We start from the raw sequence: 72,089 nt of genomic DNA, 5'->3' as shown, positions 1-72,089 counted from the left end.
AAGATCTTTTCTGTACAGTTCTTCTGTGTATTCTTGCCACCTCTTCTTAATATCTCCTGCTTCTGTTAGGTCCATACCATTCCTGTCCTTTATCGAGCCCATCTTTGCATGAAATGTTCCCTTGGTATGTCTAATTTTCTTGAAGAGATCTCTAGTCTTTCACAATCTGTGGTTTTCCTCTATTTATTTGCATTGATAACTGAAGAAGGCTTTCTTATCTCTTCTTGCTATTCTTTAGAACTCTGCATTTAGATGCCTATATCTTTCCTTTTCTCCTTTGCTTTTCACCTTCCTTCTCCTCACAGCTATTTGTAAGGCCTTCTCAGACATCCATTTTGCTTTTTTGCATTTTTTTCCCCTGGGGATGGTATTGATCCCTGTCTCCTGCACAATGTCACGAACTTCATTCCATAGTTCATCAGGCACTCTATCTATCAGATCTAGGCCCTTAAATCTATTTTTCACTTCCACTGTATAATCATAAGGGATTTGATTTAGGTCATACCTGAATGGTCTAGCGGTTTTCCCTACTTTCTTCAATTTGAGTCTGAATTTGGTAATAAGGGGTTCATGATCTGAGCCACAGTCACCTCCTGGTCTTGTTTTTGTTGACTGTATAGAGCTTCTCCATCTTTGGCTGCAGAGAATATAATCTATCTGATTTCGGTGTTGACCATCTGGTGATGTCCATGTGTAGTCTTCTCTTGTGTTTTCGGAAGAGGGTGTTTGCTATGACCAGTGCATTTTCTTGGGAAAACTCTATTAGTCTTTGCCCTGCTTCATTCCGCATTCCAAAGCCAAGTTTGCCTGTTACTTCAGGTGTTTCTTGACTTCCTACTTTTGCATTCCAGTCCCCTATAATGAAAGGACATCTTTTTTGGGTGTTAGTTCTAAAAAGATCTTGTAGGTCTTCATAAAACCATTCAACTTCAGCTTCTTCAGCATTACTGGTTGGGGCATAGACTTGGCTAACTGTGATATTGAATGGTTTGCCTTGGAGACAGACAGAGATCATTCTGTCATTTTTGAGATTGCATCCAAGTACTGCATTTTGTACTCTTTTGTTGACCATGATGGCTACTCCATTTTTTTCTGAGGGATTCCTGCCCACAGTAGTAGATATAATGGTCATCTGAGTTAAATTCACCTATTCCAGTCCATTTTAGTTTGCTGATTCCTAGACTGTCGACATTCACCCTTGCCATCTCTTGTTTGACCACTTCCATTTTGCCTTGATTCATGGACATGACATTCCAGGTTCCTATGCAATATTGCTCTTTACAGCATCGGATCTTTCTTCTATCACCAGTCACATCCACAGCTGAGTATTGTTTTTGCTTTGGCTCCATCCCTTCGTTTTTTCTGTAGTTATTTCTCCTCTGATCTCCAGTAGCATATTGGGCACCTAATGACCTGGGGAATTCCTCTTTTGGTATCCTTTCATATTGCCTTTTCATACTGTTCATGGGGTTCTCAAGGCAAGAATACTGAAGTGGCTTGCCATTCCCTTCTCCAGCGGATTAGTTTGATAAATGTTGCACTTTGAGGTTCTGGCAAATACTCTAACTAATATGTAGCCGGCACCTGGGTGAATGAGGATAAAACTTAGTGAATGATTTTTCTCTGGAGAGAAACAGTTCACAAATTTCTGTATAGTCTAGGCATGAGATAGCTACCACAGTAGTGTTCTAAAGATGAAAAGAAAAACATTTTTACATGAGAAGATAACTGGAAGAATATTTATATTAATGGGTCCATCAGGGAAAGAGGAGCTATTAAAATAAACTAATTAAGGGAAGCGGAGAGAAAGTGGCTTGTTTGAACCCTAAGGTGTATAGATTCTATAAAGGAAGGATTGGTGTAACAGGAAGACATTTTTAGTATGCATAGTAAGAGCTATGTGGATTCAGCAAAGGAGGTTCTTGATGATAAGATGAATCTGGTTTTAAAATTCTGGAAATTGAAGAGTTTATGCTGCACTGACAGATTACATATTCAGTTGTTACTCAGTCTTTCAACAAAGCAACTTACTCTCTTCCATTTCCAGAATTATAATGAAACCACATTCATCTTATCAAGAACCTCCTTTGCTGAATCCACATAGTTCTTACAATGCATGTTACTAAGAAATGAATCAAGTGAATGTGAGATTCACAGGCGGAGCAGTGGTAAAGAATCTGCCTGCTGATGCAGGAGATGCAAGAGTCATGGGATTGATCCCTGTGTCGGGAAGATCCCCTGAAAAAGGAAATGACAACCCACTCCTGTATTCCTGCTAGAAAATCACAAGGACAGAAGGTCCTGGTGGGCTATGGTCCATGGGTGGCAAACCTGATGGAGTACACACATACATGCTATGCCGGTACACTTGTGACTTAAAAATCTGCTAATTGGAAGTAAAGATGACACAAGGACCAAATGAAGAGTTGGTCAATGATTGATGTTTTCTTTTCCTTAAAACATTGTGAGTCAAGTATTTTAAAATGTTAACAGGAAAGAAGGAAAAGAGAGAGTGATAAAAAGGAAGAAGGTGGGAATCAAGACCAGAAGGTGGTTGTTGCTGACCAGTGCTGCCTCTGAGGACAGAGGAAAAGTCACTTAAGAAGTGGCTTGTAGAGCAGCAGACAGGGGGGAGTTAGTCTGTACTCATGCACACAAGGTTCTGGTTTGCATGCAGTCTGTGGACCTGAAAATAAATATTTCAGAAAGGTCTTATCTAATTCTGTGAATTAATGTTTGCTATTATTTCCTAGTAGAAAGAGTCAATCTGTAGATATAATATCTGAGGATGAAAGTGAAACCTGCTCAGTCATGTCTGACTTTTTGCAACCCTGTAGACTGTAGAGTCCATGGAATTATTCAGGCCAGAATTCTGGAGTAGGTAGCCTTTCCCTTCTCCAGGGATTCTTCCCAAAACAGGGATCAAATCTGTTTGATCTGCCAGATCTCCCACATTGCAGGTAGATTCTTTACCAGCCGAGCCATCAAGAGAAGCCCAAGAATCCTGGAGTGAGTAGCTTATCCCTTTTCCAACGGGTTTTCCTGACTTAGAAATTGAACTGGGTCTCCTGCATTGCAGGCAGATTCTTTAGCAGATGAGCTACTAGGGAAAACCTGAGATAGACTCAATAGATTTAGTCATTAGAGTACTCTGTAAGTTATAGAACATGATTTAGTTGTTCAGTCACTCAGTGAAGTCCGACTCTCTGTAACCCCATGGACTGCAACACACTAGGCTTCCCTATCCTTCACCATCTCCCCTGGCTTGCTCAAACTCATGTCCATTGAATCGGTGATGCCATCCAACCATCTCATCCTTTGTCATCCCCTTCTCCTCTTGCCTTCAATCTTTCCCAGCATCAGGATCATTTCTAATGAGTCAGCTATTCCCTTCAGGTGGCCAAAGTATTGGAGCTTCAGCTTCAGCATCAATCTTTCCAGTGATTATCCAGGGCTGATTTCCTTTAGGATGGACTGGTTGGATCTCCTTGCAGTCCAAGGGCCTCTCAATAGCCTTCTCCAACACCACAGTTCAAAACATCAATTCTTTGGTGCTCAGCTTTCTTTATGGTCTAACTCTCATATCCATATATGACTACTGGAAAAATCATTGCTTTGACTATGTGGACCTTTGTTGGCAAAATAATGTCTCTGTTTTTTATATGCTGTCTAGGTTTTTATAGCTTTTCTTCCAAGGAGCAAACATTTTTTAATGTCACCATCTGCAATGATTTTGGGGTGCAAAAAGTAAAGTCTGTCACTGTTTCCATTGTTCCCCCATCTATTTCCCATGAAGTGATGGGCCCAGATGCCATAATCTTAGTTGTTGTTGTTTTTTTAATTTTTTTTTTCATTTTTTACTTTATTTTGCTTTACAATACTGTTTTGGTTTTGCCATACATTGACATAAATCAGCCACGGGTGTACATGAGTTCCCAATCCTGAACCCCTCTCCCACCTCCCACACCATATCATCTCTCTGGATCATCCCTGTGCACCAGCCCCAAGCATCCTGTACCCTGTATCGAACATAGACTGGTGATTCCTTTCTTACCTGATAGTATACATGTTTCAGTGCCATTCTCCCAAATCATCCCACCCTCTCCATCTCCCTCAGAGTCTAAAAGTCCGTTCTATACATCTGTGTCTCTTTTGCTGTCTCTCATAGAGGGTTATCATTACCATCTTTCTAAATTCCATATATATGTGTTAGTATACTGTATTGGTGTTTTTCTTTCTGACTTACTTCACTCTGTGTAATAGGCTCCAGTTTCAACCACCTAATTAGAACTGATTCAAATGGATTCTTATTAATGGCTGAGTAATATTCCATTGTGTATATGTACCACAGCTTTCTTATCCATTCATCTGCTGATGGATATCTAGTTTGTTTCCATGTCCTGGCTATTATAAACATTGCTGCAATGAACATTGGGGTACACGTGTCTCTTTCAATTCTGGTTTCCTCAGTGTGTATGCCCAGTAGTGGGATTGCTGGGTCATAAGGCAGTTTTATTTGCAGTTTTTTAAGGAATCTCCACACTGTTCTCCATAGTGGCTGTACGAATTTGCATTCCCATCAACAGTGGAAGAGGGTTCCCTTTTCTCCACACCCTCTCCAGCATTTATTGTTTGTAGACTTTTGGATCGCTGCCATTCTGACTGGTATGAAATGGTACCTCATTGTGGTTTTGATTTGCATTTCTCTGATAATGAGTGATGTTGAGCATCTTTTCACGTGTTTGTTAGCCATCCATATGTCTTCTTTGGAGAAATGTCTATTTAGTTCTTTGGCCCGTTTTTTGATTGGGTCGTTTATTTTTCTGGAATTGAGCTGCAAGTGTTGCTTGTATATTTTTGAGATTAGTTGTTTGTCAGTTGCTTCATTTGCTATTATTTTCTCCCATTCAGAAGGCTGTCTTTTCACCTTGCTTACAGTTTCCTTTGTTGTGCAGAAGCTTTTAATTTTAATTAGATCCCATTTGTTTTTGCTTTTATTTCCAGAATTCTGGGAGGTGGATCATAGAGGATCCTGCTGTGATTTATGTCGGAGAGTGTTCTGCCTATGTTCTCCTCTAGCAGTTTTATAGTTTCTGGTCTTACGTTTAGATCTTTACTCCATTTTGAGTTTATTTTTGTATGTGCTGTTAGAAAGTGATCTAGTTTCATTCTTTTACAAGTGGTTGACCAGTTTTCCCAGCACCACTTGTTAAAGAGATTGTCTTTACTCCATTGTATATTCTTGCCTCCTTTGTCAAAGATAAGGTGTCCATAGCTGTGTGGATTTATCTCTTGGCTTTCTATTTTGTTCCATTGATCTATATTTCTGTCTTTGTGCCAGTACCATACTGTCTTCATGACTGTGGCTTTGTAGTAGAGCCTGAAGTCAGGCAGGTTGATTCCTCCAGTTCCATTCTTCTTTCTCAAGATTGCTTTGGCTATTCGAGGTTTTTTGTATTTCCATACAAATTGTGAAATTATTTGTTCTAGCTCTGTGAAAAATGTGGCTGGTAGCTTGATAGGGATTGCATTGAATCTGTAGATTGTTTTGGGTAGTATACTCATGTTCACTATATTGATTCTTCTGATCCATGAGCATGGTACATTTCTCTATCTATTAGTGTCCTCTTTGATTTCTTTCATCAGTGTTTTATAATTTTCTATATATATGTCTTTAGTATCTTTAGGTAGGTGTATTCCTAAGCATTTTATTCTTTTCATTGCAATGGTGAATGGGATTGTTTCCTTAATTTCTTTTTCTACTTTCTCATTATTAGTGTATGGGAATGCAAGGGATTTCTGTGTGTTGATTTTAGATCCTACAACATTACTATATTCATTGATTAGCTCTAGTAATTTTCTGGTGGAGTCCTTAGGGTTTTCTATGTAGAGGATCATGTCATCTGCAAACAGTGAGAGTTTTACTTCTTCTTTTCCAATTTCAATTCCTTTCATTTCTTTCTCTGCTCTGATTGCTGTGGCCAAAACTTCCAGAACTATTTTGAATAGTAGTGGTGAAAGTGGGCACCCTTGTGTTGTTCCTGACTTTAGGGGAAATGCTTTCAATTTTTTACCATTGAGGATAATGTTTGCTATGTGGTTGTCATATATAGCTTTTATTATGTTGAGGTATGTTCCTTCTATTCTTGGTTTCTGGAGAGTTTTTTTTTTTTTTTTTAATCACAAATGGATGTTGAATTTTGTCAAAGGCCTTCTCTGCATCTATTGAGATAATCATACAGCTTTTATTTTCCAATTTGTTAGTGTGGTGAATTACATTGATTGATCTGAAGATACTGAAGAATCCTTGCATCCCTGAGATAAAGCCCACTTGGTCATGGTGTATGATCTTGTCAATGTGTTGTTGGATTCTGATTGCTAGAATTTTGTTAAGGATTTTTACATCTATGTTCATCAGTGATATTGGCCTGTAGTTTACTTTTCTCTTTCTTTCTTTTTCTTTTTCTTTTTTTTTTTTTTTTGTGGCATCTCTGTCAGGTTTTGGTATTAGGGTGATGGTGGCCTCATAGAATGAGTTTGGAAGTTTCCCTTCCTCTGCAATTTTCTGAAAGAGTTTGAGTAGGATAGGTGTTAGCTCTTCTCTAAATTTTTGGTAGAATTCAGCTGTGGAGCCGTCTGGACCTGGGCTTTTGTTTGCTGGAAGATTTCTGATTACAGTTTCAATTTCCTTGCTTGTAATGGGTCTGTTAAGATTTTCTATTTCTTCCTGGTTCAGTTTTGGTAAGTTGTACTTTTCTAAGAACTTGTCCTTGTCTTCCATGTTGTCCACTTTATTGGCATATAATTGCTGATAGTAGTCTTTTATGATCCTTTGTATTTCTGTGTTGTCTGTTGTGATCTCTCCATTTTCATTTCTAATTGTATTGATTTGATTTTTCTCCCTTTGTTTCTTGATGAGTCTGGCTAATGGTTTGTCAATTTTATTTATCCTTTCAAAGAACCAGCTTTTGGCTTTGTTTATTTTTGCTGTGGTCTCTTTTGTTTCTTTTGCATTTATTTCTGCCCTAATTTTTAAGATTTGTTTCCTTCTACTAACTCTGGGGATCTCCATTTCTTCCTGTCTAGTTGTTTTAGGTGTAGAGTTAGGTTATTTATTTGACTTTTTTCTTGCGTCTTGAGGTATGCCTGTATTGCTATGAACTTTCCTCTTAGCAGTGCTTTTATAGTGTCCCAGAGGTTTGGGGTTGTTGTGTTTTCACTTTCATTCATTTCTGTGCATATTTTGATTTCTTTTTTGATTTCTTCTGTGATTTGTTGGTTATTCAGAAGCGTGTTGTTCAGCCTCCATATGCTGGGATTTTTAATAGTTTTTCTCCTGTAATTGAGATCTTATCTTAATGCATTATGGTCAGAAAAGATGCTTGGAATGATTTCAATATTTTTTAATTTATCAAGGTTAGATTTATGGCCCAGGATGTGATCTATTCTGGAGAAGGTTCCATGAGCACTTGAGAAAAAGGTGAAATTCATTGTTTTGGGGTGAAATGTCCTATAGATATCAATTAGGTCTAACTGGTCTATTGTATCATTTAAAGTTTACATTTCTTTGTTAATTTTCTGTTTAGTTGATCTGTCCATAGATGTGAGTGGGGTATTAAAGTTTCCCACTATTATTGTGTTATTGTTAATTTCCCCTTTCATACTTGTTAGCATTTTTTCTTGCATATTGTGGTGCTCCTATGTTGGGTGCATATATATTTATAATTGTTATATCTTCTTCTTGGGTTGATCCTTTGATCATTATGTAGTGACCTTCTTTGTCTCTTTTCCCAGCGTTTGTTTTAAAGTCTATTTTATCAGATATGAGTATTGCTACTCCTGTTTTCTTTTGCTCTCTATTTGCATGCAATATCATTTTCCAGCCCTTCACTTTCAGTCTGTATGTGTCCCTTGTTTTGAGGTGGATCTATTGTAGGCAGCATATATAGGGGTCTTGTTTTTGTATCCATTCAGCCAGGCTTTGTCTTTTGGTTGGGGCATTCAACCCATGTACGTTTAAGGTAATTTTTGATAAGTATGATCCCATTGCCATTTACTTTCTTCTTTCGGGTTTGGGTTTATACGTCCTTTTTGTGTTTCCTGTCTAGAGAATATACTTTAGCATTTGTTGGAGAGCTGTTTTGGTGGTGCTGAATTCTCTCAGCTTTTGTTTGTCTGTAAAGCTTTGATTTCTCCTTCATATTTGAATGAGATCCTTGCTGGGTACAGTAATCTGGGCTGTAGGTTATTTTCTTCCATCATTTTTAGTATGTCTTGCCATTCCCTCCTGGTCTGAAGCGTTTCTGTTGAAAGATCAGCTGTTATCCTTATGGGAATCCCCTTGTGTGTTATTTGTTGTTTTTACCTTGCTGCTTTTAATATTTGTTCTTTGTGTTTGATCTTTGTTAATTTGATTAATATGTGTCTTGGGGTGTTTCACTTTGGGTTTATCCTGTTTGGAACTCTCTGGGTTTCTTGAACTTGGATGATTATTTCCTTCCCCATTTTAGGGAAGTTTTCAACTATTATCTCCTCAAGTATTTTCTTATGGTCTTTCTTTTTTCTTCTTCTTCGAGGACTCCTATAACTCGAATGTTGGAGTGTTTCATATTGTCCTGGAGGTCTCTGAGATTGTCCTTATTTCTTTTAATTCGTTTTTATTTTTTCCTCTCTGATTCATTTATTTCTAGCATTCTATCTTCTATTTCACTCATCCTATCTTCTGCCTCTGATATTATACTATTTGTTGCCTCCAGAGTGTTTCTGATCTCATTTATTGCATTATTCATTATATATTGACTCTTTTTTATTTCTTCTAGGTCCTTGTTAAACCTTTCTTGCATCTTATCAATCCTTGTCTCCAGGCTATTTATCTGTGATTCCATTTTGATTTCAAGATTTTGGGTCATTTTCACTATCATTATTTGGAATTCTTTCTCAGGTAGATTCCCTATCTCTTCCTCTTTGGTTTGGTTTGGTGGGCGTTTCTCCTGTTCCTTTATCTGCTGGGTATTCCTCTGTCTCTTCATCTTGGTTATATTGCTGCATTTGGGGTGGCCTTTCTGTATTCTGGCAGTTTGTGGAATTCTCTTTATTGTGGAGTTTCCTCACTGTGGGTGGGGTTGTATCAGTGGCTTGTCAAGGTATCTTGGTTAGGGAAGCTTGTGTTGGAGTTCTGGTGGGTGGAGCTGGATTTCTTCTCTCTGGAGTGCAATAGTGTCCAGTAATGAGTTCTGAGACTTCTGTGGTTTTGGAATAACTTGAGCTGCCTGTATATTAAAGCTCAGGGGAGTGTTCCTGTGTTGCTGGAGAATTTGCATGGTATGTCTTGCTCTGGAACTTGTTGGCCCTTGGGTGGTGCTTGGTTTCAGTGTAGGTATGGAGGCATTTGATGAGCTTCTATCAATTAATGTTCCCTGGATTCAGGAGTTCTTGATGTTCTCAGGATTCAGACTTAAGCCTCCTGCTTCTGGTTTTCAGTTTTATTTTTACAGTAGCCTCTAGACTTCTCCATCTATACAGCACTGATAATAAAACATCTAGGTTAAAGATGAAAAGTTTCTCCACATTGAGGGACACCCATAGAGGTTCACTGAGTTACATGGAGAAGAGAAGAGGGAGGGGGTAGTTAGAGGTGACTGGAATGAGAAGAGTAGGGATCAAAAGAGGAGAAAGCAAGCTAGCCAGTAATCACTTCCTTATATGCACTCCTCAGTCTGGACTGCTTAGAGATGTTCACGGATTTATAGAGGGAAGAGGAGAGAGAGGAAGTAGACTGAGGTGGCCAGGAGGATAAAAGAGGGAAATGAAAAGGAGAGAGACAGACTCAGCCAGTAATCATTTCCTTAAGTGTTCTCCATCATCTGGAACACACAGAGATTCACAGAGTTGGGTAGAGAAGAGAAAGGGGAGGGAGGAGACAGAGACAACCTGGTGGAGAAAAAGAAGATTCCAAAGGAGGAGAGAGTGTTCAAGCCAGTAATCTCGCTCTCAGGTAAAACTGGGTACCGAAGATTGGGTTTTTAAATGTACAAAATTGACAACAAATACCAAAAAGCAAAGATTAAAAATCTAGAGTAGAGGTTGGATTTTCAAAAATACAATATTAAAGAAAAGAAGAACAAGAAGAAAAAAAAAAAAAAACGTCATGAGAATTATTAAAAAAACAACAACCACACACACAAAAAAATACATACGGCGTTTGTTTTAAAAATAGGGTCTTTTCTTTTTTTGAAAAGTGATAGTAGATTATAAAAATTAAAATTAAAGGAGAAATAGAGGACTTAAACTTTTAAAAAAGTTAAAAAAAAGGAGACGAAAAGAAAAGAAGAAAAAACAATCAAACAATATCAACAACAACAACAAAAGAAAGAGAATGGTTGTAAAAATTGTAAAGATATTTCTGGGACTCTCTGGTGTTGTGGGCAGTGTGGGGTCACTTCCAAGGCGGTCCCCTATGTTTAGCTTCTTCTGTTTGCTGGTCTCTTCAGTATCTGATTTCCGCCCTGACACAATGGGGGCGGTGGTGGACACTTTTTTTTTTTTTTTAGGCTCATTTTTCAGTCACGCTGTGGGGAGGGAAGGATGCTGCAAATAAATAACACTGGCATGTGCTCCCAGTGTCTCAGCCATGCTGGGCATGCCCCTGCACACGGCGCACACCACTCAGGCTCTACGTTGTTCCGCCGGGAACCATCTGAGGACGGCCCTAGGCTGCATGCACCTCCCCAGTCTAAGCCGCTCAGGCTCGGCTCTCAGTTAGCCCTCAGAGGCGCAAATTCAATTGGGCCTGCGTTTTGTGCCCTTCCCAGGTTCGAGTAGCTCAGGTGTTTGGCGAGTGCGGTTGCTGCAACTTATCGCCTTTCCCTGCTGCTCAGTTTTCTGAGTGTACTGCTGGAGCCCCTTGTCAGGCAGATGGTGACTGTCCAGAACCCCAAGAAGTCTTAATTAGCGAAGAAGCCTGCTTGCAGTTCAGTAGGTAAAGTCTCTCCGGGGCTGCAATTGCCCCCTTCCAGCTTTTACGGCTCTGGCTGCCTGTCACCGGCAGGGGACGGTCTGCAGCTGGCTATTTCTCTTCCGTCCTTTGTTCTGTGCATGGTCCTGGTGGTGTCTTATGTTAGGGCTTTCGCATGGTAGTTATCCCACAGTCTACTATGCTAGCCCAAGTTAGTTCGCTCTGGTTACATTCGGGGCATTCCAGCCCAATTCTTAAAAAGCACTGCAGCCCGCGCCTCCCTGCCCAGCCCCCACTTGCTAGTGGCGGATGCAGGCATCTGCACTGCTTCTCCACTGGGGGAGTTACCGTTGTCATAATCTGTTGGTTTTAATTAATTATTTATTTTTCTTCCCTGTTATGTTGCCCTCTGTGCTTCCAAGGCTCACCACAGACTCGCAGTGAGAATGTTTCCTGGTGTTTGGAAACCTCTCTCTTTTTAAGACTCCGGAGCTCCCTCCCTACCTCCTTTGTCTCTTTTTCCATCTTTTATATTTTTTCTACCTGCTTTTGAAGACAATGATCTGCTTTTCTGGATGCCTGATGTCCTCTGCCAGCATTTAGAAGTTGTTTTGTAGAATTTACTCAGCGTTGAAATGTTCTTTTGATGAATTTGTGAAGGAGAAAGTGGTCTCCCCATCCTATTCCTCTGCTATCTTAGCAATCTTAGTTTTTTGGATGTTGGGTTTGAAGCCAGCTTTTTTACTCTCCTCTTTCAACTTCATCAAGAGGTTTCTAGTTCCTCCTTGTTTTCTTCCATAAGAGTGATGTCATCTGGATATCTGAGGTTAATGATATTTCTCCCTGCAATCTTGATTCCAGTTTGTGCTTCATCCAGCTTGGCATTTAGCATGATGTACTCTGCATACAAGTTAAAAGAGCAGGGTGATAGTATACAGCCTTGATGCACTCCTTCCCCAATTTGGAAACAGTCCGTTGTTCCATGTCCAGTTCTGTTGCTTCTTGACCTGCATATAGGTTTCTCAGGAGGCAGGTAAAGTGGTCTTATATTCCCATCTCTTTAAGAATGTTCCACAGTTTGATGTGATCCCCACAGTCAAAGGCTTTAGCATAGTCAATGAAGCAAAAGAAGATAATAGAATTTTCTTGCTTTTTCTATGATCCAATGGATGTTGACAATTTGATCTCTGATTCCTCTGCCTTTTCTAAATCCAGTTTGAATACCTGAATGTTCTCAGTTCACATACTTTTGAAGCCTAACTTTCAGAGTTTCGAGCATTACTTTGCTAGCATGTGAGATGAGTGCTTTTGTGTGGTAATTTGAACATTCTCTGGCATTGCCTTTCTTTGGGATTAGAATGAAAACTGACCTTTTCCAGTCCTGTGGCCACTGCTGAGTTTTCCAAATTTGCTGGTATAATTATTAATTGCAACACATTATAAACTTATTATTAAATCACAGTACCTGTTTTTAAGAAGTGGCTCTTTGAGGCAGTGTTCAGAGTCAAAACATTGACTTAAGTTTCAGTGAAATAAAAAGCACTGAGTACTACAACACAAAAGTGTTCTGAATTTTTTGGTTTAATGAATGTACCAAATTTATAAATGTGGAAGAAAAAAGTATATAACAGTTATGGATGAAATCAGTAAGAATATGAGACCTGATTAATTCATTGTCACTCTAGAGTTATGTGACCATGTGGAAGAAGATGAACCAAACTCAGTATTGGGAGGTGTTTCGCTTAGTCTACTATGGAGAGAAACACCATTTAGACAAAATAGAAGAGGAAAGCAAGGAGATTTTTCAACAACTCAAAGAAAGTCAATAAAATATGGACCTAAAGCAGAAACTTTTAAGGCAGATATATGAGGAGCTCAAGGAATTGTGCCGTAAGCCAGACATGGAGCTAATCCAGGCAAGGACCGAGGCCTGGAGAGTCATGGTGTTCCCTGGATAATACCCACCTCTCCTTTGTCTTTCATCGTGTGTTTGAAATCATGCTTTCTATTGCTATGATCAAAGTTTTATCTGTCCAGGAAATGCTAATGACCAAGGATCATTCTTGCCATACACAAGAATTGCAAAGCTTCATGGAAAAGTAGGTAAAAGAAATCCTAGAGAATCCATCTTAAATCCTTCTTAAATAGACCTAATATTCAATTACTGGAAAACTTCCACAGAGAAGGATGCTTGAAGATGTACCAGTTGGCATGTGGACGTGGCAATAATGAGAAATTTGGGAATCCCTACAACTCATTTCCCTTTCTGTTTCTGTGTGCGTGATACTATGCTGAAATGTGGATTCACTCACCCTTGGAAACAAGAAACTATGTCTCTGCTCTGAAATACACTAAGACTTTTTTTTCTGTTTCTATCTTTACAGCATTATTAAAACATGTGGAAAAGGTAAGCTTGCCCACGTTTTCAAGTTTTGATAATTGTAACTGTGATTAGTCATTTGGCACTGAAATAGGAGCATGCGTTATCAGGACACTATAACCTCTTTCACGATGTATTTCAATTTCTCTTTCTCCAAAGATAGAGGTGGAGCTGGGAAAGGGAATTACTTGCAGGATTTTTTGCAAAAATCACATAAGGACAACTACCATTGCTGATTTTAAGTTTTAGAAAAAGAAAAAAACAGAGGGAATGTACCCAAAGTCATGACAGGATTATGTGCAGGAAATAAGGGTTGATAGAAACCTAACATGGAATCAGGGAGAGAATAAGCCGACAGAGGATCATCCAGGCGCAGGGTTTCCATGTGCAGCACATGGGGAGGTGAAAAAGAAAGACTCTATCATGCCCTCAGGAAAACTGGGTCCCAGGAATTGGGATTGCTACCCAAGATAAGCTCCTCAACTGCTAGCTGTGGTTGTACAGACACTGAGCATTTCTGTGGAGACTCGAGTGGATTAAAAGTCAGAGTGCTCCTCTTGAATGCCCTTCATTTCAAGTCATTTTCCATAGCCCTGAGATTGGCTGCAGGAAACCAGATACTGTCATGACTGATTTGAACTTGATGCTATGATTGCAGTGTTAGCCCTGGGATAGATGAGATAGAATATTATTTGATTTTGATAACATAAATCCTCTAGTTTGGGTGATTACTTCCATGGGACCTGAACCTAAATTTGAGGATTGAAGTGAAGCCTCTTCAGAGTCTTGCAGCCATAACTACTATGGTGAAAATTTGAGCTCCAGAAAAGTAATGAAGTGTCCTTTCTTACAGGGGGTGAGTCAGTGCAGCTGCACCTGCCCCAGCTTGCAGTCCCACAGCTCAGTGGGTGACCCATCCTTGGACTCATAGACTGGCTCAACCAATTCCAAGGTAACAGACAGCCCTCTGGTTAGGGTTGGATACATTGACCTCTGTTACTTTCCTATGGGTTACTTTTCCCCACTGTCCAGTCTGTGGACTATGCTGGAAATTTTAATATCCACACTTACCCTTATAGGAGAATAATGTATGGAGTAAAACTAAATGGTATCTGGGGGAAAAAAAAAAGACATTTATAATGAGTAAGCTATCTAGAGAGTAAACAATAGGAAAACATAGTGGATGGTCTGTAGCAGGCTGAGGTATATTATTGACTGTTTAAAGGTAACTTGTAGTTTTGCATGTACATTCAGTACATACCAGGTTTCACGGAATGAATGTTATCATTGGTTTTGAGATGCTTAGATAATTTTAACTTGGTTTAGAAAATACTTTGTAATAAATAAAAAATATAAATCCTCTTTATGGTCAAATTTATCACAAACCTAAAAGGAAATTTTATACACAGTTTATACAAAACATTGGCAAAGTAAGCTGAGAACTTCTTTCATTAGATTTATCCTTTTTCACTTCAAAGTATGCTGGCAGAAACTTCTCACAAAGGAACTACTTCAAAAAATAAGACATTTTGCTTTCATTTCAACTTTGCATGCTTTAGTAAAAAATCTTTTCAGGAAAAGTGAAAACAGTTTGGGAGTTATTATTATTATTGGCATTACAGTTCATTTTCTGAGAAGGGCAAGCTATATTGGTTTCTGATAGTGAAGTTTTTAATTAATTGACAATTTCAAATGTAGAAAATTATAGAAGTGATGGCCAAGAGGTAGCAGTAGGTCTCATAGATACAAATTTATCCCATTTGGTCTGGCTCAAATCTTATGGAGACAGACCTGTAGATCTTCGACTGGAAAAGATTTCTCAAGCTAGCCTTGCTGTCCTGATTCCAATTCTAGCCACAAATTAGGAAACCTAGACACTCTACAAAACCAATGTCCATCAAGAGTTTATAACACTAGCTGCTAATATAATATTTTTCCTTCTTCCTGCAGTGTACATTGCATTGGATAATGAAAGCGTCACTCATTGTGTCCCTGTGTTTGAAGATCTGAGATGTCTGCTGGCTGTTCCTGATGGTTCTGTCAACAACACTTCACCAAGATCTAAATATTTTCTTGCCTGGGGAGCTGAGTCATTCACTTCTGGTCAATGCTGCTGGGAGGTGGATGTAGCGGGCTGTTGCAACTGGGCTGTTGGATTTTGTAATGATTCTTGGACAAGAGACAGTGACATGGTCCTTGATTCAGAGAGAGTTTTCCACTTCTTTGTATCAGAGAGAACAATCAGTGCAGTTTCTTTACCTCCTCTCCATTGTCACCTCAATATGTCAAAAGGCCTCTGGGCCCAGTGGGGTATTCCTGGATTATGACGGTAGTGTCCTGAGCTTTGTGAATGTGGCCAATAGTTCTCTCATGTGCAGTTTCCTCTCCTGCTCCTTTTCCTCTCCTCTCAAACCTTTTCTGTGCTCTGGACACTCTTGATCAAGGACAATGTAGAAATCTGAAAACAGGTATCAGAAATGTAAACAATTGACATCACTAATTTAATGTCTGCTTGATTTTCTATAACTTTACCTTCCTTTATGAAGCATATTGATTGATTTGTTTAAGGGTTGACATGTTAAATGCATGGGCTTCCTGGATGGCTCAGCTGTAAAGAATCCTCTTGCCAAGCAGCAGATTTGGGTTTACTCCCTGGTTGGGAAAATCCCCTGGAGTAGGAGATGGCAACTCACTCCAGTATTCTTGCCTGGAAAAAAATCCCATGAACAGAGGAGTCTGACAGCTACAGCCCATGGGGTCACAAAGAGTTGGACATGACTGAATGACTAAGCACATGTCAACTGTATAAAGTGGTATAAAATGTTAAATAAAACTATCTCTGAATACTGTACAATTTTTATTCTATGTCTTGTCTGTTAATTTCTAAGGTAGTTGGATGTGGAAGAACTCCTGGCTCTGTTCACCCAGTTAGTGGGTTAAGGCAAGGTTTAGAATTCCCTTATCTCTTCTGTGCATATACCTCACCAAGTCTCAGTTTAGACCTCTTTTCTCATGATGTAATTTGTAAAGCTATCAGACTAGATAAGGACATCCTCTTTGGTAGACTCAGCATATCTTGTACTTTTTTTTTTTTCTGTAAAACTAACTACCTAATATTGGCTGACCCATCTAGCTTAGGAGGTTTATGTCTGCCATATGTACAGATAAATCCCAAGTAACAAAAACCATCCTGCTTGAAATATAACTGTTTCAATAAATAGCTATACAAAGTCATAACTAAAAATATGCTCCATCACTGTTAAAAAGCTTATAATGTATAACCAACATCAGAAGGAAAAACAATAATATTATTTAACAAAAATGTTGAATGGGCTACATATAAAATTCACAAGCTCAAGAAATTCTCTATCACAAACACAGTAAATATAAATGTATATATATCTTAACAGAATGACATAGAGAAAATAAGAAATTTAAATTGAGGAGAAAACTCAAATCACAGAAACACTGAAATTTCATTTACCAGAATTAACAGCAAAACTTTTTGGTGAGTGTAATAAAGAATACTTCAGTTCAATTCAGTCCCTCAGCTGTGTCCAAGTCTCTGCAACCCCATGAACAGCAGCATGCAAGTCCTCCCTGTCCATAACCAACTCCTGGTTTCCACCCAAACCCATGTCCATAGAGTCAATGAGGCCATCCAACCATCTAATCCTTGGTCGTCCCCTTCTCCTCCTGCCCCCAATCCCTCCCAGCATCAGGGTCTTTTCCAGTGAGTCAGCTCTTCCCATCAGGTGGCCAAAGTATTGGAGTTTCAGCCTCAACATCAGTCCTTCCAGTGAACACCCAGGACTGATCTCCATTAGGATGGACTGGTCGGATTTCCCTGCAGTCTAAGGGACTCTCAAGAGTCTTCTCCAACACCACAGTTCAAAAGCATCAGTTCTTTGATGCTCAGCTTTCTTTATAGTCCAACTCTCACATCCATACATAACCACTGGAAAAAACATAGCCTTGTCTAGGTGGATCTTTGTTGGCAAAGTAATGTCTCTGCTTTTGAATAAGCTATCTAGGTTGGTCATAACTTTCCTCCCAAGGAGTAAGTGTCGTTTAATTTCGTGGCTGCAATCGCCATCTGCTGTGATTTTGGAGCCCAGAAAAATAAAGGTAACAACTGTTTCCACTGTTTCTCCAACTATTTTCCATGAAGTGATGGACCAGATAACACGATCTTAGTTTTCTGAATGTTGAGCTTTAAGCCAACAAGAAAATGAAAATTGTACTTAAAATGTTTTTAGTTAATCCAATCTTCAGTTTCAAAATAATAATACATTACTACCATGTGATCTAATAAGAGTCATAAATAAATCAGGGTTGCCCATGTCTGCAACAAGAGAAGCCACACCAATGAGAAGCCCGCACACTGCAAGGAAGAGGAGCCCCACTTCCTCAGCTAGAGAAAGCCCATGGTCAGCAATGAAGACCTAGTGCAAAAAGTAAAAAAAAATTATATATATAAATAATCATAGAAATATTGTGATAGTTTCAGGTGAGCAGCAAAGGGACTCAGCCCTGCAGATATGTGTGTCCATTCTCCTCAAACCTCATTTCCATCCATGCGACCACATGACACTGGGCAGAGTCCCATGTGCTGTACAGTAGGTTCCCTGCCTGTACATTTATAAAGAATAAAATATTTCCCTAAGACATCAAGGAGTAAGATGAACTCTCAAAACTCATCCCCTTTCATATATAGAACACAACTATTCAGTGCATTAGAGCCAAAAATGAATATTTTTCATTTTCAGCCAAGAATACTTAGAAAAGTACAATGAGATGATGGCTTACACTCATTTTTAAATATATAAATAAAGAAAAATATTAAAAGTAATGTCACTCTAATACATAAAAATTCCCAAACAGTTTAGTAACCTATGGACTAAAATGCTTATACCAAACACCTGTTTAATACAATCACAAAACATAATGCAAAAAAACCAAGTCTATGGCAAAAACATGATTCCTGATAATCTTCATCATGAGGAATGGGTTGGGGCAGAAATCAGAAGAAATTTAGATGTGTCCTGGAAGATTAGTGCCATTGAGTCAAAGGGTGCTGGTTTTAAGGAAAAGCTAACTCAAATGGAGCAGTATTAAATTTTAATTTCTAATTTTTGAAATCAGTAAGAAAAATCTCACTAATAGCTCAAAGGATAAATATATAGAGAGAAATGCTGCTGCCCAAATGCCCATCCTGGCTTCCAAGATAAGGAAGGGCCAGCTCCTCACTTCAGAGAGAAGGAACAGAGACAATTTTCTTAAAGGCAAGTCTCCTACTTCCAGTCAATCAGATCTTCCCTCCCCAGCTCAGTCCCTGAGTCCTGAGGGACAAAGTCACAGAAAAAAAGGGGGGTCATAGACCCCTGGAGCCCCTCACATGTCTGGAAGGCAGAGGGTGAGGAGAGCAAGCCTTTCCAGTTCAGGGAGCTCAGTCTAGTCCAGGGTGTCCCGCAGCCCAGTCAGCTCAGGGTGTATTCCACGAGGCATCATTGGATTGAGTTTCTCTCAAGGTGAACATTGGGTAGATGGAGAGGCCAGAAATTACAGCACAAGATGCCTTCTTTCCAAGAGGTCCCGCTTTGTATGAAGAGGGAAGGAAAGAAGGAAGGAAATGAAGAGGCAATAGAGAGAAGAGTCCATTGACGTTTGCTGGAAAGCTATCTGTCTCTTCGGGTTGTGAACTAAACTCAGTTGGAATCCGAGTCAGAGGAGTCCCCTGAGGACGATGAGATGGAGCCATGGTCCTCTGGCTCAGAATCTCCATCTTCGTCCTCAGTCCTGGGGGCTGAGGAGCCTTCCTCCTCTTCCTCATTTTCTTCTGATCTCCCTGAGGCAGGAGAATGTTCTCCAATCATGTCTGATGATCCTGACTTTGAAGCCTGAAGCCCCGGGTTCTCTCTAAGCTTTCCTTGCAGATTCCTTGATGATGGGGACTGCAGGCTCATCTTTCTAATCTTGGGGTTCGGGCCCCCTGTCACCTTCATGTTCTTACACTTAGCACAGGTCACCTCTCTGTAAGCAGCATATTCTTCAGGAGACAGAGTCCTGAGCCAGAGATCAAGGTCCACCTTGTACTGTGTCTGCAGTTCCTCTGCCTGCTTCTTATAAAGCTCCTTCTGGTCCTGGGGGACCCGCTGCCAGCGTCTACTGATCTCCACCATGCGCTCCCTCGGGGGCACCACTTTCAGCTCCCTGCTCAACCAGAGATCCTGGTGGAACTTGTGATAGCCATTCATCGGAGGCTTCTTGGGCTCTCCGTGGAATTTCCACTTCATGGCTAGATTGTTTTCTGGGGGAGGTTTCACTCTTTGCACATTTTCCTGAAACTTCTTTGGCACTTTGCTTTGACTTCCTTTGGGGACATCAGGTTTCTTGGAGTTCTGGACTAGTTCAGGGTGCTGTGTTCTGAACAGAGCCATTTTCTCCTGAAACTCCTGTTTCTCTTTCTGGAAATCTTGACTGTATTTCAGCTTGAGCTGTTCAGGCAGCTTCCTGTATTCCTCGGAGAGAACCTTGGTCAGCTCCTGGTTGCTCATCTTGGGGTATTTTTGGAGGTACTGAGGTCTCATCTCTTTAAAAAAGCGAAAGTAAGCTGTCAGGGGCTTCTTGGGTAAATCAGGATGTTTCTTGTGGTTTCTACTTTTGGAAGGATTGTTAATACTTTCCTTAGCTTCCAGGATTAATTCTTTCAAAGTGCGAAACTTTCTCAAGTTATAAGAAATCTCTAACCATTTGAGTTTGCATTTTTCCCCAGAAAAATCTTTAAAAGCTACTTTTTCCCAGTCCATCACTGACTGGGTCATTTTGAATGTGTGCCTGTCATTGGATGGAATGCTTTTCTCCATATATTCCAGTAACTGCACAATGTCTTCTTTGGACCAGTCATCTTGACTTTTAGGCATCACCATTTCTAGGTCTTTGGGACAATTACATGGTCCTAAAGGTTCAGCCATCTCAGCAGAATCTCCAGCATCTGCACTCTCAAGATTCAGCAGGTGAGGGTGATGATTCTGTGAGGAAAGAGAAAGAAAGTTACTCTCCTATGTGACACATGAGAGAAGCACATACCACTTGAGATATGTCTCTTCTATCATTTTATTTACCCTTAAGAATGCAAATGAAAACTGGCCTAGTCTGAATCAATATTCATGTTGAACATTATGAAGCTTCATTTGCAGAGTTAAGTATCTTCAGACCCCATTCACTCTGCCTCCCAAACAATTTCACCAGAGAGTGTGTTACATATAAATGAGGAAACTAAAAGACTGGCTATTCACTCAAGGGACAAAGAATAAGAGAAAATGAAGGGAGTTAATAAAAGTAAGTGCCTGAAAAGTTAAGGACTTTAAAACAGCAATGGCAAACCACAGCACATGGATAAGAATGGTCAAAATCCCAAAGATGGCCATCACCACATACTGAGAGGATGGGGAGAATCAGGATTCATCATCAATTGATTCACTGATGATGGGATTTCAAAACAGTACAGGCCTTCAGAAAGACAGGGCGAGGGAATGGCAACCCACTCCAATATTCTTGCCTGGAGAATTTCATGGACAGAGGAGCCTGGTGAGTTACTGTCCATGGGGTCACAAAGGGTTAGACATGATTGAATGACTAACACTTTCTGAAAGACAACATGGTGGTTTGTTACAAAACTAAATATCCTCCTACCATGAAATTTCATAATCATGTTCTTCTACATTTGCCAAAATCAGGTGAATCCATTTATAAAAAACTGCAGATGGATACATCTAGCAGCTTTGCTCATAACTACAAAACTTGAAAGCAACCAAGATGTCTTTAGGTAGATGAATGGACAAAGAAACTCTGGTACATCCAGTTCATGGAATAGTATTCACTGCTAAAAAGAAATGAGTGAGAAAGCTAGCAAGAGACATGGAGTATAGTTGAATGCATATCACTAAGAGAAAGAAGTTAATCTGAAAAGGATACATACTTCATGAGTCCATCTATAAGACCTTCCAGAAAAAGGAAAATATAGAGTGAAATAATCCTTGGTTTCCAGCAGTTACAGTTGGAGGACTGATGAACATGCAATCACAAAAGATTTTTAGGGCATATAACACTTTGGTGCATTATACCGGGGGGTGCCTGTCACTATACATCAGTGTAAAACTAGTAGAATAAACACCAAGAATGAACACTAATGTAAAATCAGGAACTTTGGGTGACAATGAAGAATCAGTGTAGGTTCCTCAGTTGTAATAAATACACCACTCTGATACATTATGTGATAATGGGGAACCTGTAGGTGTGCCTTTGTTTTGAGGAGGTGGGATATATATGGGAACTCTCTGTACTCTGCTCAGATTCAATGTGAATATAATCTCTTAATTAGTAGCACTCCATTGGATTCCAGGGAATAGCTACCTTTTTCCTTTTTATTAATTTATTTTTAATTGGAGGATGATTGCATTAGAGACTGTATTGGTTTCTGCAGTACAACAATGTGAGTCAGCTGTAAGCATAGAAAGAAGCATCCAGGTGGCCATGGACTGAATGGGCCACCGAGATAATAATTGATATGATTCATCGCACAATAGAAGCACCATCGAAGATGAAGACAAGTGTAAACGTGTTTATGCAAGATTCAAAGAGTTGAAGGGTTAAATATTTCTTTTCAGATAACATCAATGGACATTGTATTAAGGCCTATTAAATACAATTTGGGGCTTCCCTGGTGGCTCAGATGGTATTCTTGGGCTCCAAAATCACTGTGGTTGGCAGCAGTAGCCACAAATTTAAAAGAAGCTTGCTCCTCAGAAGAAAAGCTATGACAAATCTAGACAGCATACTAAAAAAGCAGAGACATCATTTTGCTGATAAAACTCCATATAGTTTTCCAGTGGTCATATATGGATGTGAGAGTTGGACCCTAAAGAAGGCTGAGTGTTGAAAAATTGATGCTTTCAAACTGTGGTGCTGGAGAAGACTTTTGAGAGTCCTTTGGACTGCAAGGAGATACAACCAGTCAATCCTAAAGGAAATCAGTCCTGAATATTCATTGGAAGGACTGATACTGAAGCTGAAACTCGAATACTTTGACTACCTGATCTGAATAACTGACTCATTGGAAAAGACCTTGATGCTGGGAAAGATTGAGGGTGGAAGGAGAAGTTGTCGATGGAGGATGAGACGGTTGGATGGCATCACTGATGCAAAGAACAGGAATTTGAGTAGATTCCAGGAGTTGGCGATTCTCAGGGAAGCCTGGTGTGTTGCAGTCCATGAGGTCACAGAGAGTCAGACGTGACTGAGCAACTCAACTGAACTGATACTCCTAAAGATTTTTCACATTTGGAAATATGTAAATTCCAAGTTAAAATGCAAAAGTGCTGGCCCTTCCCTGTTGGTCCAGTGGCTAAGACTCCATGCTCCCAGGTGCAGGGGCATCAGGGTTCAATCCCCCTCAGGGAACTAGATCCCACAGGCCACAGCAAAGTGCTCACATGCCAGGACTAGTAGTTCATGGATGATGACTAAGTGTTTGCATGCCTCAGCTAAGTTTCCCACATATCTCCAACTAAGAAGCAGAACATACAAATAAATAAATGAAATTTTAATTAAATACTTAAAAATAATAGTGCTATCTAATATAGTGGGAATAAAAATAAAGGACTGAAATTAATCAAGATTTCCATTTCTATATCAGACTGAGTGAAGAATTTTCTCTGCTTTTTTGTATTCGGTGTCACTGATGTTATGTTTTGAGAGTCATCACCAGTATCTAGGTTATCATTGGCTATTTCAAAGAACAGGCCCCACCATTTCCTGAAGAAATATTACTCTTCACATTCTACGACAGTTTCTCAATCAAGTTTTAGGCATCATGCCAAATGTAAAAACTATCTGTATAGGATTCCCCATCCCCAAATTCACAATTTAGTTTTACACCATGGAAACCATAAGTTAGCAGAATCATTCATCTTCATCTACAAATTTTAAACATTGGAAGGTATTATAATTGTCTAGCTCCAAGAGTGAACTGAAAGCAATTACAAATATTTTATTAGCTGGGAGTACTTCATTTGCTTCAGAAATTCTGAAGTCTGCTGAGTGTTAAAATGAATATATATATATAGAAGAAATCCACTACTCAGAACTCTTTACTCACCATAAAATTGCAGAATTGGTCTCATCAATTCCAGCAGGAGAATCCACCCAATCAGGTCAGGAGTTCTATGCTCTCTGGCTGGGTCAGCACCTGTAACTTTCAGAGTTTCCCAGGGTCAGACAACTTAAAACATCTCTGAACAGGAAAAAAGGGAAACAGAAACATTGATTTTGAGATGCTTGACTATCAGGATCCTTGAAGTCCCTCCTTTGATTAGGTTACTACAGTTCTCTGGGATAAACCCAATCAACACTGATTAGATTCATGCCCTTTCTCTTCTCCATTAACATCCACTACCAAAGTCCTCCAGGGCTGGTTTATTCTCGCCATTGATTTTTATAATAAATATCCATTCTGTTCTCATATTGAGGGTCTCACATTCTATTTCAATTCCCTCCATATTTTATTATACTTTAGTAAAGTAATTGAATATGCATCTTTCCATGTTGTGATAGTTTCTGACCTTTTTTTCACATGATCTAACAGGTTAGGAAGCAACAATTAGAACTAGACATGGAACAACAGACTGGTTCCAAATAGGAAAAGGAGTACATCAAGGCTGTATATTGTCACTGTGCTTATTTAACTTATATGCAGAGTACATCATGAGAAATGTTGGGCTGGAAGAAGCACAAGTTGGAATCAAGATTGCTGGGAGATATATCAATAACCTCAGATATGCAGATGACACCACCCTTATGGCAGAAAGTGAAGAGGAACTAAAGAGCCTCTTGATGAAAGTGAAAGAGGAGAGTGAAAAAGTTGGCTTAAAGCTCAACTTTCAGAAAACTAAGATCATGGCATCTGGTCCCATCACTTCATGGGAAGTAGGTGGGGAAACAGTGGAAATAGTGTCAGGCTTTATTTTTCTGGGCTCCAAAATCACTGCAGATGGTGATTGCAGCCATGAAATTAAAAGACGCTTACTCCTTGGAAGGAAAGTTATGACCAACCTAGATAGCATATTAAAAAGCAGAGACATTACTGTGCCAACAAAGGTCTGTCTAGTCAAGGCTATGGTTTTTCCAGTAGTCATGTATGGATGTGAGAGTTGAACTGTGAAGAAGGCTGAGCGCCGAAGAATTGATGCTGTTAAACTGTGGTGTTGGAGAAGACTCTCGAGAGTCCCTTGGACTTCAAGGAGGTCCAACCAGTCCATTCTAAAGGAGATCAGCCCTGGGTGTTCATTAGAAGGACTGATGCTAAAGCTGAAACTCCAATACTTTGGTCACCTGGTGCAAAAAGTTGACTCATTGGAAAAGACCCTGATGCTGGGAGGGATTGAGGGCAAGAGGAGAAGGGGACGACAGAGGATGAGATGGCTGCATGGCATCACCAACTCAATGGACGTGAGTTTGAGTGAATTCCGGGAGTTGGTGATGGACAAGGAGGCTTGGTGTGCTGCAATTCATGGGGTTTCAAAGAGTCGGACACGACTGAGCAACTGAACTGAACTGAGCTGAGGATCTACTAACAGGTCATGTTTAGAATGGACTTTTTAATCCCTTCAGTTCTAATCAGTTTCTATCACAGTATAGCATACATGAAAATATGAATAATTATTGAGGATAATTTTGGAACTAAAGAAACAGAGACTCCAAATTCTGTCATCCTTGGCTAATTTAATTCTGATTATATGATTATTAAATATGAGCAATTCATTTTTAAACATCCATGGGCATTGTTGAAATCGATTGGATTAAACCTGAGGTGGTCTAAAGTATGTCTAGAATGATATGATTACTTATTAGAACAAAGAATGCTTGACAATATCAGACTTCATGATTTTTTGAAACTGGCTTCATCTATTTTCAAATTTAATTATAAATGTATTTTCCATCTAGTGGTTAAGTGACAAACAATAGAAAATGATTGAAAAATGAAATAAATGAAATATTTACTTTAAAAAAACAGTGAAAAGATATGGCTCAGTTTTCTATATATATTTTTACTTATTGATGTACACAGCCAAAACTGAAATCATGTACAGAAATATATGTGGGAAGTGTTAAAATTCTCAGAAATGTTCATGGCAGTAAACTTCTTTGCTTTTTAAAAAAAGTTTGATCTCTCTAAATATATTTTATAATATTTTGATAATAAGAATGAACTGCTCCTGAAAACACTATTTTTATTAGAATAACCCATCACATTCATAACTTTCATATAAATATTGTTCAGAGGTCTATAGTTCTAATCATTTTTAATATGCTATTATAAAAATTAATTAAGGGAAACATTAAATGTTGTATTTTATGCTTATAATATCAAATTCAGACTAAGTTTTAGCAGATTATGTATTATTGAAAAAAAATAACTTCCAATATATTAAGTTGAAAGCAAGTAAATTAATAATTAATTATTATTATAAAGTATTAAACATTATTGAACTATTAATTTGGTAAATCTTTAAGCAGGATAATATCCAGTTTTATTGAGAGTAAAATTGTATGCCTTCACATACTTTGATATGTTTGTGTGAGATTAACACAGATGTTTTCATTATATGCATTAAAATTCTTAAAAAATATGTTTGCCTCTCACACAGTAATTGTAGTCCTAGAAGAATATTCTAAGAAATTCATTGGCCAAACTTGGCAAATCTGAAATCTTACCATAACAGTTTCTCTCCCTACTGCATATAACTACCTACAAAGCAAAGCAAGAAAAAAAATAAGTAAATAAATGAGATTTTTACTTCCTCCAGCAAAGCATGAGACCTCAGATTTGAGGGCAATAAATTTCATTCTGTTGGATGAGGTAGTCAGATCAATGTCCCCCTTATGCCCTCCCAAATCTTGTTCGAATTCTAACAGCCAGTACTTCTAAATATGAACTATTTTAGAAATAGTCTTTGTTGATGTAATCACCTGGAGGATGTCAGGATGAGACCATTCAGGGTAGAGAGTGGATCCGAAATCTGCTGACTGGAGTCCTGATAAGATAAAAAAGAGGGGTGTTTTAGATGCAGCAAAAAATGTCAATATGAAGAGGCTGAATTTAAATTAATCTGTCATAATTTGAGAATTCCAGGAATCACCAGACACTGAAAGAGACAGACAAATCCCTTCAGAGCCTTTGGAGGAATTATGGCCCTGCCAACACCTTGATTTCCAGCCTCCAGGACTGTCAGAGAATACACTGGTTTTAAGCCACCCCATGTGGGTTCATGTGCTGTGGAGCCCTAGGAAACTCATAAACATGATGATGTCCATGGACAGTGGTTAGCCCTTCATTTTTGCCATCCTGTCTACTGTGCCTTCAAGTAAAGCACTTAGCACCCGAATATGAGGCAGCAGGGCTATGAGACTCTGGTCTCTAACAATAATATGAAACTTGTGTGTATGTGCATGTGTGTGTTAGTCGCTCAGTCGTGTCTGACTCTTTGCGGCCCCATGGATTGTAGCCCACCAGGCTTTTCTGTGCATGGGTTTCTCCAGGCAAGAATACTGGAATAGGTTGCCATCTCCTTCTCCAGGGGATTGTCTAGACCCAGGGATCAAACCCAGGTCTCTTCCATTGCAGGCAGATGCTTTACTGTCTGAACTACTAGGGAAATCCAACTGCCAATTCAATCATTTAGTGCTATCCTAACTTCTTTCATGCACTGATACCTGTACTAGGAAGTTTTTAACCTAGTATAGAAAATATTGGCCTTCCCAGGTTTTGCTAGTGACGCTAAAGAACCATCTGCCAATGCAGGTGACGTCAGAGACTCAGGTTCCATTCCCAGGTCAGGAAGATCCCCTGCAGGAGGGCATGGCAACCTACTCCAGTGTTCTTGCCTGGAGAATCCAATGGAGAGAGGAGCCTAGTGGGCTAGGGTCCATGGGGTCACAAAGAGTCAGAGAGAAATGAAGCAAATCAGCATGCAGGCATGCACACAGAAAGAATATTAATCAATATATCTAAAATGATAGGATCTTGACTCTAGCAAGGATGTACATGTTACTCCTATGAGGAAAATATAGACACTACATCACTGAATTCTATCTCTTCTCCCTTCTCAGGTGACTATGGAAATTATGAGTACTACTTATACAGCTACTTTTCCCTATGTTTTTTCATTCGATGGTAAGGGGAAATAAACTTCTGTCTATCCCCTTCTGAAATATAGAAGAAGTTTTGGTGTAAATTTATATATCCATCATTTCATCAGCAGAATTCAATTACATGTACTATAAATGGATTATAGTAACCACAAAGGAGAATCATTCATCTTTAACCTTTTTCTTGCAGAAGGAAATATTTAAAAGGCATCATTTTTTTGAGATGCACATCACAAAATATTATTGATTCAATCAACTATTATGCGCAGTAGCTAAGCTGTTTCATATTTTCTTCTACACACACATCCCTCAGAGTCATACACATACACACTCATGTATGCCAATAAAATGTTATTGAGAAAATCTTTTCATTCAGTCTCATATATGAGTCTACATACACACTCATGTATGTTTTGACATAGTCACGCCAATAAAATATGGTAGAGAAAATCTTTTCATTCAGTCTCATCCAAATACATCTGCTTTCCTAGGTGCTAATACTAAGAAAATAAGATTTTTCAAAACAAAGAAAAGTCATTAGTTGAGTGTTATGTTCACCAATGGGATAATTTTTATGGTGTGTCTCTTACTCTTCCTAGCTAGTAATTTATTTCTTTCCGTCAGTACCTATAATTCTTGGGAGAAAATGTTGGCTGTATGTTAGTCTGTTACAGATTAAAGACCCATTGTTAGTATTTTTAATATTTAATTTGTAAGGACCGGCCTTCGTGCACTGGACACAGGAGACACTGGACGTCAGAACTGCTGCTTCTCAGGAGAGCTCTCCTTTGCTGTCTGTTTCACTTTATGCCACAGCAATTCCCACAGGACAGGACCCAGTGCAGACACGAGATTGTTCCTTCAGTTTCCCAGATATTAAAGTGAAGTCACTGCTCTTTACTCTTGCCTGGAAAATCCCATGGGCGGAGGAGCCTGGAAGGCTGCAGTCCATGGGGTCACGAAGAGTTGGACACGACTGAGCGACTTCACTTTCACTTTTCACTTTCATGCGTTGGAGAAGGAAATGGCAACCCACTCCAGTGTTCTTGCCCGGAGAATCCCAGGGACGGGGGAGCCTGGTGGGCTGCCGTCTGTGGGGTCGCAGAGTTGGACAAGACTGAAGTGACTTAGCAGCAGCAGCAGCAGCTCTTTAAGAAATAGAAATAATTGCCTCAGAATGCTCTGGGCAGACAACATTCCAAGTCCAGTGATCTCCCTGCCATATCTGCTAAATCTGCGGGACTCATTTTTCTTGGACAAGAAAAATCTCCCAACTTCATAGAATCAATTCAGGTTCTGGAACATATTCTCGGCCTAAGTTAGCTGCAACTATTTTGCGCGTATCTAAATTCAGATAAAAAGAAATCTCTTTCTTTAATTTCAGTAATTTTAAAAGAACAAAAATGTCTTCCAAGCACATAAAATTAAAAGTATTGGCTATTACAATTTTTGTCTTGTCCCTTTATAGCTTTTCCAGAGTCTTGGCTCTCTCCCAAAGTCCCCTCTGCTCTTTCCACAAACACAGATTCCCATTCTTTTAAGACCTAAAAACATCTAGGAATATATAAGGTAATGAAATAAGAATGATTAAATTACTTAATATTACAAATCAATAAAAGAAAAACTTAACATTTGTGTCCATGATTACCATTAAAGTTTCATTTTCAAATGAACATAGCACAAATTCATCTTACCTGAATTGGAACTCACCTCAGTACTGTTACAGAAATCTCTCTCTTGTTCAGTAACTCTGTTAAATTCAGTTCAGGGTTTAGGTGGAAACCTCCTGGTGGCAAAAACTTTCAAAGGTCTCCACAGTCCAGTCAATTCTAAACTCAACACCTCTGAGCTCTGGAGATAAGCTTGGCTCCTTGCTGGATGCTTTATATGTTCTCCAAAGGTCATGCCCAACTCCTCCAAGTGATAGGGTTATCAACCTTGTAAAAAAGTATGCTGCTGCTGCTGCTAAGTCACTTCAGTCGTGTTTGCCTCTGTGTGACCCCATAGACGGCAGCCCACCAGGCTCCCCTGTCCCTGGGATTCTCCAGGAAGGAACACTGGAGTGGGTTGCCATTTCCTTCTCCATTGGATGAAAATGAAAAGTGAAAGTGAAAGGGAAGTTGCATCCGATTCTTAGCTACCCCATGGACTGAAGCCTACCAGGCTCCTCCATCCACAGGATTTTCCAGGCAAGAGTACTGGAGTGGGGTGGCATTGCCTTCTCTGGTGAAAAGGTATAGGTGCCCACGATTCAATTTTTCAAAAGTTGTAAATGCAGCCAGAGGACAACAACTGCATGCAAACGTTTTGAAACCTACTTAATCCAATTGTCGTAATCCAATCTCAGGTAAAAAGTCAGAGGTTGACAGCACATTCCTAATTTTTGAAGTTCTGTTTAGAAATATAATTGAACTCCCCAATTATGGATTCACATCTCCCTTTATAAAATTTTATCGTAGTCCCAATTATAGGGACCTATGTCTACCCAGTGTTTTTGGTAATCTTTCTGTTTTGCCTGCATAATTTTCTTGGTATTTTGTCAGAAAGAGTTCTTCATATTCCATTTTTCAACCTAGAGCAGTCAAGCTCCCCAATAATATCACTTACTACTCTTGCCTCTCCTGTTTCATGGATGTTCTCAACCTCTTAAGAACTAAAATTCTCTTAAATTTCATGCTTTTCATTCAGTTTTCCATGAAAGTCTTCCCTCTGAGGATTTGCTTTTGCTTTTTTTGTTGCTCTGTTTTGGTTTTGATTACACACTATTACTTTCACTCTGTCTATAACTGCACACACTGCAAACACAATAGCTGTTGGTGGTTATTCTCTTAGACTCTGGCCTTTTAGTCATTCCCTGCATGTAATCTCATACTTTATCATTCTGTTATTAAATATGTATGCACATTTGAAATATTAATACTAGGTGGTGAAATTAATGATTATGGCATAGTCATACACTACAGGGTAGACTAAAAGAATCACAGACAATCTGTTAAATAAATGTGATATTGTCTGTGAAGCGTGGGCAATTATCTCTTAAGATTTTCTTTATTTTGACTATATTCACATTCTATTCCTCAAAACATTTTCCAAGTTATCAAAGAGAGCCATGATGCTCTACTCAGGGAAAGACACTAGACAGGAAAATTTATTTACTTATTTAAAAAAAATCCTGACATATCATTGATTTATAATATTGTGTTAGTTTCAGTAGTACCCCATAGTGATATGTATATATATATATATATATAGCATTGTGTATTTTGTACATAGTAATGTGTTTACATCAATCCCAATCTCCTAATCTCTCCACCCTTCCTAGCTCCTAAGATATTTTTAGTAAGTTATCTTTTACATCTGTGACTCTATTTTGCAAATAATTTTATTTGTACCATTTTCTTAGATTCCAATATCATATGATATTGATCTTTCTTTTTCTGACTTACTTCACTCAGTATGACAGTCTCCAGGTCCATGCATGTTGCTGCAAGTGGCATTTTTGGTTCTTCTTAATGGTTGAGTAATATTCCATTATATATATGCAACACATCTTTTTTATCCATTCATCTGTCCATGGGCATTTAGGTTCTTTCCAGGTCTTGACAGTTGTAAACAGTTTGCCTATGAATGTTTGGGCTCATTTTTCCTTTTGAACCACATTTTTCTGAATATATACACAGGAATGGGATTGTTGGATCATATGGAAGCTCTACCTTTAGTTTCTTAAGGAATTTTAAGTATCTTTCACAGTGGCCTTACCAATGTATATCCCCATCAACCATGTAGGCAGATTCCCTTTCCTCTATATCCTCTCCAGAACTTACTGTTTGTAGTAACTTTGATGACCTAGGCAAGAATACTGGAGTGGATTGCCATGCCCTCCTCCAGGGGATCTTCCCAACCAAGGGATAGAACCCTCAGCTATTATGTGTCCTGTATAGGCAGGTTCTTTACCACTAGCGCCACCAGAGAAGCCCACAAATGAGAAAAGAGACTATGATTTTCCTTCTAGTAGCAGTGACTTTCTGAGTAGCAGTGACTCAGCTTGTTCCATCATAGCAAGCCCGCTTGTTCTCTACAATGCAGCGATCTTTGCCTTACCTGACATGGAATAGGGTAAGGGAATGAAGTTCAATGAGTTGAAAATTGAAATAAGGCCTGAGAAAAAGGGGAAAGTTTAAATTGGATATAACTTATACTTTGAAAACATAATATGGTAATATTTTATATTCCCAAAGGTGCCATTGCTGGTTTTTCATTTTCTTTGCATTATAAATGAATCTATTATTCATTGCACAAAGAATATTAATTATTTGTAAAATCAGGAAGAATTGACAAAAAAGATTAAAATTGTCTTAAGCCAAATAATTGTAAGGATCATACGTGGAATCTAAACCCCTAACATAAGTAGGTTGTCTAGGAAGTTACAGCTCTTTAATGGGAAGATTTAAGAGATTTTTGTCTTAATTTCCAAGTTTCATTTCACTTAATAGCTTCCTATGTTGACCATAGATTCTTTAGAGTAAGAGCAGTTTGAATTAATTATATATTGAAGTTAAAAACTTATTGCCCTGGAAGGGTTTAGGATTTTTGAGAAAGTTTCTCAAATACTTGTTTGTGTGCACAGTGCATGTGTCCTTAGCCATGTCTGACTCTTTGGAACTCTTTGGACTGTAGCCCACCAAGGTTCTCTGTCCGTTGAATTTTTCAGTCAAGAATACTGGAGTAGGTTGTCATTTCCTCCTTCAGGGGACATTCCCAACCAGGGATCCAACCTGTGTCTCATGTGTCCCCTGCGTCCCCTGCGTTACATTTTATGTGAATTATTTACCCACTGAGCCATCAGGAGAAAAAAAAACATACCAAAAACCTAGATGACATAGGGGCTTTCCTGATAGCTCAGTTGGTAAAGAATCTGGCTGCAATGCAGGAGATCCCAGTTCAATTCCTAACTCTGGAAGATCCGGTGGAGAAGGGATAGGCTACCCACTCCAGTATTCTCGGGCTTCCCTTGTGGCTCAGCTGATAAAAAATTTGCCTACAATGTGGGAGATCTGGCTTCTATCCCTTGGTTGGGAAGATCCCCTGGAGAAGGGAATGGCTACCCACTCCAGTATTCTGGCCTGGAGAACTCCATGGACTGTATAGTCAATGGGTGGGAAAGAGTTGCACAGGACTGAGTAACTTTCACTTTTAGATGACATAGAGGCCGGAGACCAGGAGAGGGCACGGTCCTGTACTGTTAGGAACTTTACACCTTGGAAACCAAAGGGGAGTCCAGTAAAATCCTTATTAACAACAAAATTGTCTCTCGTAGAGGAGTCTCCACTTAGATTCTTTCTGGAAAAAAATAACAGGCTATGATTTTCTGGGAGTTCTGACTGGAAAAATATCAGTCTCAAGCACAATTAGCAAATCTACAGAAGAAACTGGGAAATATTGCAAAAATTCTGAGTTTATAAAGAGTAGGATAATCATAGCTACGTTTCTCTCATTACTTTTCACGGCACAGGAAAGTAGTGACCTGTGTATTGCCTCAAGTTCACAGCAAGGGGCTGAGCCTGACCATCACCCAGTGATGGCTCCTGAAATGAGCTCCGGGGTCACAGGCCTGCACATGGACAGCAAGACAGACTCATTACTGTGGTGAGGATTCCTGCAAGAGTTCCTCTTTCGGTGCCACAGGCTTCATCAGTGTTTACTAACACACACTAACCTGAAAAAGTTCATCAGAATTTTTCTCATATTATATTAATCAGGCAGAAACATCAGGTGAATTTGCATCATTCTTAAAAAATCTTTCTCATTTTTCTTTTGGCTTGTCTGCTTCCACTGTCCTGACTCTCAGAGGCACTTGCCTCTGTTACCTGCAACCTGGGGAAAATTAGCCTACAAGCTTGAAGAACTTTATGAATTTGAATCTTAAAAGCATAGGTAGCAAATGCTTAGCAGTTTATGTCTTGAAGCCTTCAAAACAGTAAAAGAGGGTGACGGGGAAAAGGAGCCCAGAGTAAAACTTCAGATTCAGAGACACAGGAGATCATATTCACTACGATGAATATAGGAGAGCATATATGTTTTCCATGTAGTTTGTTTGATATTTTTTCTAATAAAGACCCAGAATTGAAATTGAGGAAAAATATGCTGATTCAAGACCATGTGGTAGGATGGTACTAGTCATTAAAACTTTCAAGATTTTTGTTATTTTCATTACCTTAGTAGTTCAGTTCAGTCACTCAGTCGTGTCCAACTCTTTGTGACCCCATGAATAGCAGCACGCCAGGCCTCCCTGTCCATCACCATCTCCCGGAGTTCACTCAGACTCACGTCCATCGAGTCCATGATGCCATCTAGCCATCTCATCCTCGGTCATCCCCTTCTCTTCCTGTCCCCAATCCCTCCCAGCATCAGAGTTTTTTCCAATAAGTCAACTCTTCGCAGGAGGTGGCCAAAGTACTGGAGTTTCAGCTTTAGCATCATTCCTTCCAAAGAAATCCCAGGGTTGATCTCCTTCAGAATGGACTGGTTGGATCTCCTTGCAGTCCGAGGGACTCTCAAGAGTCTTCTCCAACACTACAGTTCAAAAGCATCAATTCTTTGGCACTCAGCCTTCTTCACAGTCCAACTCTCACACCCATACATGACCACTGGAAAAACCATAGCCTTGACTAGACGGACCTTAGTTGGCAAAGTAATGTCTCTACTTTTGAATATACTATCTAGGTTGCTCATAACTTTTCTTCCAAGGAGTAAGCGTCTTTTAATTTCATGGCTGTAGTCACCATCTGCAGTGATTCTGGAGCCCCCAAAAATAAAGTCTGACACTGTTTCCACTGTTTCCCCATCTATTTCCCATGAAGTGATGGGACTGGATGCTGTGATCTTCGTTTTCTGAATGTTGAGCTTTAGGCCAACTTTTTCGCTCTCCTCTTTCACTTTCATCAAGAGGCTTTTTAGCTCCTCTTCACTTTCTGCCATAAGGGTGTTGTCATCTGCATATCTGAGGTTATTGATATTTCTCTCGGCAATCTTGATTCCAGCTTGTGTTTCTTCCAGTCCAGCGTTTCTCCTGATGTACTCTGCATATAAGTTAAATAAGCAGGGTGACAATATACAGCCTTGACGTACTCCTTTTCCTATTTGGAACCAGTCTGTTGTTCCATGTCCAGTTCTAACTGTTGCTTCCTCACCTGCATACAGATTTCTCAAGAGGTAGGTCAGGTGTTCTGGTATTCCCATCTCTTTCAGAATTTTCCACAGTTTATTGTGATTCACACAGTCAAAGGCTTTGGCATAGTCAATAAAGCAGAAATAGATGTTTTTCTGGAACTCTCTTGCTTTTTCCATGTAAGTGGGTCAAAAATATCTTGCTGTGATTTACATCAAAGTATGTTCTGCTTATGTTTTCCTGTAGAATTTTATAGAGTATGATCTTCCATTTAGGCCTTTAATCCATTTTGAGTTTTGGTTTATGGTGTCAGGACGTGCACTGATTTCACTTTTTTACAGCTAGCGGTCCAGTTTTCCCAGCACCACTTACTGAAGAGGCTATCTGCTCCACTAATCATTGTTGCCGTTTTTTGTCAACAGTAAGGTTACCATAGGTGTGTGGGTTTTCTCTGCGATTTCTGTCCTGTCTCCTTGATCGGCATTTCTGTTTCAGGGTTAGTACCCTGCTCTCCTGATCACTAGTATAGGCTGAGATCAGGGAGCCAGATGCCTCCAGCTGACTCAGCTTTGAAAGTCGGTGGATGACGTGTGCTGTCCAGAGGCGCCATGCCGTCCCTGCGGCCTAAGGGGGGCCCCTGGGGGAGAGGCCAAGGTGACCCTGGGCTCTGGGGCACCTCCCACTGGAGTGGCTGCAGTGAGGAGAGTCCTGCTCAGGAGGTGAGGCCCCCAGAGGAGGCGGATGGAGCTGCTGCAGCTCCCGCGGGGAACGGGCTGGGGCCCAACATAATGTGGGTGCAGCGCAGCAGCCTTCAGGCCGGAACATGGACCGTAGCTCACACTCAGTGCCTTTCCCCTCCCTGGAGGTGGACGTGGGCACAGATCTCTGATCCCAGCCACCCACAGCAACCGAGGAGTCATCGGGAGGAATTAACAGAGAATGACAGTGACCTGAGGGTCGGTGGACACTGAAGGCCTTGCTTTCTTATGCATTTCCATCAGCTATCCTTCCATCAGCTTTCCCTGGTGATCTGGAACTTTCGGAGCATGGGGCTCCCCACTCACGGCAACTGAGGCTGAGGCAAGAGGCTGAGGCCTGATGCTGTCAGCTACTCGGGGGACCCAGGAAGCTCACATTGAAGAGGAATCGCCACCTCATTGTTTGAGTCTCATTTGTTGCCTGCACTGGCCTTCCCTATCTCTTGGTTCACTTGCTTTGTTTCCAGGCTGCTTGATGAGTGGGGTGCCTCAGTGCTGGTTACAGCAGAAAATAAAACTTAGTTACTTAAAAAATATGTTAGTAGATTATGTTTTTATATATGACCTGCTACCTCTATTAACTTACTCAAACAAATATATTTTAGACAGATAGATTCGTGCTACTTGTGTAGAATTTATCTGTACAGACGGTAGATACACACATTCTACTAACAGGTAAACTAAATGGGACGGCCAATATTAGGCTGTGAACTTTATACAGAAAAAAATTTGAGATGTGCCAAGTCTCTCTGAAAAAAAAAGATCTCATTCGGTCAGTAACTTTAAAAATAAATCTGTGAAATAATGACTTTTAAACTTAGACATGCTGAAGGAAGATGATGTTGGAGATGCATAGCAGGGAGAAGAGAATTCCAGATCTGCCAGTGAGAAAAATCTGTATTACTACTTTAACCCATTAAGCTGGGGAAACATAAATGATATGCCTTGACCTCCAGCTCTTAGAAATCAAACAAACAGACAAGACAGGATAACAACTGCACAATATTTCCAGAGAGATTATATTTATTTCAAGAAAACAAAACAAATTTATATACTTATATTACATTAAAAATAGATTTCATAAAAGAAGGTGAAATTACAGAGAGTCAAGTGGGCACTAAATTAAAAATCTCCATTATTCGAATTCCTGACCCCTGGGGTCAGAGTTTTGACCTCTCCCTCATCAGTGGTGTCCAGAGCAGATAAAATGTTTGAGAGCAAAAGAGAAAGATCAGTAGGGGAAACTCCAAATGACGGAACTTTTGGCCACACAGGCAAACTCACAACACCACCATCATAAACCAGGAACAGCCCCACCGGGCCCAGAGGCCTTCTGACAGATTGAGGTGAATGTGGGGAGGGGGTAAGAGCCTGCACAGACTGTTCTCTTTGATCCAAAGAAGCAGAAAAATTCCCTCCGAGTCAAGGACCATGTCATTCTCCCAGGATCAAGAACCATTACAGAATCCCATAGCCAGGTTGCAACAGCCTGTCACATTCACGTCCCAATAATATTGACCTGAAGTAAATGACTCAGCTCCCCAGGCAAGAAAATAGTTAGATCTTGGTGGAGTGTTGTCGACAGCAAAATGATCAAGACCAAGCCAGGAGACATCTCAGATCTTTAAAAAAAGGGACATCACAAGTGACTCTTTCATCATCTGAGGCAATGTACACTCTGTGTGTGTGTGTGTGTGTGTGTGTATGTGTGTGTGTGTGTGCATGTGTGTGTGCACACACAGGTTCAGTCACTTCTGACTCTTTGAGACCCCAGTGACTCTAGCCTGCCAGGCAGCGCTGTACATGGAATTTTCCAGGCAAGAATACTGGAGCTGGCTGCTGTTTCCTTCTCAGGGGGATCTTCCTGATCAAGGATTGAACTCGCATTTTTGTGCTTCTTGCATTGACAGGTGGATTTTTTACCTCTGTGCCACCTGGGAAGCCCCATATAATAACATTACATGATATATACTTCAAATCTCAAGCTAATGAAATTTTTATTGGTTATGACTCTGAAAATCAATTTCCTGTCTCTTGTTGACATTATCCATTAGTATTTTCTGTGTAATATGTTCAGAGAAGGCAATGGCATCCCACTCCAGTACTCTTGCCTGGAAAATCCCAGGGGCAGGAGAGCCTTGTGGGCTGCGGTCTGTGGGGTTGCACAGAGTCGGACAGGATTGAAGTGACTTAGCAGCAGCAGCAGCATGCATAATATGTTAGGTAGATTTTGAAAAACTTTAATAACCATAGAGTAATATTTCAGAATTTTAACTCTTTCATTCATGTATTTGCTTATTCATCCACCTTATATTTATTGTGTGCCACGTTCTAAGTGCTGAACTGGATAGTGGGAACAGAGAAGTAAGTAAGGCAAAGACTGTGCTTGCTCTCTCAGAATTTGCAATCCCTTAGACATGGAACAACAGACTGGTTCCAAATAGGAAAAGGAGTATATCAAGGCTGTATATTGTCACCCTGCTTATTTAACTTATATGCAGAGTACATCAGGAGAAACGCTGGGCTGGAAGAAGCATAAGCTGGAATCAAGATTGCTGGGAGAAATAGCAATAGCCTCAGATATGCAGATGACACCACCCTTATGGCAGAAAGTGAAGAGGAACTAAAGAGCTTCTTGATGAAAGTGAAAGTGGAGAGTGAAAAAGTTGGCTTAAAGCTCAGCATTCAGAAAATGAAGATCATGGGATCTGGTCCCTTCACTTCATGGGAAATAGATGGGGAAACAGTGGAAACAGTGTCAGACTTTATTTTTGGGGGCTCCAAAATCACTGCAGATGGTGACTGCAGCCATGAAATTAAAAGATGCTTACTCCTTGGAAGAAAAGTTATGACCAACATAGATAACACATTAAAAAGCAGAGATATTACTTTGCCAACAAAGGTCCGTCTAGTCAAAGCTATGGTTTTTCCAGTCGTCATGTACGGATATGAGAGTTGGACTGTGAAGAAAGCTGAGAGCTGAAGAATTGATGCTTTTGAACTGTGGTGTTGGAGAAGACTCCTGAGAGTCCCTTGGACTGTAAGGAGATGCAACCAGTCCATTCTGAAGGATATCAGCCCTGGGATTTCTTTGGAAGGAATGATGCTAAAGCAGAAACTCCAGTACTTTGGCCACCTCATGCGAAGAGTTGACTTATTGGAAAAGACTCTGATGCTGGGAGGGATTGAGGGCAGGAGGAGAAGGGAATGACAGAGGATGAGATTGCTAGATGGCATCACTGACTCAATGGACATGAGTCTGAGTGAACTCCGGGAGTTGGTGATGGACAGGGAGTCCTGGCATGATGCGATTCAGGGGGTCACAAAGAGTTGGACATGACTGAGCGACTGAACTGAACTGAGTACAATGCACCTAGTTAGTTAAAGAAATTTTGTCGAGTATTATGATGAAATGGTATCTGACCAGAGAGTATTTTTAATAGAAAACAAACTTGTCTGGATAATCAGGAAAAGCTTCCTGTAAAAGCTGTTGATGAGCTATGATATGGTGGATGACTAGGGTTTAAAGAAAGTCTAAATGTTTGACAAAGAGGAAGGGCTTCACAGTCCTTCACAGTCCTGTTTGTCAAATGCATGAATCCACACGAGTATGTCACACTTGAAGAAAAACTGAGTTATTTCTTTAGTTTACTAGGCTGAGCTATATACCACTTAATTCTTCTTCTCAAATATGATTCAACTATGCAAGGAAGACACATTTCTTTAAGTGTACATGATACTTATGGCATGCAACTTTTATTCTAATAAAACTATTATAAGTAAAATGAATATCCACTGATTATATTCAAGAAATGTTCCACAAAAGTTGTATTAATAGAAAATTTAATTAACAAAGTTATATTTTCAACCTGGTTATGCTACTTTATAAACACACAATTAGACTGTTCCATTAAGTCACAGTGAGATCAGAGACAGTCAGGTATTATCCTGTAGCCTCACGTGATGTTTCAGGGCTGTATGTTCCTCAGACAAGAAGGTCATCAAATAAACCATCACAGAACTTGACAATACATGGAGACCAAAGGCAACCAAAAGCCCCAGATAGGAGGAGAAGGAGGAAGGAAGGAAACTATATATGAGAGATCCTCTGGAAATACCAGAAGCTCACAGCTCCATTGTCATAATCCAGAAACACTCCAGTCCTACCCAGAGGCCTTTTCACATACTGAACTATGAGTAGGAAGCTGGGGGACAGAAATTAACAATTGTTCACCTTCACAGAAAATAGAAGAAATGCTTTTTCAGAATCAATACTGATAGTAGTATCACTTGTCAAGCTGTTTGTACAGACTCCTACAATCCAGTCGGAGGAGTGGGTCACATCCGCCTTTCAGTACTGCCTCCCAGAAGTGGAAGGCCTGAGCTCCCCACACCACAAGAGTCTCTCCACCCTGGGCTGTCTGAACAGGCCATGGCAGTCATCTCAGAAAGGCTTATATTGTGAGTGGTCATTGTCTGAGTCAGAACGTTATCCACTGGAGAAAGAGTAAAAATCAGATCAGCATGTGGGATTTCTGCGTCATGAGAGGTAGAGGCTGTCTACACAATGAGTCTTTTCATTTTCTTTCCTCCAAAAATACAGGAAATGAATACAAAAGGGAGTTCAAACAGGGGCTTCTATGAAGAACAACAGCTATTTTTATATCTATACCATATGGAAACTCCTCAAATCATGTAGAAAAAGTAAAGAAAAAATACAGATATATCACAAACTCTGTGAAATCTGACAATGTCAAAATCCTGACAGCTTACTTCAAAAACACGTGAAATTTAATCTTTTCACTACTTTAGAAAATGTATTTGTGTCATTTGTCTTTAATATTATTTAATATATAAATGGCACTTTACTATTACATGGGTATTTTGGAGACTATAGTCTCTACTTCTTAAGTTTTAAAAGTAAAAATATTTGGGAGAAATTCATCCATGTCTTTTTTGAGTGCTTTTGAATGGATGTTCTGACAAACCATGTTCACAAACCCCTTGCCTTTCTGTCGTTTTGATACTATCTAAAAGGATTATATTTATTCTGCCTAAGACAACTTTTGTCTATTTTATCCAAAGGTAGTAAGTATAAAAATAACAAATATTTGTGTACAGTGCATAACAAATGCAACAGTAATAGAGAAAAAATTAAAACCAAGTAATGCCATATTTAAACTCTCAGAAATAAAATAAACTGAATAAACTTACATGATGGCCTGCTACACTGACAACTAAAGCTTCTGTTTAGAACCAACTAACCAACTAATCTCTTCTTGCTGTCCTTATTTCAGATGTAACTAAAATGTATCACAAGGTCACATGCCATTTGGCATAAAATTATAAATATTCTCTTTATTTTTTGCTTACTACACGTGATTGCCTATTCTGAAAATAGCTGGAATATGCACTCTATATCTCAATAAATGCATCATTTTAGTAAATATTTCTAATTTCAATGTTAATGATATGGAAATGCTAGCAATGATAATAACTGAAATGTTAGTATTTTAAATCACCTTATGTGAACTTGACTGACATCAGCCTTTTAATCTTTAATTTTATCATCTTTAGAGTATAAAGTCATTTTTTCCCCCCGGTGATCACTTTTTTCAATAGATGTATTAGTCTCCAGATGTTATTAAATAACAGCTTATACACAAAAAAAACATATATTAGCCTAAATTACCACTTTAAAATATCTTCATTTCTTTAGATAGAGGAAATACAGTTTTTCAAACAAGCAGTTCTGGGAGAATACATAGCTCCAAGTGAAAATATGAAAAAGAATATTCTTTAACTGTTCAGTCTCTAAATCATTCATATCCGTGCCTTGCAACCCCCCAAAACTGTAGCTCATCAAGCTCCACTGTTCCCCAGTGTCTCCCAGAGTTTGCTCAAATTCATATCCATTGAGTCTGTGGTACTATCTAACCATCTCTTCTGCTGCCCCCTTCTCCTTTTGCCTTCAATCTTTCCCAGGATCAAGCTCTTTTCTAGTGAGCTGGCTCTTTGCATCAGGTGGCCAAAGTATTGGAGCTTTATCTTCAGCTACAGCCCTTCCAATAAATATTCAGGGCTAATTTCCTTTAGGATTGACTGCTTTGATACACATAAATAAACTCAAAATGGGTTAAAAACCTAAATGTGAGACTATATACTATAAAACTCTTAGATGAAAACATGGACAGAACACTCTTTACCATAAATCATAGCAAGATTTTTTTGAGCATTCTCCTAAAGGAAACTTTAAAAAATAAGCAAATGGAATCTAGTTAAACTCAAAAGCTTCTCTACAGCAAAGGAAACTGTAAACAAAACAGAAAGAAAACCCACAGAATGGAAGAAAATATTTGAAAAAAATGAGACCAACAAGAAATTTGTCTCCAAAAATTTATAAAAAGCTCATGTGGCTCAGTATAAAAAAAAAAAGTAAAAAATGAGCAGATGGCCCCAATAGACATTTCTTCAAAGAAAACATATGAATGGCCAAACAACACATGAAAAGATTCTTGACATCAATATTTACTGGAGAAATGCAAATCAAAGCTACAGTGAGATCTAATCTTACATGAGTCAGAATGACCATCTTCAAAGCTACTGCAAACAGTAAATGCTGGGGAGAGTGGCAGCTTATTATTGAGACTGCTAACATGCATATGACCGTGCCCTCCAGAGACATGGATTCAGCCCGGGACCAAAAGATGCAGGCCTAGCCACTCACCACTTCATGCAATGAAATTTATCACAGTAACAGTGAAAGCTTGCTGGAGAAAGCTTCCAGTAAAGTCACTGGGAGAGGCAAGAGAGTGCCTGCCTCGCTAGTTTATGTGGAGCCTTATGTACTTCTCAGCTGGCTGCTATGAATAGACATTTCTCCAAAGAAGACATACGGATGGCTAACAAACACATGAAAAGATGCTCAACATCACTCATTATTAGAGAAATGCAAATCAAAACCACAATGAGGTACCACTTCACACCAGTCAGAATGGCTGCGATCCAAAAATCTGCAAGCAATAAATGCTGGAGAGGGTGTGGAGAAAAGGGAACCCTCCTACACTGTTGGTGGGAATGCAAACTAGTACAACCACTATGGAAAACAGTGTGGAGATTCCTTAAAAAATTGCAAATAGAACTGCCTTATGACCCAGCAATCCCACTGCTCGGCATACACACCAAGGAAACCAGAATTGAAAGAGACACATGTACCCCAATGTTCATCGCAGCACTATTTATAATAGCCAGGACATGGAAGCAACCTAGATGTCCATCAGCAGATGAATGGATAAGAAAGCTGTGGTACATATACACAATGGAGTATTACTCAGCCATTAAAAAGAATACATTTGAATCAGTTCTGATGAGATGGATGAAACTGGAGCCGATTATACAGAGTAAAGTAAGCCAGAAAGAAAAACACCAATACAGTATACTAACACATATATATGGAATTTAGAAAGATGGCAATGATGACCCTGTATGCAAGAAAGACACAGATGTGTATAGCCGACTTTTGGACTCCGAGGGAGAGGGAGAGGGTGGGATGATTTGGGAGAATGGCATTGAAACATGTATACTATCATGTAAGAATCGAATCACCAGTCTATGTCTGATGCAGGATACAGCATGCTTGGGGCCAGTGCACAGGGATGACCCAGAGGGATGTTGTGGGGAGGGAGGTGGGAGGGGGGTTCATGTTTGGGATAGCATGTACACCCATGGTGGATTCATGTCAATGTATGGCAAAACCAATAGAGTATTGTAAAGTAAAATAAAGTAAAAATAAAAATTAAAAAAAATTAAAAAAAAAAAAAGATTGTAAGAGTTCCACCAGACCCTTTCCCAAGTCACACATCTTGAGATAATTTGGCACAAGATTAGCTGGGGAGAACGGTACTGGGCAACAGCTCAGGGGTACAAGTCTTGAGAAATAGGTTCCCAGGCAAGATTTGTTACAATTATAATCATTAACATAGAGCTTAAGAAAAGCATTTCCACCAATAAGACACTGTGCAATGTGAATACTAGTTCCTAGAGAGGCCAGTTCTCAGGCAAGACACCTTGTTGCACAAGGCATAAAGAAAGCATGAGTGAGAATGTTCACCTCCTCCTTAAAGGTAACCTGGACTGCCTAAGCTTCAACTCTCTCAAGAGAAAAGGGAATATTCCTGCTTTATTCATGGGGATATACATTGGTAAACCACTGTGGAGACAGTTAAAGTTTCCTTAAATAACAAGAATAAAGCTACCATATGATTCAACAATCCCACTCCTGGGCATATATCCAGGGGAAAATGTGGTTCAAAAGGATACATGCACCTCCATGTTCATTGACAAGTTGTTTGCAACTGTCAAGACATGGAAGGAACCTAAATGTCCAAGGACAGATAAATGGATGCAGAAAATGTGTTATATATATACAATGGAATATCACTCAGCCATAAAAAGAACCAAAAATGCCATGTGTGGCGACATACAAGGAACTGGAGACTGTCATACTGAGTGAAGTAAGTTAGAAAAAGAAAAGGCAGTATCATATGATATTGGAATCTAAGAAAATGATACAAATAGTTATTTATAAAACAGAATCACAGGTGTAGAAAAAATAACATGTAACTTGTGGCTAAGAAGGGGTGAGGGATTAATTAGGAGACTGGTATTGACACATACATGTTACTATGTACAAAGTAAATAATTAAGAAGAACCTACTGTATAGCAAAGGGAACTCAAGTGAATACTTGGGAATGATGTATATAAAAAATAATATTAAAAAAGAGTTATTGTTGTTATTCAGGAAATAAGTCATGTCCAACTCTTTGCAACCCCATGAACTGCAGCACCCCAGGATTCCTTGTCCTTCATCATCTCCGGAAGTTTACTCAAACTCATGTCCATTGAGTCAATGATTCAACGGTGTCATCCTCTATCTCCCCCTTCTCCTGTCTTCAATCTTTCCCTGCATAAGGTCTTTTCAAATGAGCTAGCTCTTTGTATCAGGTGGCCAAAGTACTGGAGCTTAGGCTTCAGCTTCTGTCCTTCCAATGAACATTCAGGGTGGATTTTCTTTAGGATTTGACTGATTTGATCTCCTAGCTGTCCAAGCAACTCTCAAGAGGCTTCTCTAGCACCACAGCTTGAAAGCACCAATTGTTTGGCACGCAACCTTTTTTATGATCCAACTCTCACATGACTACTGGAAAAATCATAGCTTTTACTATAGGGGCATTTGTTGGGAAAGTGATTTCTCTGCTTTTTAATATGCTGTATAGGTTGGTCATAGTTTTTCTTCCAAGGAGCAAGGGGCTTCCAATTTCATGGCTGTAGTTATTGGCTGCAGAGATTTTGGGGCCTAAGAAAATAAAATCTGTCACAGGTTCCACTTTTTCCCCATCTATTTGCCATGAAATGATGGAACCGGATGCCAGGACTTAGTTTTTTGAATGATGAGTTTGAAGCCAGCTTTTTCACTCTCCTATTTCATCCTCATCAAGAAGCTTTTAAGTTCCTCCTTGTTTTCTGCTGTAAAAGTGGTATCATCTGTATACCTGAGGTTGTTGATATTTCTTCCAGGAATCTTGACTCTGCTTGTGAGTCATTCAGCCTGGCATTTTTTGTGATGTACTCTGCATATAAGTTAAAGAAGCGGGGTGATAATATACAGTCTTGACATCCTCCTTTCCCAGTCTTGAACCACTCTCTTGTTTCAAGTCTGGTTCCAACTCTTGCTTCCTTTCCTGCATACAGTCTTCTTAGAAAACAGGGAAGATAGTCTGGTATTCCCATCTCTTTAAGAATTTTTCACAGTTTTATTTGATTCACATAGTCAAAGGCTTTAGAGTAGTCAATGAAACAGATGTAATTCCTTTTTTGGAATTTCCTTACTTTTCCTATGATCCAACAGATGTTGGCTATTGGATCTCTGACTCCTCAGCCTTTTCTAAATGCAGCTTGCACATCTGGAATTTCTCTGTTCACAAACTGCCGAAGCCTAACTTGAAGGATTTTGAGCATAATCTTGTTAACATTTGAAATGATTGCAGTCGCTCAGTAGTCTGAACATTCTTTGCCATTTCTTTCTTTCAGATTGGAAGAAAAACTGACCATTTACAGTGCCGTGGCCACTACAAATTTTCCAAATTTGCTGGTATATTGAGTGCAGCACTTTCACAGCATCATCTTTAATTATTTGAAATAGCTCAGCCTGAATTCCATCACCTGCACTAGCTTTGTTCACACTCCAGGATGTCTGACTCTAGGTGAGTGACCACACCATTGTGGTGATCCAGGTCATTAAGACCCTTTTAGTATAGTTCTTCTGTGTATTCTTGCCACTGCTCCTTAATCTCTCTGCTTCTGTTATGTTCTTGATATTTCTGTCCATCTTTGCAAGAAGTGTTCCATTGGTGTCCGCACTTTTCTTGAAGAGATCTCTAGTCTTTCCCATTTTCTTCCATTTCTTTGCATTTCTTACCTTTCCTTGCTATTCTCTGGAACTCTGCATTCATATGGGTATCTCGTTCCCTTTCTCTATTGTGTTTGTTTCTCTTGTTTTCCCGGCTATTAGTAAGATCTCCTTTGACAAGCACTATGCCTTCTTGCACATGGATCACAGCCTTGTGTAACTCAAGGAAGCTATGAGTCATACCTTGCAGGGCCAGCAAAGATGGATGAGTCATGGCGGAGAGTTCTGACAAAACGTGTTGCACTGGAGAAGGGAATGGCAAACCACTTCAGTGTTCTTGCCTCAAGAACCTCATGAACAGTATGGAAAACAGAGGTGAGATTTTATTTATATATATCTAATACATACATACATATATATATATCTATATATATATCTGATTCACTTTGCTATACACCTGAAACTCAAACAATATTGTACATCAACTTTATATTTCAAAAAAATTACAAATAAGTTAAGAAAATTTCCCATCTACTATCTTTCCCTAAGTGGAGCACTATGACCCATCTCTGATTAAATATGAAAATGTTTTGAGGAATAGAATGCAAACAGTCAAAATAAAGAAAATCTTACAAGATAGTTGTCCAAACTTCATACAGTACCACATTTCCTTCACAGATTATCTATGATTTTTTTAGTCTGTCTTGCAGTGTACAATTATCCAATAATCCTTAACTTAGCATCAATATCTCAAATGTACATACATATTGAATAATAGAATGAAAAGGTATGAGGTGGTATGCAGAGGATGACTGAAAAGAACAGAGTCTTAGAGAATAACCACCATCCCCTGTTCTGTGTGCAGTTACAGCCAGAGCAGAAGAATAGTGTGTAACCAAAATGAGCCTCAGCAGGAAGAATTTCATGGAAAACTGAATGAATAAAATTTAAGAGACTTTAGTTCTGAAGGGATTGAGGACATCCATCAAACAGCAGAAGGCAAGAGTAGTAAGCCGTATTATTGGGGAGCTTGACTGTTATGGGCTGAAAAATGAAATGGGAAAAACTCCTCTTTCTGAAGAAATATCCAGGAAGTAATGTAAGCAAATTCAGACAGGTAACCTAGTAGGTTGCTTCAATTAAGACTATAATAAACTTCTACAAAGGGAGATATGAAAGTTATAATTGGGGAGTTCATTCATTAACCAAACTTCATGGATTGGAAGTGTTAACTCAATCTGTGACTCTTTACCTGAGATTGGTTTATGGTAATTGGATTAAGTAAATTTCAGTAGGTTAGCCTGGAAAATCCCATGGATGGAAGAGCCTGGTAGGCTGAAGTCTATGTGGTGGCTAAGAGTTGGACATAACTGAGTGACTTCACTTTCACTTTTCACTTCTGTACATTGGAGAAGGAAATGGCAACACACTCCAGCGTTCTTGCCTGGAGAATCCCAAGGACAGTGGAGCCTGGTGGGCTGCGTCTGTGGGGTCGCAAAGAGTCGGACACTGAAGCGACTTAGCAGCATCAGCAGCAGACTTCTGTCCTTGGCGTCTAGATGTGTTTACAGCTCTTGAGAAATCTAATCACATGCTCCTATACCTTTGTGCAGGGTTGATAACCCAATCACTTTGAGGAAGTGGACCTGGTCTTCAGAGGATATATAAAGCATCCAGCAAAGATCCAAACTCATTCATCTCCAGAGTACAGAGCTATTGCCTTCGTAATTGACTAGACTGTGGAGACTTGAAGGTGTTTGCCACCAGGAAGTGAGCACCTAAACTCTGAACTGAATTTAAGAGTTACTTACTGAACAAGAGAGAAGACTTCCGTAACAGTACTGAGGTGAGTTCTGATCCAGGTATGATGAATTTGAGCCATGTTCAGTTAAAAATAAAAGTTTAATGGTAATCATGGATAGAAAAGCTAATTTTTTTGGTCTTCCCGTAATATCTATTTTTAAGCCCTGCATCAAAAATTTGTTCCATAGGTGATTTTTAGACAGTAACATTTTACGCACAGTATGTCAAGTATCCTCTTTATAAATTAGGGGTAAAAATTAGTGAATATTGCTGAGAATACTAAGATGGTTAATCCATATAATAGGAGTTAAACCAATGCCTAAAAATAGTTTTCTTGGGGATGGTTTTGACCACCACCTCCTGTAAAATGTTATGAACTTCCATCCATAGTTCTACAGGAATATGGTCATGTCTCACAAACAGCTGAGAAAAGAGAAGCAAAAGGCAAGGAAAAAAAGGAAAGATATATCCATCTAAATTCAGAGCTCCAAAGTATAGCAAGGAGAGATAAGAAAGGCTTCCTAAGTGATCAGTGCAAAGAAATAGAGGAAAATCATAATGGGAAAAAATATAAATCTTAAGGAAATTAGAGCTAAGGGAATACTTCATGCAAAGATAGGCACAATAAAGGACAGAAATGATATGGACCAAACAGAAGCAGAAGATATTAAGAGGAGTTGGCAAGAATACACAGAAGAACTATACAAAAAAGATCTTAGTGACTCTAATAGCCATGATGGTGTGATCACTCACCTAGAGCCAGACATCCTGGAGTGCATAGTCAAGTGGGCCTTAGGAAGCATCACTGCAAATAAAGCCAGTGGAGGTGGTGGAATTCCCAGCTGAGCTATTTCAAATCCTAAAAGATGATACTGTTAAAGTCCTGGTCTCAATATACCAGCAAATTTGGAAAACTCAGCAGTGGCCACAAGACTGGAAAAGTCAGTTTTCATTCCAATTCCAAAGAAAGGCAATGCCAAAAATGTTCAAACTACCACACAAATTGCACTCACTTCACAGGCTAGCAAAATAATGCTCAAAATTCTCCAAGCCAAGCTTCATGAACCCAGCACATCCAGAGGTTTAAGCTGAATTTGTAAAAGGCAGAGAAATAACAGATCTAATTGCCAACATCCATTGGATCATAGAAAAGGCAAGATAATTCCTGAAAATTATCTACTTCTGCTTCATTGACTACACTAAAGCCTTTGACTGTGTGGATCATGGCAAATGGTGGAAAATTCTTAAGGAGATGGGAATATCAGACCACCTGACCTGCCTCCTGAGAAACCTGTATGCAGATCAAGAGGCAACAATTAGATCCAGACATGGAATGGACTGGTTCCAAATTGGGAAAAGAGTATGTCAAGGCCGTATATTGTCACCCTGCTTATTTAACTTATAGGCAGAGTACACCATGTGAAATTCCAGGCTGGATGGAGCACAAGCCAAAATCAAGATTGCCTGCAGAAATATCACTAACCTCATATATGCAGATGACACCACCCTTATGGCAGAAAGTAAAGAAGGACTAAAAACCCTCTTGATGAAAGTGAAAGAGGAGAGTGAAAAAGCTGGCTTACAACTCAACATTCAGAAAACGAACATCATGGCCTCTGGACCCAACATTCATGGCAAAGAGATTAGGAAACAATGGAAACAGCAGCAGATTTTATTTTCTTGTGCTCCAAAATCACTGCAGATTGTGACTACAACCAAGATATTAAAAGACTGTTGCTCCTTGGAAGAAAAGTTATGACTAACCTAGACAGCATATTAAAAAAGCAGAGACATTACTTTGCCGACAAAGGTTCATCTAGTCAAAGCTATGGTTTTCCCACTAGTCATGTACAGATGTGAAAGTTGGGCCATAAACAAAGTTGAGTGCCGAAGAATTGATGCTTCTGAACTGTGGTGTTGGAGAAGAGTCTTGAGAGTCCCTTGCACTGAGAGGAGATGAAATCAGTCAATCCTAAAGGAAATCAATCCTGAATATTCAATGGAAGGACTTGTGCTGAAACTGAAGCTTCAATACTTTGGGTAACTGATGCCAAGAAGTCACTCATTAGTTAAGACTCTGACTCCAGGAAAGATTGAAGGCGGGATGAAAAGGGGATGACAGAGGATGAGATGGTTGGATTGCATCTCAGACTCAATGGACATGAGTTTGAGCAAGCTCCGAAAGTTGGTGAAGGACAGAGAAGCCGGGCATTCTGCAGTCCTTGGGGTCACAAAGAGTCAGAAACTACTGAGCGACTGAACTAAGCTGAAAAAGTGGGGAAGGACCTCAAAGTTGAGCAAATGAAGGCCTAGCCATTGTCCGTGGTTTAGTTCAATTCAGTCGCTCAGTGGTGTCCGACTCTTTGCCACCCCATGAATCGCAGCACGCCAGGCCTGTGTCTCTGCTTTTGAATATACTATCTAGGTTGGTCATAACTTTTCTTCAAAGGTGTAAGCACCTTTTAATTTCACAGCTGCAGTCACCATCTGCAGTGATTTTGGAGCCCCAAAAAATAAAGTCTGACACTGTTTCCACTGTTGCCCCATCTATTTCCCATGAAGTGATGGGACCGGATGCCATGATCTTCGTTTTCTGAATGTTGAGCTTTAAGCCAACTGTTTCACTCTTCTCTTTTACTTTCATCAAGAGGCTTTTTAGCTCCTCTTCACTTTCTGCCATAAGGGTAGTGTCATCTGCATATCTGAGGTTATTGATATTTCTCCAGGCAATCTTGATTCCAGCTTGTGTTTCTTCCAGTCCAGTGTTTCTCATGATGTACTCTGCATAGAAGTTAAATAAGCAGGGTGACAGTATACAGCCTTGATGTACTCCCTTTCCTATTTGGAATCAGTTTGGTGTCCCATGTCCAGTTCTAACTGTTGCTTCCTGACCTGCATATAAGTTTCTCAAGAGGCAGGTCAGGTGGTCTGGTATTGCCATCTCTCTCAGAATTTTCCACAGTTTATTGTGATCCACACGGTCAAAGGCTTTGGCAAAGTCAATAAAGGAGAAATAGATGTTTTTATGGAATGCTCTTGCTTTTTCCATGATCCAGCGGATGTTGGCAATTTGATCTCTGGTTCCTCTGCCTTTTCTAAAACCAGCTTGAACATCAGGGAGTTCATGGTTCACTTATTGCTGAAGCCTGGCTAGGAGAATTTGGAGCATTACTTTACTAGCATGTGAGATGAGTGCAATTGTGCGGTACTTTGAGCATTCTTTGGCATTGCCTTTCTTTGGAATTGGAATGAAAACTGACCTTTTCCAGTCCTGTGGCCACTGCTGAGTTTTCCAAATTTTCTGGCATATTGAGTGCAGCACTTTCACAACATTACCTTTCAGGATTTGAAACAGCTCAACTGGAATTCCATCACCTCCACTAGCTTTGTTCACAGTGATGCTTTCTAATGCCCTTTACTTCACATTCCAAGATGTCTGGCTCTAGATTAGTGATCACATCATCATGATTATCTGGGTCGTGAAGATCGTTTTTATACAGTTCTTCCATTTATTCTTGCAAGCTCTTCTTAATATCTTCTGCTTCTGTTAGGTCCATACCATTTCTGTCCTTTATTGAGCCCATCTTTGCATGAAATGTTCCCTTGGTATCTCGAATTTTCTTGAAGAGATCTCTAGTCTTTCCCATTCTGTTTTTTTCCTCTATTTCTTTGCATTGATCGCTGAAGAAGGCTTTCTTATCTCTTCTTGCTATCTTTGGAATTCTGCATTCAAATGCTTGTATCTTTCCTTTTCTCCTTTGCTTTTCGCCTCTCTTCTTTTCACAGCTATTTGTAAGGCCTCCGCAGACAGCCATTTTGCTTTTTCGCATTTCTTTTCCATGGGGATGGTCTTGATCCCTGTCTCCTGTACAATGTTATGAACCTCAGTCCATAGTTCATCAGGCACTCTATCTATCAGATCTAGGCCCTGAAATCTATTTCTCACTTCCACTGCATAATCATAAGGGATTTGATTTAGGTCATACCTGAATGGCCTAGCGGTTTTCCCTACTTTCTTCAATTTGAGTCTGAATTTGATAATAAGGTGTTCATGATCTGAGACACAGTCAGCTCCTGGTCTTGTTTTTGTTGACTGTATAGAGCTTCTCCATCTTTGGCTGCAAAGAATATAATCAATCTGATTTTGGTGTTGACCATCTGTTGATGTCCATGTGTAGAGTCTTCTCTTGTGTTGTTGGAAGAGGGTGTTTGTTATGACTAGTGCATTTTCTTGGCACTGGTCATTGTCCCTGGAGGTCACTATTTTTATCAGTTTCCTAGAGCTCATACAACACCCAACCCCACACGGGGTGGCTTAAAATCTTTGTATTGTTTGACAGACCTGGAGGCTGGGAATCGAGGTGTTGGCAGTGCCATACTCCTTGCAAAGGCTCTGAAAGAATTTGTTTTTGTCTCTTCCAGTGCCAGGTGGCTCCTGGCAATCCTCAAACTATGACATTTAACTTGAATCTCTGCCTCCTTGCAGGACCTTTTCTCTGCATCTAAAACATCCCTCTTCTTTCTCTAATCAAGACACCTGTCAGCAGATTTAGGGTTCATTCTCTATCCTGGGTGGGCTCATCATGATACCTTCACCTCAATTATGTCTGCACAGACTCTTTTCTAAAAACAAAGTCACAGAGATACTGGCTATTGGGACCTGGACATAATTTGGAAGAGGTTAAGGGGCACATTTTGGAGAAGGAAATGGCAGCCCACTCCAGTATTCTTGCCTGGAGAATCCCATAGACAGAGGAGACTGGCGGCTACAGTCCATGGGGTCACAGAGGGTCAGACATGACTGAGAAACTAACAAAATGGGTGCATTAACTCACTACTTCATGAACAGAATGAAAGAATATTGTCCTAAATTCAGGAGGTCTCAGATTTTGTGGGGATGTAAAAAGTTCAATATTTTTTCTTTGCTTTGTACATCGATTATATGCAGTAGAGAGAGAAATAGTTAAAAGCAAGGTTTTGGATTGCGAGATTTTGTCCAGTGAGTTCCTTTGAAGTTTTTTCAAGGTTAGAATTACTGGGTCAAAGGCAAATATACTTTTTAAGGATTTGAATTCATATATACAAAACATCCGAAAGCCCACTAGTTGGATCTCCTTGCAGTCAAAGGGACTCTCAAGAGTCTTCTCCAACACCACAGTTCAAAAGCATCAGTTCTTTGATGCTCAGCTTACTTTATAGTCCAACTCTCACATTCATTCATGATGACTGGAAAAACCATTGCTCTGACTAGATGGACCTTTGTTGACAAAGTAGTGTATCTACTTTTTAATATGCTGTCTAGGTTGGTTGTAACTTTTCTTCCAAGGACTAAGCGTCTTTTAATTTCATGGCTGCAGTCACCATCAGCAGTGATTTTGGAGCCCAGAAAAATAAAGTCTGTCACTGTTTCCCCATCTATTTCCCATGAACTGATGGGATCAGATGCCATGTTCTTCTTTTTTTGAATGTTGAGTTTAAGCCATCTTTTTCACTCTCCTCTTTCACTTTCATCTAAGAGGCGGTTTAGTTCTTCGCTTTCTGCCATAAAGTGTGGTGTCATCTGAGTATCTGAGGTTATTGATATTTCTCCCGGCAAACTTCATTCCAGTTTGTGCTTCATCTAGTACAGCGTTCCTCATGATGCACTCTGCATATAAGTTAAATAAGCAGGATAACATTAGATAGCATTGATGTACTCCTTTCCCTATTTGGAACCTGACCATTTTGGAAGTATTTTATTTTCTCTAATAGTGAATCTACTAATATTTAATCTTAATTTTGTATTATAAATAATGCAACATTTATTGATTCCCTCAATTTTTATGGATGATAAAATATTATATTAAAACTGATTAGAACTACTGACCTCTGCAAACTATTTATGTGAATGTCATGTATGTAATAAAAATATCTGTGCTTTTTCAAGAGCAGTTCATCAAAAACTGTGAATTCTATACAGAGAGATGAAACATTTATTTTTTGCAAATCCCATCTACTAACTACCATGGAATCCTCCAAAAAGTTTAGCAATCCAATGTACATTTTGATATATGATTTTAGCTTTGCCTGTGCACATCCATAAGTAAAAGTATATACCCAAAATGATGCCATAGTTATTTAGTTTTTTAAAGCTAAGTATCAAAATATTTCACTGATTTAGGTTATCCACATAGTATCCTACTGTTACATGTTTCACAAGTACCAGTTGCAAAGTAAAATTATATATAATTTTGGAAATGAAGTCAATTTTAAGACAGTTATGAAATCTGTTATTGAAAATATTATTTGGCCTAGTAACTAGTCATTTCAAGCCAGATATAGTTTTGATCAGGTTGGGTTGAATCAAATTGTTCTCAACAAAGCAACTGTATTTTTAAAAATTCAATGTTCCTGTTTATTCTAAAATCAGAATTAAATCAATCATGGATGCCAAAATTTGGAGCCTCTTTTTCTCAAATTTCCCAACTAATCTACAATAATTATTCATATTTATATTTATTCTATACACTGGTAGAATATGGATTAGAACTGAAGAGGTTTTAATGACCATTGTAAATTTGATATGTTATTAGACCCTAGAGCTTGTGAATAAAGGGAAGAAATTATCAAATTATGGAAGAATACACATTCAAATATCTTAGTAAAGTATAATCAAATAGGGAGGGAATTTTAGGAAAATATAAGATCCTTAAAATCAGAGAGGGATGGGTATTCAATATAAACTCAGTGATGAGGACTGGGACTTCAGTTGTCCATTCTATTAACATATAGAGATTAGTGAGAGATTTAGTGCAGTTAGTGTTGATTGGGTTTATCCAAAGGAAATGTGGTAATCTAATCAGGAAGGGGCCTCAAGAGTCCTGATAGTCGGATCTCAGATGCACTGTTTCTTCTGTTCAGAGTTGTTCTGAGTTGGCTGGACCGTGGACAGCTCTGAAAGTTACAGCTGCTGACCCATCCAGAGAACATAGAACTCCTGACTGGATGGGACTGATTTTCGAACCGGCATTGATGAAATCAAATCTACAACTTTCTGGTGAGTAAATGGTTCTAGTAGATGGATTCATATTTCTTTCCCTCATACTTAAAAAGAATAATTTTAATTCAGCAGTAACCGGCTTAAGAATTTCTTAAGCAAATGAAAAAACCTGGTTCATAAGAATTTTGTCATTACACTCTGAAACTGTAGACTTACCTTCAAATCATTGGAATTTGTGAATGAACATGAGTGATTCTATGAACTTATGATTCCATGATATAAAAGGAAAATATGAATTTCTTGATGGGAAGTCCTGGACAGCTTTTCCATTTAGCATGATACCTAAAATTTGATTGCTAAACTGTGCTGTAGAACCTGAAGAGTGATATATTTGTAAGGAAAAGTTGGGATTTCAGTCTTTAAATTGTCCAGTAGCAATCCAGACCTGATGATGGCTCTCAAAACAACATTGGTAATACACTAAATACCTGAAAAAAAGAAATTCTGCACTCACTCTGATATAGAAGTGAAAACTTTTATTAACTTCAGTCATTTATTTTGAAGCACATATATTAGATGGCTGGCTTCCCTAGTAGCTCAGGGGAAAAGAAGCTGCCTACAAGGGACATAGGTTCAATCTGGGGGTCTCAAGGGCCCTTGGAGAAGGAAATGTCAACCCACTCCAGTATTCTTGCCTGGAAAATTCCATGGACAGGAGCCTGGTGGGGCTACAGTCCAAGGGGTTGCAGAAGAGTCACACAGGCCACAGGGACTAAACAACAACAGTATTAAATGGAGCTGTGTGTTTATTTATCGATGGATTTGATGAATTTGGCTGCACCAGATCTTTCTTGCACCTCAAGGGATCTTTAGATGCAGCATACAAATTCTTAGTCAGGATGCAGGAATTCAGTATCTTGGCAGGTGAACACTTAGCTGTGGAATGAGGGCTCTAATTCCCTGATGAAGGACCAAATGCTGGTCCCATCCACTGGGAGCATGGAGTCTTAACCACTTAACCTCTGAGAAGTCTCAGAACTGGTCTTATTGTAACTTGGAATTTCTACATTTCCAAATGAGAAAACTTTCCTGATAGTAGAGCAAATCTGATACATTTGGGAATATGTTGATGTGCTAATCAAAGAAATAGATTCCCCTTACATTCAGTTCAGTTGAGTTCAGTCGCTCAGTCATGTCAGACTCTTTGTGACCCCATGAATCGCAGCACGCCAGGCCTCCCTGTCCATCACCATCTCCTGGAGTTCACTCACATCCATTGTGTCCGTGATGCCATCCAGCCATCTTATCCTCTGTCGTCCCCTTTTCCTTCTGCCCCCAATCCCTCCCAGCATCAGAGTCTTTTCCAATGAGTCAACCCTTCCCATGAGGTGCCCAAAGTACTGGAGTTTCAGCTTTAGCATCATTCTTTCCAAAGAACATCCAGGGCCGATCTCCTTTAGAATGCACTGGTTGGATCTCCTTGTAGTCCAAGGGACTCTCAGGAGTCTTCTCCAACACCACAGTTCAAAAGGATCACTTCTTCGGTGCTCAGCTTTCTTCACAGTCCAACTCTCACATCCATACATGACTACTGGAAAAACCATAGCCTTGATTAGACGGACCTTTGTTGGCAAAGTAATGTCTCTGATTTTGGATATGCTATCTAGGTTGGTCATAACTTTTTTCCAAGGAATAAGTGTCATTTAATTTTATGGCTGCAATCACCATCTGCAGTGATTTTGGAGCCCAAAATAATAAAGTCTGACACTGTTTCCACTGTTTCTCCATCTATTTCCCATAAAGTGATGGGACCAGATGGCATGATCTTCGTTTTCTGAATGTTGAGCTTTAAGCCAACATTTTCACTCTACTCTTTCACTCTCATCAAGAGGCCTTTGAGTTCCTCTTCACTTTCTGCCATAAGGGTGGTGTCATCTGCATATCTGAGGTTATTGATATTTCTCCTGGCAATCTTTATTCCAGCTTGTGCTTCTTCCAGCCCAGCATTTCTCATGATGTACTCTGCATAGAAGTTAAATTAGCAGGGTGACAATATACAGCCTTGATGTACTCCTTTTCCTATCTGGAACCAGTCTGTTGTTCCATGTCCAGTTCTAACTGTTGCTTCCTGACCTGCATATAAGTTTCTCAAGAGGCAGGTCAGGTGGTCTGGTATTCCCGTCTCTTCCAGAATTTTCCACAGTTTATTGTGATCCACACAGTCAAAGAATTTGGCATAGTCAATAAAGCAGAAATAGATGTTTTTCTGGAACTCTCTTGCTTTTTCCATGATCCAGTGGATGTTGGCAATTTGATCTCTGGTTCCTCTCCCTTTTCTAAAACCAGCTTGAACATCTGGAAGTTCACGGTTCACATATTGCTGAAGGCTGGCTTGGAGAATTTTGAGTGCAATTGTGCAGTAGTTTGAGCCTTCTTTGGCATTCCCTTTCTTTGGGATTGGAATGGAAACTGGAGAAGGGAATGGCAAACCACTTCAGTATTCTTGTCTTTAGAACCCCCTTACGTGAAGGTCACTTAAATTGAAGAGTGTCATTGTCAAAGAAGAGAGAAAATTCAATTGTTAGAGTTCTCAGAACTGAAAGTTGTAGTTAAATAAATAATAGTGTTATGCTTAAGAGTTATTTTTATTAGAGATAAAAGGAACTGAATTTAATAGAATGAAATAGAACATTGAACGTAAGTACCTGTGTTTAGTGTAGATACACTCTGTGTAATACACTTTTTGAAACACTGTGTGTGATGTGTCATTGTTTCTCAGGTTGCTCTGTCAGAGGCGGTAAGAGGACTCTTCTTGTGTGAGTGCAGGAGACACGTGCAGAGAAGGGCTTCCCCTGCGAGCACCTGAAGTACCTGCGCCTCCTCCACAGGTCAGTGTTCTTATTTGTTCATTTCTATGAGCTTCCAATGAGACATGTTTCATCATCTTTCTATCTCAGCCAAAACAAAGAGTCCCTGGCTTATTGTGAAGTAGTGAAGTGAAAGTCACTCAGTCATGTCCGACTTTTTGAAACCCCACGGACTATCCAGTGCACGGAATTCTCCAAGCCAGAATACTGGAGTGGGTAGCCTTTCCCTTCTCCAGGGGATCTTCCCAACCCAGGGATCAAACCCAGGTCTTCCACATTGCAGGCAGATTCTTTACCAGCTGAGTCACAAGAAAAGAGTCTTGTTGTATACAGTTGTATTTAATATGTCTTATTATAATGTCTATTGACCTCACCAGAAATGAAATATTGATCACTTAACTCTTTTTCAATCCTTACATACATGTGTTTACCCTTCTCCCCTTTTCATCTTCACTTTGTATTTCTTTTATGTGTTTCTTAGATGAATTATATCAATTATCATCTCAACTGTACATTCAGTCTTTGGCCATCTGGACTTTTCTTAGAAGGGAGCTATGCTCAGAATCCTAAAGAGTGTTAGTGTTCTAGAGAATATTGTATTCACAGTAACATTGAGCAGAAAGCACAGAATTCCTGTCTACATCCTACCTCCCAGAATACGTGCATGTTTTCCCCCCGTTGCCACATTATGTCTCAGAGTGGTGTGTTTATTATGATTTAGGAACCTCCACTGACACTTCATTATCACCTGAATTCTATGGTTTCACATTAGTGTTCACTCTTGGTATTGCACATTCTGTTAGTTTTCACTGATATACAGTGACAAGGATCCACCTTTATAATATCCAGAAGTGTTAGACTGCTGAAAGTCACTTGTGATCACCTATTCATCAGTCCCATCACCCTAACTGCTGGGAAGCAAAGTTTATTTCACTGTCCTCATATTTCTCCTTTCTTTTTTTCCATATATTTCTCTTTTCCTGGAAGGTATCATAGTTGGACTCATGAAGTATGTATGCTTTTCAGCTTAGCTTCATTCACTTAGAGATATGAATAAAAGAATACTCCTTGTCTCTTGATGGCTTGATTGCTCTTTTTTTTTTTTTTTTAGAACTGAGTAACATTTCTTGGCCTTGATGTACCACAATTTCTTTATCCATTCATCTTGGTTGTTTTCAAGTTTTCTAATTGTGAGCAAAGTGGCTATAATATAAACATCCCATTGCAGGTAATTTTTTAAAAATTATTTTATGGATATAGGTTTTCAAATGATTTGGGCAAATACAAAGGAGCATGAGTCTTGACTTACATTGTAGGAGGATATTTAGTTTTGTAAGAAATTGCCTTATTGTCTTTCAGAAGGTATGTACTGTTTTTCATCACCTTAGGAAATGAAACAAATTTCCTGATATTCCACCCTCTCAGTACTTGGTCCTTCTTTGGGATTTTGACCATTCTTGTCCATGTGCTGTGGTATCTCATTGCTATTTTAAAGCCCTCTTGCTTGTCAAGCATTTTAATTTTTAACTTCCCTTCCTTTTCTCTCATCCTTTGTCCTTTGAGTGAGTCCCAAGGTTTTTGTTCATTTTCTGTGTAAGACCTACTGTGGTGAGACTGGAAGGCAAGTTGGGGTCAGGCTTGAGGATTTTTAATAGTGAAAAGAAGCTTCATAATGCTCAACAGGACTCTCAACTCAGAGGATGGGTGGGCTTTCATTTCTATTCTTGAGGGTAAATGAAATGACAGAAGGGACGTATTCCAAGCTGGCTGTGCTTCTCTCCTGTGTCACATAGGAGAGTAACTTTCCTTTTCTTTCTCCATAGAAACAGAGGATCACACACAGTGCAGGACTTCAGAAATAACTTACCTACTGAATCTTGAGAGTGAAGAAGCTGAAGATTCTGCTGAGGTGTCTGAACTGCGGGGATCACATAAGTGTCCCAAAGACCTATAAATGGCAATGCCTAAATGCCAAGATGACTGGTCCAAGGAAGACATTGTGCAGTTACTGGAAAGTATGGAGAAAAGCATTGCATCCAGTGACGGGCACACGTTCAAAACAGCCCAGTCAGTGATGGACTGGGAAAAAGTAGCTTTTAAAGATTTTTCTGGGGAAATGTGCAAACTCAAATGGTTAGAGGTTTCCCATAAGGTGAGAAAGTTTCGCACGCTGAAAGAATTAGTCTTGGAAGCTAAGCACAATGTTAACAACCCTTCCAAAGAACACAAGAAAACACAACAAAACACCAGAAAACACAAGAAACATGCTTATTTGTTCAAGAAGTCCCTGAAAGCATATCACCACATTTCCCAAGTGATGCGACCCCAGTACATTCAAAAACACCCCAAGATAAGCAACCAGCAGGTGACCAGGGTTCTGTCCAAGGAACACATGAAGGTGCCTGAACATCTGAGGGTGAAACACAGTCAGGATCTTGAGAAAGATAAAAAGGATTTTAGGGAGAAAGTGGCTCTGTTCAGAGCACAGCACCCTGATCTAGTCCCAAACCCGGAGAAATCTGGTGTCCCCCAAAGAAGTGAAATGAAAGTGCCAGAGAAGTTTCAGGAGAATGTTCAAAAAGTGAAGTCTTCCAGAGAAAACAATTTACCCATAAAGTGGAAATTCCACAGAGAGCCAAAGAAGCCCCCGATGAATGCCTATCACAAGTTTCACCAGGATCTCTGGTCGAGCAGGGAGCTGAAAGTGGTGCCCCCGAGGGAGCGCATGGTGGAGATCAGTAGACGCTGGCAGCAGGTCCCCCAGGACCAGAAGGAGCTTTATAAGAAGCAGGCGGAGGAACTGCAGACACAGTACAAGGTGGACCTTGATCTCTGGCTCAGGACTCTGTCTCCTGAAGAATATGCTGCTTACAGGGAGGCGACCTGTGCTAAGCGTAAGAACATGAGCATGACGGGGGGCCCGAACCCCAAGATTAGAAGGATGGGTCTGCAGTCCCCATCATCAGGGAATCTGCAAGGAAGGCTTAGAGAGGACCCAGGGCTTCAGACTGCAGATTTAGTATCATCAGACACGACTGGAGAACATTCTCCTGCCTCATGGAAATCCGAGAAAAATGTGGAAGAGCAGGAAGGCAGCCACTCCTCAGCCCCCAGCAGTGAGGTTGAAGATGGCGATTCTGAGCCAGAGGACCATGGCTCCAGCTCTTCGTCCCTAGGAGACTCCTCTGACTCGGATTAAAACTGAGTTTAGTTCACAAGCTGAACAGACAGAACTTTCCACAAAAGTCCATGGGCTCTTCTCTCTATGCCTCTTCATTGCCTTCCTTCTTTCCCTCCCTCTTCATACAAAGTGGGACCTCTTGGAAAGAAGGCATCTTGTGCTGTAATCTGTGGCCTCTCCATCTACCCCAAGTTCACCCTGAGAGAAAGTCAATGCAATGATGCCTCATGGAATAAACCCTGAGCTGACTGGGCTGCGGGGCACCCTGGACTAGACTGAGCTCCCTGAACTGGAAAGGCTTGCTCTCCTCACCCTCTGCCTGCCAGACATGTGAGGGGCTCCAGTGGTCTGTGAGCCCCTTCTCTGTGATCTTTCCTTCAGGACTCGGGCAGTGAGCTGGGGAGGGGAGATCTGATTGACTGAAAGTAGGAGACTTGCCTTAAAGAAAGGTGTCAGACCCTGATGTCTCTGGCCCTTCTCTCTCAGGCGAGGAGCTGGCCCTTCCTTACCTTGGAAGTGGGGCCAGCACGTGGGCAGCAGCATTTCCATGTGTGTGTGCATCCCGTTAACTGTCCATGAGATTTTCTCAGTGATCAAAACCTCAAAATTAAAAATGTGTAACCTCTCCATCTGAATTAGCTTTTCCCTCCTCTGACCCAGTGGCCCTGAGTTTTCAGGCCATGTCTCAATTTCTGCAGGTTTCTGCCCCAACCCCTTCCTCCTGCTCCAGGTTGTAAGTGAATCATGTTTTTACCATAGACTCAAATTGTATATATTAGGACTTGTATAGTCTGTGTGTCAGTATTTTAGTTCACAGTTACTAAACTGTTTGGGAATTCATCTACCACTATGATACATTTTTATTATTTTGGTTTATTGATGTATTTGAAAGTATATTTAAAGCTAGTGCCACCTCATTAAACTTTTTTTTTCTAAACTTTGCTGCTTATTTTCATTTTTTATTCTCATGGACAATTAGTATCACACAAGTATATGAAAGTGTTGAATTTGGAGACTTCCTCTTCATCCATGATATCTTGGTGTATTATTTTATTCCTCATAAAAATACACTGGTGAAACTTACTGTAGAGCACATGGAACTCTGCTCAATTTTGTGTGGCAGCCTGGATAGGAGGGAAGTGTGGGGAAGAATGGACACAGGTATATTCATGGCCAAGCCCCTTTACACTTTACCTGAAATTACCAGAATATTATTACTTCTCTCTCCTCTCTCTCTCTCTCTCTCTCTTTTTTTTTTTTTTTTTACAGATTTATTTACTTATTTTTCACTGAGCTCCATCTTCTTGCAGTGCAGGGCATGTTACCAGTTAGGGGGAGCTGGGGCAAATCAGTGCTCAGTTTCTCCCTGGGGTGGTTTCCCTGAGTTTGGAGCAGGGCCCTAGAGCAGTGGCTCAGTAGTTGTGACACGTGAGCTTCAGTGCTCCAGGGCTTGTGAGATCTTCTGGGACCAGGAATCAAATCCCTGTCCCTTGCATGGGAAAGCAGATTCTTAACCACTAGACCAGCAGGGAAGACCTACCACAGAATTATAACGGGCTATATTACAATACAAATAAAAACTGTTTAAAGAAACAGGCAGGAAAACACAAATACTAGATGAATATAGGCTTCTTCTAACAGAAGAAGACAACATTGGTTAAAATACCAAAATATGTATTTATCTGTAGCTTCACCTATACAAGAACTGGGAATAAACCTCCAGTCTTATAAGATCTAATTTAGGATTGGATTTAGTGCTTCCAAAATGACTTGTTCACAGTTCATTCACATCCACAAAATGTTAAGCGGATTTCTTTCCTCTAGGAAAATCTAAATATATCTTTTGGTTGAAAAGACCCAGGGAGGAAAGCAGGAAGCACTGCTCACTGCCTGCCAGACAGCTTCTCCCTTTTATTCTACAAATGGGATTGTAGCAAGGATCTAGCAGCTCAACCCCAGACATAATGCTGCCTCTTTGGCTGTGGGACCCGGCTGCTCCACGTCATTAGACCTTCCTTCCCAGAGCCTGCCCAGCCTGCACTTCTGACCCCTGCACTGTGGAAGGACAGGCAGCAGCAGGAGGAAAGCAGGGGTCAGGGACTCACCTTTCAGGATTCTCAGGCTGCCATTTCCTCCTCCAGGAGATTTCCCATCCCAGGGGTCAAACCCACATCTCCCGCATTCCATGCAGATTCTTCACCCTCTGAGCCACCGAGGAAGCCCGGGCTTGGCTCTTAAATACTCCCATGAAATAAAATGCCTCTACTTTCAGGTGGTGACGCATGTTTTAGTCGACAGTTTCCATCCAATCCCTGGGACTCAGGTGAGTGGGGACAAGACACTGTGTATGGGTTGGGAAAAGGTCTTGGAAGAGCAGGGCAAATGACAAAAAAATGAACAAATTGAAACATGGCAAATATGCTTCATTCAGTGATTTTACAGAAGATCATAGCAGAAAGGTATCTTCTCAGGTGGCTCTGAGGAACTGTTCCGAAGTTATAAGGGGAGCCAGAGTACATAAGGTCATGGGCTGAATAAACATTCAGAAAGCATCAGAAGATTCTGGGGATGATGAACATGACACATTTTAAATTAATGATTTTCATGCTTTTAAACAATTGTTATTTATTTATTTTTATAACCTTCTTTATTTGTTTGCTCATTTTTGGCTGTGCTGGGTCTTCCTTGCTGAGCGCAGCCTTTTCTGGTTGTGGCGAGCAGGGGTACTCTCGAGTGGAAATGCGTTGACTTCTCCCTTTGGAGGCATCTCTCATCGCAGAGAGTGGGACCGGGGTGTGGGCACCAGTGGTCATGGCCCCCAGGCTCTAGTCGGGTGCTCAGTAGTCATGGTGCTTGAGCTTAGTTGCTCCACAGTCTGTGGGGTCTTCCTGGACAGGGATCCAGCCTGTATCCCTGGCGCTGACCAGTGGATTCTTAACCACAGGACTGCCAGGGAAGTTCCTTTTCATGCTTTTCTCTGTGAAAAGTGGTAAGAGTCTGGGCTTATTGAAGTTATGTTTATGATATGCATCTTAACTCCCTCAGATCACTGTCCTGTTTTCCTCTCCTTGAACTCCTCTCAGGGCACAGTGTTTGGGGGGACTGCAGTGGATAACAACCTTTTGCTGAAACATCCTTTGTTTACTGAAATGACAAGTGAAATATTTATCCCCAAGCAAAAGCCTAGGAGAAGACTGGAAGTAGAACTGAGTTGCTGTTCAGTTGCTCTGTCATGTCTGTCTCTTTGTGACCCCAAGGAATGCAGCATGCCAGGCTTCCCTGTCCTTCACCATCTCCCTCAGTTTGCTCAAATTCATGTCGATTGAGTTGGTGATGCCATCCAACCATCTCATCCTCTGTCGACCCCTTCTCCTTCTGCCCTCAATCTTTCCCAGGATCAGTTTTATTTTATTTTTTTTGCATAATGCTATATATTTAATGGTATTTATGATTAGTTATTATAATTTTAATTAATTTATTTATTTTAATTGGGGACTAACTACAATAATGTAGTGGTGTTTGCCATACATTGACATGAATCAGCCATGGGTGTACAGGCATCACAGTCTTTTACAATGAGTCGGCTCTTCCAATCGGATATCCAAAGTACTGGAGTTTCAGCTTCAGCATCAATGCTTGCAATGAATATTCAGGGTTGATTTCCTTTATGATGGACGGGTTTGATCTCCTTGTAGTTCAAGGGACTCTCAAGAGTCTTCTCAAGCACCACAGTTCGAAAGCATCAGTTCTTCAGTGCTCAGCCTTCTTTATGATCCAACTTTCACATCCATACATGACTACTAGAAAAACCACTGCTTTGATTAGAGAAAAGCCTGCTCACACCTGTACTGTAAGAAGCTGACGTCTCTGCAATGACCCTGGACAGTATCACGAAGGTCCTGAATATGGTGTAGCTGGATTGTATCCAGGAGGTGCAAGTCACCTGGATCTGGCATCTGTCCATCCTGGCCACGTTTGCTCCTCTCCTCGGTCATACAAGCAACATGCAGAGACCCCATCTCTCCCACATTCACAGTCTACCCGTGAGGAGCAGCAGCAGGAAGTTGTCCAATTTCCCCCTCGGTTTCTAAGTGGCACCATCTCCAGTCTCTCTGTCTAGACTCTCCCTCCTTGTCTGAACCTGCCTGGACCAGATGCTCAGGTGAGGGTGGACTGCTGCCTGGGAAACAGTCAACACAGCACTGGCATGTCAAGCACGCCGGGTCCTTTGTGGCTCTGTCCTGAGCTGTGGTGTCACTTCACCTCGGAAATCAAGGGGGAGGAGAGGAGACAACACACTGGAAATCTCTGTATGGGGCGGTTTGTATCCAGTGAGGGCGGGCATGGGTTCTTCCTTAGGAAGGGAAAGCTATGTCAGAGGACTAAGAAAACAGGTAAGTGAAGAGGGCATTAAAGAAGGGAAACCACCTCAGACCCGAGCAATTTGAAAGAAAAGGTCTGAGGAATTCCCTGGTGGTCCAATGGTTAGGACTCTTCTCTTTCGGGGCTGAAAGTCCAAGTTTTATCCCTGATGGGGAAAGTAATTTTCACAACCTGTGTGATGTGGCCAGAAAAGAAAAATGAAAACAGAAAGTTCGGGAGAGAGACAGAGAGAAAAGCTCTGTGCTTACCAGATTCTTGAACACAATGAACTTGTCTCAAATCACCAGTCCCTAAAAGAGTGCCTGTTGCTCCCGATAAATTAGTTAATAATTGAGAAATGCATAATTCTGAGAGGACTGTAGTGGAGCAGGAGCCAGAGATCATACAAAGCTGCAGGGGGTTTGCAGGAGATGCAGAGAGGTACTGCCAGGCCAAAATGAGATGGGTCATGCTGGGTACTGACCTTCAGGAGGCAGTTAGTAGGACTTTGGGCCAATCACCTATCTGACAACTTTAGCTCAGTTGCCACCCTGAATTCTCAAACCTAATTGCTTACTTTCTCCCCAGATGTCCAAGGACCCCCCTTGGGCCATCTGTCAGTAACGAACTGGCAGCTTACAGAGTCAGACTTGCCCCATCTGTCCCAGAGCCCAAACATGCATCAGCTCAAAGGCCTGGATCTAAGTGGGGTCACCATAATGGACTTTAGTCCTGAGATCCTCCATGTTCTTCTGGAACAAGCTGCAGCCACCCTTCAGGAACTGAACTTAGAGCAGTGTGGGATCACAGAGTCCTAATGTGAGTCCATCCTGTCTGCCCTGAGCCACTGTTCAAGCTTTGGACCTTCAGTCTCTGTGGGAACATCCTCTCTGGCCATCCTGGAGAAGCTTCTGAGTCACATCACTGGGCTGAGCAACTTAAGTGATGAGTTTGATCCTGCCCCTCAGAAGAGCTGCAGCCTTCATGGAGCCCTCCACCTAGGCCGACTCGTCCAGCTTCAAGATAAACTCATTGAGATTATGTGGGATTAAGACATCCAAGGTCCATCTGGCTTAGCTCCAGCCTGTGGCCTCACTGGGGCAATAAGACATTCGATCCCGAGGAGCCCTTTCTGTACCACTGTTACACTCCTCCTAGCTGGATGTGTCTGTCAAAGTTTACTTCTGGTCACCTGAAAACTAAAATCTAGGCAGTAGATGCATCAGGAATGGAAAACCAATCCTTGGTTTCAGACATCAGCTCAACGTGAATGGAAAGGAAAGATGGTTCTGTGGGGATGATGGATTGCAAGGGGAAATGTAGATTCAGGGAAGTGTTGGAATTTTTGAGATATGTATTTATACAATCAAATATGCACCTCAATTTTTGGAGCTGCATGTGGGTTTGAAACCCACATGTTGGAATTTTCCCTGTGTAGATGCTTCTAAAGCAATTGTCAGAAATAAAGAAACTCTCATTGAAAACCAACTGCTGCCTTCCCTGATTTAGTACTCTCTTTTTCAGCTTATACCTCAGCAATCTCCAGTTATTGATTTTTTTTTTAAAAGCACCGTATCGTGTATGATCCAAAACTTTACCAATCTTGCACATTCTTTCTTCTGTTAAGAGCATCTCTTAACCCTTTGCTTATTTCTTTGGCTTTCCTGTTCCTCACTGTCTCCCAGAGTTTGCCCAATTTCTTGTCCATTCCACTGGTTTTACCATCTAGCCATCTCATCCTCTGATGCCCTCTTTTCCTTCTTCCCTCAATATTTCCCAGCATCAGGGACTTTTCCAATGAGTCGGCTGTTCACATAAGATGACCAAAATACTGGAGCTTCAGCTTAGCATCAGTACTTCCAATGAATATTCAGGACTGATTGCTTTCCTGGTGGCTCAGTGGATAAAGCATCTGCCTGCAGTGCAGGAGACCTGGGTTCGATCCCTGGGTTGGGAAGATCCCCTGGAGAAGGAAATGGCAACCCAGTCCAGTACTCCTGCCTGGAAAATTCCATGAACTGAAGAGCCTGGTAGGCTACACTCTATGGGATCGCAAATAGTTGGACAAGACTGAGCAACTTCAGTTTCAATTCACTTTCCTTTAGGATTGATGGGTTTGATCTCCTTGCTGTCCAAGGGACTCTCAAGAGTCTTCCCCAGTACTATAATTTGAAAGAGTCAGTTCTTCAGTGCTCAGATTTTCTTATGGTCCAACTCTCACATAGCCATGTAATGGCTACTGGAAAAATCATAGCTTGACTATACAAAGTCATGTAGGCAAAGCAGTGTCCCTGCTTTTTAATAGGCTGACCCAGTTTGCCATAGCTTTCTGTCCAAGAAGCAAGCATCTATTCTTCAAACCTCAGAATTTTATTGTTTTTCTTGCTCAGTCTCAGGAAAATTAAACAGATGTAGTAAAAGATATGGTAATTACCACAGAGATGGAAATTCATATCTGTGAGAATCATGATCACCATGCCGAGATGTCCAGAGGGTTATCACTAAGATGAAAGCACTGATGATTGCAAAAATTTTTATTGTATTTCCCCTCAACATTCTGTATTTTATGGAATATTCTCTGTTATTAGATTCTTTTCCATGACCAGTGTTGAAAATAAAGGCATAATCTTTTTAGAAAATCTAGAGCAAACATACAATGAATTGGAGAAATGGATACAGGGTTTAAGCAGCTTGCATGAAGAAAGAGAAAGAGGAGCTCAGTTATTTAGACTTCATAGGTAAAAAAGAATATATAATATTTACTTTCTCTGACATAGTTCACATAGCATAATGCCCTCAACATTCATCCTGCTTTGTGAAATATGGTAGGATATCTTTCTTTTCATGCCATAATAATACATATATACATGTTTGTACATATATATATATACATTTATGAGAAAGAAGTTTGGGAGAGATGCTTCTTCTATCTGTAGCATTAGAAAGTGTTTTTATTTGGGAAAAAAATTAAAAAGTATGGTAAAAAATGAAGTTTTCTTTCATAAGTAATATTCATGGACATATATATTGACCAGAAGAGTTATTTCTTCTATATGCTTATATTTGTGGTATTGACACTGGGCTACAATTGATTTTCCCCAAGTTGGGATTTTAATAAATAATAATATTTCACCAAAGACTGATGATAAGTTTTCCATGGACCATGCATTTATAACCATTTACTGATTTGTCAGCCTCTGTGGTCAGTTATGAGACCACAGGGACACTGTTTCTTACCATTTGGACAATATCTAACTTGGTAGCTTGTTAAGAAAAAAAAAATCAGTACATATTGGTATTTACAATCCAGCAATTTTGCTCCTTTCAGATGACTTGAAACATTCTGCCCATGCAAACGTATGCACATGGAAGCTTAGAGAAGATTTATTCCTCATTGCCAGTGCTTGAAAGGAACCAAGCTGTCCTTTAGTAGGTGAAAGAACCAATGAACTGTGATATATACAATGTAATGGTATTAAACTGTGAAAAGTCATGGAGGAAACCACAATGTCTATTACTAAGTGAAAGAACCAGTCTGAGAAGCCTACATACAGTGAGCCCAACTACCTGACATTTTACAAAAGGTAGACTCAGAGAACAATGAAATAATCAGAACTTTCTCCAGGAGTAGAGGTGGAGGAGGGATAAACAGGCAGAGAAGATATTCTGTGTGATTTTACAATGTCCTTATATACTTGGTAGAAGTCACAGGACACGCAACACTAAGAGGGAAGCACCATAAATACTTTCCTCGTTGAGTGATGATGACGATATGTCAATGTGGGCCCATCAGTTGTAACAAAGATATCGGTAGAATGCGGAATGTTGACAGTTTAGAGAGGCGATGCCTGTGGAGGGAGAAGGATTTAGTGGAAACTCTCTGCGCTGTGTCCTCTATTTTACTTTGAACAGAAAACTGCTCTTCAATGTAAAGTCTACTTTAAAAAGGATAATTGCAATCCAGTTCTGAAATCTTATTCTAAATATTTTTAAAGAAACTGTTTTTTGAATGATCTTTGAAATCCATTTTAAAGATATTTTTCTTTGGAGACTCCAAATCCATATGCATCCTTTCACTAAATTTTCTTTATAATTTTAAGACAGTGCGTATCTTCTATGTTTATATAATTTGTGTTAGTCACTCAGTCATGTCCAACTCTTTGCAACCCCATGGACTGTAGCCCGACAAGCTCCTCTGTCCATGGGATTCTCCAGACAAGAATACTGGAGTGGCTTGTCATTCCCTTCTCTAGAGGATCTTCCTGACTCAGGGATCAAACCCTGGTCTCCTGCATTTCAGGCAGATTCTTTACCATTTGAGTTACAGGGAAGTCTTTATGTTGATATAAATCCCAGCACAAATGCATTCACATTACAGCAGATGTTCATGGGATGCTGAACCCCACAGCCCTTCTTGCAACATTAATTCATGTCCTGTCCGCTGATGTACCAACAGGTCACCTAGGGGTCCTGAGCTCATAATGTCTGTCCCCAAAGAGGAGGGAAGTCTTTCTTATGACCAAATCCTGCCCCTTCCGGTGAAAGCTACTAAAGCAGCTTGGGGGAATTCTGATTCATTCATGGCCTCACATAAGTGCTGAGCCCTCCTTCTTTCCTTCCTGTTATAGGAATATAGAGTAAGCCTGAGGATCGAAGACTCCTGGGGGTGTCTGCTAGCAAGGGGAAAGAAGGCAAGGACTCATTTATTGAGCTCATACTCTATACCAGGTCCAGTGCCAAGGCCTTAACATGTTTCATCTTATTGATTTCCAGGATAAGGATTCCCTGGTAGCTCAGGCTGTAAAGAATTTGTCTACAATGTGGGAGACCCAGGTTCGATCCCTGGGTGAGGAAGATCCCCTGGAGAAGGGAATAGCAACCCACTGCTGTATTCTTTCCTGGAGAATCCCATGGACCGAGGAGCCTAGAGGGCTGTAGTTCATGGGATAGCAGAGTCGGACCTCACTGAAATGAGTTAGCACACAGCACACACAGATACTGTGCTTGCATGGTTACCTCCATTTTATGGAGAAGCAGAATCTCTTGCCTAAGATCCCCCAGCCCAACATCCACTCCATCCCCAGAGCCACCAATACCAGCTCTTGAATCTTCAGCAGGAGCCTTCATTTGGGTGCCCTTTGTTCACAGTCTCTGTGTTGGTTAAATTTCTGTGATGTTAAGAGTGGGTGATTCTGACAGGAGTTCCAGGAAGAGAGCAGCATTTAAACCCATCAAATGAGTGAAGACATCCACCCTCACCTACACTGTTGGGGTTCGTCCGATTCCTGGGGGCCTGAATGGAACAAGGTACAGTCTTCTTTCCCTCATTCTCTTCTTGCCCACGAACGTAGCCACTTCTGGCTCTTGAGAAGAGACTCCAGGACTTACCCGAGCAGTGCCCTGGTTCTCAGGCCTTTAGCCTCCCACTTGGAATTCCATCACAAGCTCCCCCCATTTTCAGCCCCAAGCATTGGCCTGAGATAAACGGATTTGCTGGTCCTCTCCTTTAGAGAGAGCAGACCATGGGACAGAATACAGAACCAGTGGGAATAGTGGGATTTCTGAGAATAGAGAATCCTATGTGTTTGCTTTCATCACTACCTGGAGATTCCTGGGGTGAAAACAGACAAACACGATAATGTATCATGAAGGGCACCAGATACAAATACAATGCAGGTTTCGTTATTTGTGACCATTTATTTCCAATCACTGCCCAAGAGTAATGCCCCATATGCATACAAGATTCCCTTCTAGGAAATTGATTCATGTTTCTCACGCTATAAACCCATGTCTCTGAAGGTCCCCTCACCAACCAGAGTCTGGATTTCCCCTTGCAGTCCTGTACCCTCATAGTATCATCTTTCCTTTCCGTTCACGTTGAGCTGATATCTGAAACCATGGATTGGTTTTCCAGTCCTGATGCATGGACTCATTCAGGACTCTGTGATCACACCACCCTAAGTTCAGTTCCTGGGGAGTGGCTGCAACTTGTTCCAGAAGAATGTGGGGGACCTCAGGACTAAAGTCCATCATGGTGACCCCACTCAGATCCAGGCTTTGAGCTGATGTATGTTTGGGCTCTGGGACAGATGGGGTAAGTCTGACTCTAAGCTGCTAGTTAGTTACTTCTGGGTGGGCCAAGGGAGTCCTCGGGCATCTGGGGAGAAAGCAAGCAATTAGGTCTGAGAATTCAGGGTGGCACCTGAGCTAAAGTTTTCAGATAGGTGATTTGCCCAAAGACAAGGTCCTACTAACTGCCTCCTGAAGGTCAATACTCAGAATGACTCATCTCATTTTGGCCTGGTAGTACCTCTCTGCAACTCCTGCAAACCCCCTGCAGCTTTGTATGATCTCTGGCTCCTGTTCCACTACAATCCTCTCAATATTATGCATTTCTTAATTATTAACTAACTTATCGGGAACAACAGGCACTTTTTTAGGGACTGGTGATTTGAGACAAGTTCATTGTGTTCAAGAATCTGGTAAGCACAGAGCTTTTCTCTCTGTCTCTCTCCCAAACTTTCTGTTTTCATTTTTCTTTTCTGGCCACACCACAGAGGTTGTGAAAATTACTTCCCCCACCAGGGATCAAACCTGGACTTTCAGCCCCGAAAGAGAAGAGTCATAACAACTGGACCACCAGGGAATTCCTCAGACCATTTCTTTCAAATTGCTCAGGTCTGAGGTGGTTTCAGAGACATTACTTCAATAAGAAGAGGAAGGTCATAAGGACCAACAGAGCCTCCATCCTCAGTTACACCTAAGATGAATGCCATTTGTGTCTGAACTGTGTAGGTTAAATTCATGAAACAAAACTCCAAAAAGGTATTTTAAATACATATGTTACATGTCTTTAAAATATATTTTTAAATGATAGAAATTAAAGCACTAATTAAAATGTTTGAGTTCAGGCAAAACTACACTGAGAGGCAAAATTAAACCTGAAACGTGTTCATTGGAAAGAACTGATTTTTTAATAACTCTCGCTGCACTAGAGATACATGGCACCGTCCAAGTTTA

At 40.2% G+C, this 72,089-nt stretch overlaps 2 protein-coding genes across 2 annotated transcripts; one reads left to right on the top strand and one right to left on the bottom strand.

Annotated features, from left to right (window-relative positions):
- Window positions 1-19,042: 19,042 nt before the first annotated feature.
- On the bottom strand, window positions 19,043-20,278 carry LOC138083529 (upstream-binding factor 1-like protein 1). The gene has a single exon (XM_068977389.1). The coding sequence runs from the start codon at window positions 20,261-20,263 to the stop codon at window positions 19,043-19,045; it is 1,221 nt and encodes a 406-aa protein (XP_068833490.1). The 5' UTR covers window positions 20,264-20,278.
- A 39,208-nt stretch (window positions 20,279-59,486) lies between these two features.
- Window positions 59,487-60,725, top strand: LOC138083528 (upstream-binding factor 1-like protein 1). The gene has a single exon (XM_068977388.1). It carries the CDS (start codon window positions 59,487-59,489, stop codon window positions 60,723-60,725), a length of 1,239 nt encoding a protein of 412 aa, XP_068833489.1.
- Window positions 60,726-72,089: the final 11,364 nt, after the last annotated feature.

Source organism: Capricornis sumatraensis, chromosome 8 (genome assembly GCF_032405125.1).
Source record: "Capricornis sumatraensis isolate serow.1 chromosome 8, serow.2, whole genome shotgun sequence".
NCBI lineage: Eukaryota > Metazoa > Chordata > Mammalia > Artiodactyla > Bovidae > Capricornis > Capricornis sumatraensis.
Note: the sequence above shows the minus strand (reverse complement) of the source record. Positions and strands in the feature narration are given on the sequence as shown.

Excerpts from the sequence above, each read along its gene's own strand:
- LOC138083529 (XM_068977389.1), bottom strand. The coding sequence starts at position 20,263 with ATGGTGATGCCTAAAAGTCAAGATGACTGGTCCAAAGAAGACATTGTG.
- LOC138083528 (XM_068977388.1), top strand. The coding sequence starts at position 59,487 with ATGCCTAAATGCCAAGATGACTGGTCCAAGGAAGACATTGTGCAGTTA.